The following is a 72,089-nucleotide window of genomic DNA, read 5'->3' on the forward strand; positions in this document are numbered from 1 at the left end:
CTCACTCTTAATCAGAGGTTTCGGGTTTGAGCCTTGAGTATGGAGAAAATCCTGTTGGAAGCATCACCCCCAGAATGCACTCTACAGTGCGTGATCTGAATTAGTCCAAACTTTAATGCGAATATCGGACACCGCGTAAATAAAAAAAAATGTATCCCATGAATGAAGAGTGAAGACATCACAAACTTTGCCAGTGCTTGGTTGTTGCGTTTCATAATGCACATAAAAAGTTTGTTTTTTTTTGGTTGATTTTTTTGAATTCCAACGTATGACTTAAACTTTCGTACTATAGTGTATAACCTTTTCTTTTTTTGTCTATACTATAGTTTTCTTGCTAACTTGAGGAAAACAACCTTGTTTGAGAAGTTATCACAACAACGTAATTTTATAAGTGGGGTCTCAAAAAAATAAGACGTAAGCAAATCTTATGTGACCTTTGTGGGGTCGGAAGATTGTTTTCGACAGACCCTTAACTCAGAAGAAAAGCTAATCAGAGAAGGCCGGATCAAATTCAATCCGAGCGTCATAATTAAATTTATGAGTGTTTTGGTTTCTAGAAAAGATAGCTTGAGAAAAATGATTATAGAAAAGACACCTTATTGGTTGTAAATAAATTCTTTATACATTAATTAAGTACTGAATTTATTGATACAAATATAAATACTTTTCAAAAAAATGTTTTTGAAAGTGCAGAACTTATTTTAAAAATAAGCAGTTCAATGTTTGGATAAAAGTGCTGAAACTAAAAAAAAGTTATTGATGTATTTGGTAAATAATGTTTTTAAGCACTTTTTTTTGTTAAAATGACTGAAATACCCTTATAGTTGTTAATAATATATAGAGTTGATTATTATTAATTTTTATTGCTATAGAATTAAAATTATTTAAGGAGGCTATTAATATTTGTCATGTTGAATTTTACGTATTTAACAAAAATTCATAAGAATATTTTTCTATTTAAAAATACTTTAAAACATTGCAAATTTTTTATATTTTTTAATTTCCATATCCGATCCACCTACATTATATAAGTTGAAGTGGAAGAAATATAGTACTATTTACTATTAAGAAAATATCTTTAGACAAATTCATTTCTTCGTAAATTGAAGGTTTTATTATTCTTAATTTTGTCTTCAATTAATAATTAATAATTAAATTATTAATTAGCGATTCACTGAATTTGGTTTCTTCGTAAATTGATGATTTTATCATTCTTAAATTCACTGAATCGTTAGTTGATGGTTTAATAATAGATTTTATTATTCTTAAATTAACCATTCTTAAATTATTAGTTTGATGGTTTAGTAAAATGATGGCTTTCCAAAATTAGATTAGCCGGGTTGGCTAAATATTTTCACTGAATCATGAAAAAAAAATTATTAATTAGTTAAAATCCATTAAATCGTTAATTCACGAAGAAAGCATTAATTAGCACTTAATTAGTGTGTCCTCTAATTAATATTATTAATTTTTATTGCTAAAATGATTTAAATTAAAATTAAAAATTAAAATTAATATATATATATATGTGTGTATATATATATATATATATATATATATATATATATTAACTTATGCATTAACCAACTTTGTGGCCAACTTTGTGGAAAATTTTAGAATAAGGAAAAATTATAAGGGCAAAAAAGTTATTTACTTGATCAATGGGGAATAGATTATAATTTGAAAAAAATAAGCTCCCATTTGGAGCTTATTTTTTTTAGCTTAAAAAAAGCCAAAACCAACTTTTTTAAAGCCGTTTTGAAATTTACCAAACACCCTTTTTAAGCTAAAAAGAAATTATAATCTATTTTGACCAGATTATAATCTCTTCCAAACGGGCAATTAAAGAATTTTTTTTCAAACGCTTTTTTTCAACCTATTCAAACGGGCTCTATGTGAACTTTTAACCGATCGTTGAGCCAGAATTTCCAGAAAGGAATTCAAAATAAGAAATTAATGAAACACATCGAGAATCTAAGGGAAGGGGTTCAAACGAACTCGACTTTTACCTTATTCGTAACTAGAACTCTAGCTCTGGTTTGAAAAAAAATAAATTAAAGAGAAAAGGAAAGATGAATAAAAGTCTTTGGATATGGCAAAAAAGTAAAGAAAAAGAGTTTGATCAATTTTAGATTATTAATTAGATATACGTGTAAAAAGTCACCCATGTGAGCTTTTAGTTAAGACAAGACAATTCATGAAATGCAATTGACTATTCACCATGAAATTCTACGAGAAAAATGAGCTTAATTTACTGAAAAAATAACATAAATATATTCTTAACTTATCATATTTACACAAATTCTCATTTTTTTAAAATAATTACAAAATCTTAACTAATTATCTCGACAGATCCAAAATCGAAAAAAATATATCGGGTGCTAATTATGTATCTTTATAAGGAAAAAAAAATTATCTTCGTTAGATGTATTATGTATCTCGACAGAACCAAAATTGGAAAAAATGTATCAGGAGCTAATTATGTATCGTTTCAAAGAAAAAATGTATCTTCCTTGGATGTATCAAGAGCTAATTACATATCTCGATAAACTCAAAATTAAAATTTTCAACAATTATGCAAAATATCAAGATTTTTATAATTAAATTATAAGTTGTCAGGATTTATGTTGTTTTTACTAATTTATTTATGTATATATATTCATGACCTAAAAGAGCTTTTGGGAATTTTCAAAAAAATATAATCCAGTAACTTTGTCCAAAGTCCAAACATATATATATTAAGAAATTCACTAAATATATAAATATTTTACTACGAAGCCAGTTATTAATAATATATTATTAACTTTGGGAGATGGATATAGAAATCATAAATTTCAAATTTTAGATATGTAATAAAAGATTATAAAATTGTATACCGAAAAAAAGAGGATTATAATGGATGGATTGAAGAATTATAATTTAATTTCATAAACTACCTACAATATTATTAAAAAAAAAGATCTCAATATCAAATTACTTTTATAAAAAGGAAAAAAATTACACGTCGATACAAACGTGGATTGATAATTATTATTATAAAAAGATATGTGAGTAGTTCTATTTATTTATTTATTTTGCATGTTGAATTTTTATGGAATATACTTCTGTAATAAAGTTGAAATCAAACTAGAAAAGCAACTTGTAAACTTTTTTATAATTATTTATTATAATATCTTCTTTATTGCTATACTAAATATTACTACAGAAAATATATATTACAACATATATGAAAAATAGTTTGAAAAAAGAAATTGATCAGTATAATAAAATATTGTTATAGAGAGATTTGGTTGTGTCGTCGTGTTTCATACATATGTGTATGACAACCTATCTTTGTCTAAATATTCTTAAAATAAAAATGTCTTAAGAATATACTATGAAAATTTAGAGGAAAAAAAATTGGACAAACAACATAAATTCCGGTAGCTTGAAGTTTAATTACAGAAAATTTCAATAGTTTGCATTACTATTGAAAATTCCAGTTTTGAATCTGTCGAGATGCATAATTAGCTCCCGATACATCCAACGAAATTACATTTTTTCCTTTGTAGAGATTCATAATTAGCGTTCGATATATTTTTTCGATTTTGAGTCTGTCGAGATACATAATACATCCATTGAAGATACATTTTTTTCTTTGTAGAGATACATAATTAGCATTTGATACATTTTTTCCGACTTTAATTCTGTCGGGATACATAATTAATTAGCTCCTAATACATTGAACGAAGATACATAGTTAGTTAGAATTTTTGTAATTACTTTATAAGGATGAAAATTTGTGTAAATATAAGACATGTTTATGTTATTTTGATTAAAAAAAAAAAAAAGATTTGGTCAATTTTAGTTTATATAGTAAAAAGTCACCATATACATGTGGCATTATTTTCTTCAACTTGAAAACAATATAAATGCAACAAATTACTTTTCAATATGAAATTATAATGTGATATACAAAGTATAATTCAATAAGAATTTATCATGTGTAACTAACAAAAGCCGACTTAATTATTGGTCAAAATTAAAGGATGGAAACTTAATTAGACTAAAAAAAAACTATTCAATAATTCAATATTTAAAATTTACTGATCCAATTATATTGGATTTGCATCCAATTATATTGGATTCGCGATGAGCAGACTTTCAAAATTTAAACTCAATGTGTTCAACTATAGTCTTTTGAAAATTTTTACTGTATCAAAGAGATTTTAAAATCTTACTACAATATATATATATATATATATATATGGAAAACGTCGATTTATAATTTGGAAGGGAATTAAAAAGAGTACCATGCATGTTATAATTATTATATTTTTGTTCAAACAATTAGATATTTAAAATTCATTGTCAGCGTTTAAAAGTCGATATTGTATTTGATTTAAGACTGAAAGAATCCGAAACCAATATCCCACCACATACTCATCGCCCTCCACGGTAGAGCCAAGAAAAATGATATTGAATTTTCTCGACTTTTACAGTCATTTACCTCTTTATATATTTGAATTTCTTAAATGAAAATTCAATTTTCTTTACCATTCGGTGAAGTATTTTAACGAGTTAAATTACACTAATAATAAAAACTTGCATTTAATTTACAACTATATTACTATAACTCGTTAAATTCATTTGTCCAAAGTAGCCACTCCATGCATGTGTTGGAGTTGAATTTTGAATATGGAAGACTTTTTATTATATAGTTGAAGTGTGAATATATACATATCAAATAAATATGATCTAACTGCATTTTTTGACTTTTTTTTTCCTATAGGCCATGACGGTGGTAAAAGTGGGGGTGGCGTGGTGGGGTGGGGCGGTGGGGTAATTATCAACAAAGGTTCGTAATAGGATGAATACGATCTCTTCATCTTTAATTAAACAGTTTTCTGGTTCAGAATTTTGAGTATTAAAATTGCAGTATTACTCTTCAAACGGGTTGATTTGTAATTTTTTTCCTTAGCAATCGAACTTGTATGTAACGAGACATGTGTCCATTTAAATAGGTCTTATGCAACCTGAATCTGAATTAATCTGACTCCAATACGAATATCGAACACAAAATCAATAAAAAAAATGGGGCGGCTTCATTTATTATACATTGTACTATGTACATTAGTATTATTTATTAAGTTCAAAACTTAATAAATAAACAAGTCTCGAGTTTAAGTTTTGAATATTAAAATTGCACTATTACCCTTGAGACGAGTTGATTTTTAAATGTTTTCCTTAATTAGCAAATGAACTTATGCCTAGCGAGACATGCATAATTTGAGTTAAATAAGTCTTATTATACAGTGTGAATCTGAATTAATTCAACTTCAATATTAATATCGAGGGTGGGTGGGTGGGGTGGGGTGGGGTGGGGGGTGAGCGTGTGTAGAATTATATCAACAAAGGTTCGTAATAGGATGAATATGATCTCTTCTTTTTTAATTAAACGATTTTCAGGTTCAGAATTTTAAATATTAAAATTGCATTATTACTCTTTAGACGGATTGATTTGTATTTCTTTTCTTAGCAATCAAACTTATATATAGCGAAACATGTGTCCACTTAAATAGGTCTTATGCAACGTGAAACACGAAAACCAATAAAAGAAATAGGGTGGCTTCATTTATTATACAGTGTACTATGTACATTAGTATAGTATTTATTATATGCCTAGCGAAACATGCAAAATTCAACTTAAATAAGTCTTATACAGTGTGAATCTGAATTAATCCGATTTCAATATTGATATCGAACACGAAAATCAAAAAAGTTAGCTAGGGTGGGTTCATTTATTATATATTGTACTATTCACATTATTAAGTTTGAAACTTTTAGAAAAATTGGCAGAATAAAGCATGGTAGTTAGCTAGTAGTTTGGTTTTATCTGTAATATACCTAACACTTTTGCATGACTTCAACAATATATTTCTATATATAGTAACAAAAAACAAAAAGATATCCAATCTTTTTACTACTTGTTATAACATATTCTATATATGTAAAGTGGCCAAATTATAACTTAAACACACATTTATTTTCAAAAAGTTGATTTATAAAAGTGTATTACAGAAATAATTAATTATTTTGATCTAATATACGTGTATAGGAATTTTATCTGAAAAAAGACGTCTTGCAAGTTAGAGAAAGAGAGGGAGAGTAGGGTGTGCAAAAACTGAACCGATCGATAAATTGAACCGATAAAATATTATTGGGTTGATGGGTTTTTATTGGTTTTATAAGAAAAATTTTTGGGTAAATAATTCGGTTTCGGTTTGAGCTTATTGAGATATCGGTTTATAAGGATATACTAAATTATTGTTTACCCTAATTTATGTTATATATATGAATAAATATATTACTTATTTATAATATGTTTCAGGTATTACTATGACTTTGTTAACCATTCATTATCTTGAGGTCGGGGTCTATCGGAAACAGCCTCTCTACTTCTTCGGAAGTTGCGGTATGGACTGCGTACATTTTACCCTCCCCAGACCCCACTTGGTGGGATTACACTGGGTTTGTTGTTGTTGTATATATATATAAATATATATATATATATATATTATACACTATTTATTCACAATTCAGTGATTCACAAAGTATCAGGGAAACAAAGGCACAATACAAAGCACACGTATTGTCGTATTGAAAAGCTTGAGGCATTCAGTAGCTGACAACAACTAGGATTTAGTTTTTTTCTTAACTAACATTCAGTTCAAGTTTGAAGATTCTTGTTAACGAAAATGCATTGCGTAGGAGTTTGGCGGCAACTAAGATTCTATATTTGTATATTAGTTGTTACTATTTCTATTTTATGAGTATTTTATTATTTGTTAAACCGAAAACCGAAACGCTTAGGACCAAAAATTGATAAATCGAAAACAGATAAAAAAATATATCTTATTAGTTGGTTATTGGTTTTGCATATTCAAAAACTGAAAGTCAATAAACCGAACCAATAACACATGATGCACACCCCTAACGGTGAGATTATAAGTAGTCAGTATAATATACATCAAAATATATGGTCGTAATCAATCAAATAACGATATATATACCTCAAAGTAATATTAATTTTCTGTATATTTCAATTATTATTATTTTTTGAACTAGTTTCATTTTCTCACAAATTAAGCTCCTCTAAAACTATATATGTATATATATACAAAAATTAAATATATTTTAAAGAAGAAGTATTTGTGATTGAAACATGGGGTTCACATATTTCTTTGTAGAATTTCTAACCATGATGAATATATTGGTCCCATTAATAAACATGTATGGATGAAAATTTTCATATTCAAAAATTTTCATTTAAATCGCAATAGAAATATATATATAAATTTTCATATTCAAAAATTTTCATTTAAATCGCAATATCACGACGACAATAATAATATATTTATTGTAATTTTACAAATAGGTCTGAGAATTTGATAGAGTTTGTTTTCAACAAACCAACTCAAAATGAATATTTAGAATTTAAAATTTATGAATTTTTATATTATCAAATTCAAATTGATATTATAATAACCAATGTCATAATTTAACATTTGTGATAGAAATGCAAAACTTCAAATTCATTTAAATAGCATGATAAAACTTTCTTTGGGGGGCCCTACATAATTAGTAATTTTTGTATAAATAATAAGCTTGTGCTATTAACCACAGAATTAACCCACTTCTAATCTATATTTACATAGTAATATGATATATTAAAATATACAATAAAGAGCTATTACATATACTATTAACAAATTGGAAAAACTTTCTAAACTCTTATTTGTTAACTAAGAATTAACAAATTGAATTACACATTTTTCAAGAGCACTTATTTTGGATAATGTTATCCAAAAAGTGAAAAAAAAAAAAAAAAAAAAATTTTTTTTGTAAGAAGCTATTTTTTTGTTCAACTTTTGTTTAAAAGCTCAAAAATAGTATCATCTAGTATTCAAAATAATTTATTCCTTGATCACAAGTTGACTAGAATATCACCATCATAAATAAATGTATAAATAAAAAACGAGATAAGTATCCAGTACCCTCTTGAACTATGATCAAAGTTGCTACGACATCCTCCAACTTTACAGGGGTCCTATTATCCCCTGAGCTCAATTTTAACATATTTTTATCACCCTTTTATGCTGTGTGGTACCTTTATTACATAAAATGGAGCCTACGTCAAAGGTGTCACGTCAGCACAAAAGGGTGACAAAAATAAGCTAAAATTGAATTTAAGAGGTTAATAGGACCCTCGTAAAGTTTCAGTGTATCGTAGCACGTCAACACAAAAGGGTGAAAAAAATGCTAAAATTGAGTTCAAAGGTAATAGCACTCCTGTAAAGTTGGAATATATCGTAACAAATTTGTTCATAATTATTCGAAGTCAGTAGATGCTCTACTCATAAAAAAATCTAACTTCATGCATCAATTGTGGGCTTATATATCTAGTAAACTAAAGCAAAGACTTCATATATGAGAAATTGAATATTCAAATATTATTTAGATAACCCATATGATTGTATCATCTTTAATTTATTATTCATGCCCTCATTTCTCCACCACAATATAACTATTTTTTTGGCAAAACAGTAGATAACCATCCATACCTACTACCATATTATGACACAAGAAAAATAGAACACCCTTTGTATTCTTTGTGTCCAAACTTCCACCAATCACATTCTGACACGTGTGTACCCCACCCCCAACCCACCACCTAGGAGAAAAAAAAAAACTTGTATAGATGAAAGAATTAGGAGATTTAGGTCACCTTACTACTTGTCTCAACTCCATTGCCCTTACCACAATTCAACTATAAACAAATTTTAGGACACCCCCCACCCAACCCCCCAAAACAAAAAAAAATGATATGAATTAACTATATACCATGTATAATCATTTATTAGTAATATTTACATATAGTCATATTTAACAAACATAGGATATACTATTCACATTACTAATTTTTTAAAAAAAATATATTTTATATTTTAGAAGAGAAAAAAAGTTATTTAATATATAATTTTTTACACATCTACCATGTTCAAATAGTGGAATAGCAATCAAATGAGATGTTTATATACTTTAATGATTAAGATTACTAAATATTTTTCTTAAAGAACACAAAAAACATAAAAAGAAAAAAAAAAAAAGATAATTGGACCAAAATATAGTCCTTCTATTAAAAGCTAACACTCCTACCCCACCATGACACATATAGTAAATGTGTAGCATGAAACATTAATTAAATATAATATAAAAATTATAAATCTTAGTCTCTATATATATAGCTATACATTAAGATAACAATCAATATTCCAACTCTTTTGCTTTTCTTGTAGAGAATTACAAAGAGTTTTTAATATTTGTGGGGACTTTGAATATTGTTTTGGACAATCTATTGAGTCTTTTTTTCACACACTATTTGCTTACCTACTTTCAATCTACTACAAAGTTTCAAAAAAGAAAAAAAAATACATTATATATCAATCACATTACCATAAATTCACTCAAAATTCATCTCATTTTTTGCCAATTGTTCTAATGTTCTCTCCATAAACATACACCAAAATCTCGAATTTTCGATTGAATAATTCGTCGTTCAAAAATTCTTTATACTGTCAGTGTGGTGACGAGTAATGTCGAAAATAGTAGCGGAGAATATGTTGCAAGGTGGAGAAAGTGGACAATTTTATGATCATCAAAGAGTACAACAACAATCCATGCAAATGTCGCAAGCTAGCGCGTACTCTTCACCCACCTTAGGTCAAATGCTAAAGCGCGTGGGCGACGTAAGAAAAGAAGTCACCGGCGATGAAACTCCGGTGCATCGGATTCTCGATATGAGTGAAACTTCAAGCATGTCCCAACATTCTCTCCCTTTTATACTCTCATTCAACAACCTCACCTATAGAGTAAAAACTCGCCGGAAAATGACTTTTCCGGCTATTCTCCGGCGACCACCTGTCACCGAGGATGATCCCATCCCCGGAGAAAATCTTTTCACGAGGACTAAAGTCCTCCTGAATGATATCTCTGGGGAGGCTAGGGACGGCGAGATAGTCGCCGTCCTAGGAGCATCAGGATCAGGAAAATCGACCCTGATAGATGGACTCGCTAATAGGATAGCGAAGGAGAGCCTTGGAGGAACGATAACATTAAATGGCGAACCGCTCGATTCGAGATTATTAAAAGTAATATCAGCATACGTCATGCAAGATGATCTTTTATATCCTATGTTAACAGTTGAAGAGACATTAATGTTTGCAGCTGAATTTAGATTGCCTCGTACTTTGTCAAAATCAAAGAAGAAATTGAGAGTACAAGCTTTGATTGATCAATTGGGACTACGTAATGCTGCAAAAACTATCATTGGTGATGAGGTACGTACTACGACTCTGTTTACTATTCTTTGTCTTGAGCCGAGGGTATATCGGAAACAACCTCTCTACTTCTCCGGAGGTAGTGGTATGGACTGCGTACATTTTATGCTCTCCAAACCCCCACTATGTGGGAATACACTAGGTTTATTGTTGTTGTATTCTTCGTCCTTTGTCAGCATTAATACATTAATACATACATATATATATATATATATATATATATACCCCTTCGGCGAAAAACTATACTATTTATACATGATTTAATTTTTTTTTATGTGTATACAATTTGTTCCTATGTTTATTTCTGAACCCCCTTAGTGAAAATCCTGGCTCCGCTATTGTGTGTGTGTTCACCTGAAGCATACATTAATGTTTTTTACTTCTTTAGCTTAAGGTTTATATATAAAGTCGTATGTGATATACATTATATATACAGTATAATTTATATGTGTGTGTGTGTGTTCACCTGAGGCATATACTAATGTTTTTTACTTCTTTAGCTTAAGGTTTATGTATAAAGTAGTACGTGATATATGTTATATATACAGTATAATTTTTTATCGATGAACTTTTTGCTAAGGATAGCTTCGCCCCGGAAGACAATATCTGTAACACACTTTTACTGTTTATTATATTTTTCTTGATCCTACGTAAACATGAAATGCTTCGTTGATCATATTTTTGAACATTTAAATTTACTATTTTCAACAGGGTCATCGTGGAGTCTCCGGTGGTGAACGAAGGCGAGTGTCGATAGGAATTGATATTATTCATGACCCCATCATATTGTTTCTTGACGAACCAACTTCAGGTCTTGATTCGACTAGTGCATACATGGTGGTGAAAGTTCTTCAAAGAATTGCTCAGAGTGGAAGTATTGTGATCATGTCAATTCACCAACCAAGTTATCGAATCCTCGGGTTATTGGATCGGATGCTCTTCTTGTCTCGTGGTCAAACGGTCTATAGCGGGTCACCTATGAACCTCCCACATTTCTTTGCTGATTTCGGTCACCCTATACCTGATAGTGAAAATCGAACAGAGTTTGCCCTGGACTTAATTCGCGAGTTAGAAGGATCCCCAGGAGGGACAAAAAGTCTGGTTGAGTTCAACAAAACATGGCAAAATACTAAAAGGAGTAATCAAAATCTCGAAACAGTAACACCTACACATGGTTTGTCATTGAAAGAAGCGATTAGCGCAAGCATTTCTAGAGGTAAATTGGTTTCAGGTACAACAAGTGATATTCATACTAGTCCGGCTTCAATGGTTCCTACTTACGCGAATCCCTTTTGGAAAGAAATGATTGTGTTGTCTCAGAGATCTTTCACGAATTCTTGGAGGGTGCCCGAGCTATTTGGCATCCGGCTAGGGGCTATCGTGGTCACCGGGTTCATCCTAGCTACCATGTTTTGGCAACTTGATGATTCCCCTAAAGGGGTTCAAGAAAGACTCGGTTTCTTTGCATTCGCGATGTCAACAACTTTCTACACTTGCGCGGACGCCTTGCCTGTTTTCCTACAAGAAAGGTACATTTTCATGAGGGAAACCGCTTACAATGCTTATCGAAGATCTTCATATTGTCTCTCTCATGCTATAGTTTCTCTACCAGCATTGATCTTTCTTTCATTTGCATTCGCCGCGATAACATTCTGGGCTGTAGGTCTGGATGGTGGATTCTCCGGGTTCTTGTTCTATTTCGCGATAATCCTAGCCTCATTCTGGGCCGGGAACTCATTCGTGACATTCCTATCCGGTGTAGTCCCTAGTGTCATGTTGGGTTACACGATTGTTGTCGCGATCCTAGCCTACTTCCTCCTATTCTCTGGGTTCTTCATGAACCGCGACCGGATCCCACCTTATTGGATTTGGTTTCACTACCTATCTCTGGTGAAATATCCTTACGAAGCCGTTTTACAAAATGAATTTGATGATCCAACTAAGTGTTTTGTCAAAGGGATTCAAATGTTTGATAATTCACCACTTGGAAATGTACCAAATGCATTGAAAGAAAAATTGTTGAACACAATGAGTAACACATTGAATGTTAAAATTAGTAGTTCAACATGTGTTACTACTGGGGCTGACATTTTGGTTCAACAAGGGATAACTGATTTAAGTAAAATGAGTTGTTTGTGGATTACTATTGCATGGGGATTTTTCTTTAGGGTTTTGTTTTACTTTAGTTTGTTACTTGGAAGTAAAAACAAGAGAAGGTGATGTAACACAACTCAATCGATCGGCCGACAGTCTGTCACAAAGGTGAATTCAGAAATTCAAATACAGATCGAGTTTGAGTTCAAGACAAGATCCGCCCGGCCGACAGTCTGTCAGACAGGTGAATTCAGAATTTGAATACAGATCGAGTCTGAGCTCAAGACAAGATCCATTTTCACGCTATGGAATGTTCGTCTTTTTTTCTTTCTTTTCTTTTCTTTTTTTTTTTTTGGAAGAAAAAATGTATTTTTTTAGATTTTTTTTTTCACTTGAAATGTGTACTCTTTTATTGTAATAGAATAAATGTAATATTTTTTTGACATTCTAATTGATTGATTATTGTCTCAAAGTTGAGTCTAGAACTTCAAGGTACTTTTTGATTGTATTTGAACAAAATTAATTTTTGAGATAAGCATTCAGTAAATCTAAACTATGGTCAAAGTTGTTACGACACACTCCAACTTAACAGGGGTTCTATTACCTCCCTGAACTCAATTTTAATAATTTTTTGTCAGTCTTTTGTGCTGACATGGCACCTTTATTACATAAAATGGGGCCCACATCAAAGGTATCACGTCAGCCAAAAAGGGTGACAAAAATACGCTAAAATTGAGGTCAGAAGGTAATTGGACCCCTGTGTAGTTGGAGTGTGTCGTAGTAAATTTGATCATAGTTCAGGGTACTTGATGCTTTACTCTGATTTTTTTTTTTTTTGACAACATGACTAAATTATTGTTATTATTATGTCAAGAGTTTGTTTGGTGCAAAGTAGGTGAAATTGAAATAAGACAAGAAACAGAAAGTTGCTTGAAGCAAATGAATAGTACCCATGCCCATGTAGGTCACCAAACTGCTAATGGACTTAAATCTTTTTATTGCTCTTAGCTAAAAATAAATAAAAAAAATAAATAAAAAATAATAATAATAATAATGAAAACTTATTGTTAATCTGCCATTAAATAGGATTAATGATGAAATTTCTTATCTAGCTATAGAATTTGTCCGTCGATAATTTCTATTTTTAGTAGTGCATAGAGAAGGTCTATGTATATATATATGATTAACTTCAGATATTATTTGAACTTGTGTTGAAAGAATTGAGTTTATAAAGTAATTAATCAAATTCAATTGTATTTTCATGTTAATGTTTTAATCTAGTTTTTCTTTCAAAGTGATTTTCTTGAGTCGAGAGCATCAGAAATATATAGTTTTTGTACGTTGTAAAGGTAAAAGTAAGGTCTGCATATATTCCGACCTCTCATAATCTCATTTATGAAAATATATTGAGTATGTCGTTGTAGTATAAAGTGTGACTTGACGTGACATTTTAGCACTCTTGTTTTCTATGCTTTTGTAGGACAACCATATAATTTATACTACATATCAGATTGAGTCGATCGAGTTTAAATGAAGCAACATGAACAGTGAAGACTCAGCTAAGCATAACAAACATACTTATTATAGAACTGAATGAAGTAATTAAAAATACGTGAATTAATCCACTGTTTGGTTGATAGATACCTTACTAGGTGAAACTATCATCACATTTTCAAGACAAAAATAAAGAAGAGATAAGCATTCAGTACCCCTCGAACTATAGCCAAAATTGCTACGACATACTTCAACTTCACAGGGGTCCTATTACCTCTCTGAATTCAATTTTAGCGTATTTTTGTCACTCTTTTGTGCTGATATGATACCTTTACTTTATTACATAAAAATAGGGTCCACGTCAAAGATATCACATCAGCTAAAAAGGTGTCACGTCAGCTAAAAAGGGTGACAAAAATACGTTAAAATTGAGTTCGAGGGTAATAGGACCATTGTAATGTTGAAGCGTGTCGTAACAAATTTGGTCATAGTTCGGGAAGGTAATAGATGTTTTACTCAATAAAGAATTTAGATCTACTTAGGTGTTAAACTACCTTTCCAACAAGTTCATCTATTGATCAACCACTCAAACCTAAATAATTACTTAGAATAATCTACATTAATCTATAACGTATAACTCATTCTTAATCAGAAGTCTTGAGTTCGAACTCTGACGTGGAGTCGACTTTGTTAGGGAGAAGTTTACACCCCAATGTAGGACTTTTCTACAAATTTGAACTTAGAATAATCTACATTATTAGTCCATAACATATAACTCATCCCTAATCAGAAGTCTTGGATTCGAACCCTGGCATGGAGTCGAATTTGTTAGGGAGCAGTTTACACCCCAATGTAGGACTTTCCGACAAATTTGAACTTAGAATAATCTACATTAATCTATAACGTATAACTCATACTTAATCAGAATTCTTGGGTTCGAACTCTGGCATGAAGACGGCTCCCACTTTCTAACAAATTTAAATTTAATCGGGCCCCAATACAGATATCGAACACTGAGTGAAAACCCAAAAATAAAAAGCATAACTCAATGATCATAACCAATTTCAACTAATTAAGCTTTTTTATCTTTATGTAGTTACTAGTTGGTGATCTAATTAATCATAAGTTCACCTATAATATACAGTGTATATATATTTCTGTGTGAATATGTATACATGTCCCATTTATCATCTTTCTTGTCATAATAAAATTACAATTATGGAAAAACCTCTTCTAATTTTTGTAGTTTTAATTCTAAGTTTAATTATAATTTCAAGTTCAGCTACTAATTACATTGTGGGTGATAGTTCTGGCTGGGATATTAGTACTGATCTTGATACATGGTTAGTAGGAAAGAGATTCAAGATTGGAGATGTACTCGGTAAGTATCATCGATCGTATTATTTTAACTCGATAAGTATCATCGATCGTATTATTTTAACTCGGTAAATATCATCGATCCTATTATTTTAATATCAGTTTGAGTTATATACACTGACAATTTCAAAAATGTCTATACTATCAACGTAATTTAACCGGTTTTTTAGGGTATCTTACAATAAGCTAGATACAGATATACTTGTCGCTGTTGGTCAACTTAACCTAATAGCGTAAAATTTCTTGGAGAAAGGGTTTAATTTTGAAAAATGCCCTTCCACTCTACGGAGTATCTTAATTTTAGTACTTCCTTCGTCCCAAATTATGTGTCATCATTTTCTTTTTAATCCATCCCAAAATAAGTGTCGTCTTTCTTTATTTGTCAACTTTTTAAAGGTACAATTAGTCTTTTACCCTTATTGGTCCCACTTAATTAAAAAAAAAATATATTGGCACATTTTTTGATAAAGGATAATTTGGTAAACTTTACCAAGTCTTCCCGTATTTCTTAAACTCTGTGCCCGGTCAAATGGCCACACATAAAATGGGACGGAGGGAATGAAGCTCCAACATGAAGTATAACGAAGATAATTTTAGACCATAATCAAAAGAAGAGGGCAAATTTAGACCTTCTCTTTCATAATATTTGCTAAAGTCAAGAGCAAATACGAGCCGATTTTCTAATGACAAGGGTATGAATTATCGTAAAACTAATATATTTCATATAATAAAGCGTAAATTTGAACCTTTTTTTTTCAAATGTAAAACATCTAGTATCTCCCATAACTATGACCAAATTTGCTACGATACACTCCAACTACACGGGGTTTCTATTACCCTAACTAAATTTTAGAGTATTTTTGTCAACCTTTTTAGCTGATGTGGCATTTTTGTCAACATTTTAGCTGACGTGGCACCTTTAATTACATGGGTCCCATTTTATGTAATAAAGGTGTCACGTCGGGGATGAACCAAAAGGCCGCCCTCGTGTCCCTCGCTTCGTCGTGCGAAGTCGTGTTCCATGCGTCGCTTCTAGCCCAGATTCTAACTTAGAGGCGTTCAGTCATGATCCAGCACACGGTAGCTTCGCCGCCCCATACTCCCCCGAAATTCAAAAACTTTGATTTCTCATAAGGTGCCGGCAGAGTCCTAAAAGCAACATCCCTGATAAACACAAAATGGTGACAAAAATATGCTATAATTGAGTTAGGAGGTAATACGACCCTGTGAAGTTAGAGTGAGTCGCTTAGAGTGAGTCGCAGCAACTTTGATCGTCGATCCCTGATAAACACTAAATGGTGACAAAAATATGCTATAATTGAGTTAGGGGCTATAGGGACCCTGTAAAGTTGGAGTGTGTCATAGCAGCTTTTATCATAGTTCGAGGGTACTGGATGCGTATCTCTTCTACATCATAACATAAACTCTATCAGCATCTAACAATCAATAACTGCTTATATTTTTTTGCAGTGTTTCAATATTCATCATCCCATAGTGTATCTGAGGTAACAAAGGCGAATTTCGAGGGGTGCAACACGAACAGCGTGTTAGATTCGAGCAAAACTGGCAACACGTCTTTCCCCTTGACAACGCGAGGGGACAGATACTATGTTTGTGGCAATAGATTGCATTGCCTTGGAGGAATGAAACTTCATGTAAATGTAGACGATGAAAATAATGCTGCAGCAGAATCTCCTGCCGCCGCTGCACCAGACGGAGGAGGGGGCTCGTTTTCGCCTTCTTCAAAGAGCAAAAATCCATCATATGTTCCTAGTTTTGCTTTGTGTAATGTTCATGTTGGATTGGATTCTATAGTACTTGTACTTCTTGGTTACTTGTGTTTAGCATTTTCACTGCTGTAAATTTGAAAGTTGATAGTAAAAAGTGCACCTATATTATCCAGAATGTTTTCGAGTTTCGTACCTGAACTATCAATATGCGAGTTTCCTACCTGAACTATCGCGAACTGCTTGTCTAATATTCATGTTGGATTGGATTCTATGGTACTTGTACTTCTTGGTTACTTGTTCTTAGCATTTTCACTAGTGTAAATTTGAAAGTTCATAGTAAAAAGTGCACCTATATTAACTCAAAACTTTTTCGAGTTTCATACTTAAACTATCAGTATGCAACAGCGGCGAACCCAAGATTTAGGGGTCGTGGGTGCACGGAAGGTTTGAACACACATATTGACGTCCAAAGTTTTACGATTTCACATGGAAACTAACGCACCCAGCTATCTTCTTGGCTTACTGGGTGCTTTTCTAAATCTTATACCAAATTTTATACATTTTTATATAATTATATACCTAACCTGCGTCAAATCTAATGGGTGCTAGAGCACCAAAAGTTTGGCTATAGGTCCGCCCCTGGTATACAAGTTCCTACGTAAACTATCACCAGCTGCTTGTCAAGACACACCTCATCTACCAATCGTTTGCTTTTTCTACCTGAACAACAGTGATATTTCTGGTAGGAAAAGTGAATAAGTGATAGCTGAGCTATGCTTTGATAAACAGATCATGGTAGTTCAAGTACGAAACTCACACACCTAATAGTCCATGTATGAAACTTGAAAAAAAAGGAATATTTTACGTGTGTTTCTGACCCTTCACTCCAAATTTGAAGATTTCCAAGTCAAAACATTTGATTGTACATCGGCTCTTCTGGCAAGTCTGATTATCCTTATCGTTGTTTATGTCTCGAGTTGGAACAAATTACTATAATTCGTCCCTTGCCCCTATATATTAGTCGACATTTTTCACAAATTTTATGCATTTTCCAATTATGATATCATTAGAACTTAAAACTTACATCTAGAATTAGAAACAGTTTCCGGTAGAAATGCAAGGTAACGTTACGTACAATAGACCCTTGTGATCCGGCCCTTCCCCTGACCCCACACATAGTAGTAGCTTTAATGAGTGATATAATAAGCAGAAAACCATTGTATGAAGAAGTTGAGAATAAAAGGCTTTGCCAACATGACTATATTGTTCCTCAAGATGCATGTACGCATGCATGCTGAACTCATAAAACTTAAATTCTGAATCGAGGGCATCTGTTCACGAGAGCATAACTTCTAGAGCTCAGACAGACGCCCTTGTTAACGTCCAGTTCCTCGAAATCGCAAGGCTTGTTTTCATCAATTCTACCTAATATTCCTACCCTAGTGCTATAACATCTCAAAGTATATTCTTTTGTGTATAATCCTGCATAATCTCGAATGTTATCAGTTCTGGTACGTAGACCTAACTCTCGTCTCGTATTCATATTGCTGAAGCTCTTGGGGAGTTGTTGAGGTATTCGATGAGCCGGAACTGTACAAGTCATGATAACACCACCACCTTGACCAACTTGTTGAGCACAATCAAACATTGTTTTCATGTATAATTTTCTGGCTTTGCCTAAGACCTTAAAGGGTGCTAGGATATAATTGATCAACTTGTTCTTGGTTTTAGTTCCCATTATAGACTCACAAATGTACCATACGCGGTGGCTTTCAGTAGAGCCAGGGGCGTAGCTACATTGACCCAAGGATGGTCACTCGGACACCCTCTACCGAAAAATTATACTAAAGTTTTGAACACCATTAGCAGAATTCCTAGCCACGTAGAGCCTTTGGAATTCTAAGGTCTCTAAAAGAAAGTGATAGAAAATGGATTATGGACTCACAAATGTACCATACGCGGCGGCTTTCAGTAGAGCCAGGGGCATAGCTACATTGACCCAAGGATGGTCACTCGGACACCCTCTATTGAAATTATACTAAAGTTTTGAACACCCTTAGCAGAATTCCTAGCTGCGTAGAGCCTTTGGAATTCTAAGATCTCTTTAAGAAAGTGATAAAAAATGGATTATGGACTCACAAATGTACCAAACACGGCTTTCAGTAGAGCCAGGGGCGTAGCTACATTGATCCAAGGATGGTCACTCAGACACCCTCTATCGAAAAATTATACTAAAGTTTTGAACACCCTTAGCAGAATTCCTAGCTACGTGGAGACTTTGAAATTCTAAGAGCTCTTTAAGAAAGTGGTAGAAAATGGATTATGGACTCACAAATGTGCCAAACGTGGCTTTCAGTAGAGCCAGGGGCGTAGCTACATTGATCCAAGGGTGGTCACTCGAACACCCTTTGGTAAACTCACAAATGTACCAAAGGCTGCTTTCAGTAGAGCCACGGGCGTAGCTACATGGACACAAAGATGGTCAGTCGAACACCCTTCATCGAAAAACTATACTATATATATAGGTCAAAATGACCTTTAGAGATATATACTAAAGTTTTCAATGCCCTTATTAGCAGAATTCCTAGCTTCGCCACTGAGTCTTTGGAATTCTAAGATCTCTTTAAGAAAGTGATAGAAAATGGATTGTGGAGAATTTGTTATATATATGTTGAATTAGACGGCAAAGTGTATGAGTAGTTATTTACAAGCATTGTTTTAACCGCTAGACGAGAATAATGACACCCATATTATGCCAAAGAGTAGGAGACAAATAGTCACACCAAACAAACAAGCAAATAGAGCTGAGAGTTTATCCTTTCTTTCTATTAGAGTCGCGAGCTTGTTCTAGTCGCTACTAAGTTCTACTACCTTCTCTTCAATTGTTCCATCAACGTTTTTGAGACCCAGTATAGTCCCACAAAGTGGAGTCTGAGTAGGGTAAGTGTATGCAATCCGTACCACTACCTCGGAGGTGAGGTAGAGAGATTGTTTCCAGTAGACCCCCGGCTCGACTAGTTTTTGAGATGTGACGTAAATGAAAACTTTATGAATATCTATCGTTAAAGAAAATAAGATTTCGCACCTTCAAGTTTTTGTATCTATCAATTCGATCAAATAGACTCCAACAAGAAAGCGTAAACTACATGAGGTAAGACTAAGGGCCTTGAGCGCCTCGCAAGAGATTGGGGATCGCGAGTAACGCGATATAGTTAGAAAACTTTTTATAAATAATATATAATTATCTAAAGCACGCACCCATTATTACAGAAGAGCACGGCGTCCAATGTGACTCTTAAGGCTTAAAATCATGAATCCACCTCTATTTTTCCTGTAATAAATTGAAGATGATTTCATTACATAGTTGGTGTGTCTTTTTTTACCTTGTTTCCCTTCTACTAATGTGAGAAAGTGAACTAACCTTAAACATTTCACAAGCAAGTAGCATACATTAGTCAAAAATGTTGTGCCATGTTTCCACCCCATGTGCGCTGCCCATAATGCAAAAAATGTTGTTTGACTAGTTCTATCGTGAATTCTAAAGAGGGCGGAGAGGTAGTAGGTAGGATTACGTTCGTAATAATAAGGAAGAATGCGTTGTTTTTATCTGTGCCTATAGTGTCTTGTAGCCTCTTGTTCGTGGTGTTTTGTAGATATCTATGATTTTGTATAGTTAATTTATAATATTGCTTTGTGGGTATTTTGTTTACTATCTAGCAGTGTGATATCCCTTCTTGTTGGTTGCTTTTATGATTTTTGTTTGACTATATTTGTTATCTGTCCTGAGCCCGGGGGTCTATCGAGAACAACCTCTCTACTTCAATTGAGGTAATGGTATGGACTCGGGAACAGCGTCTCTACTTCAGCTGATATAATGGTATGGACTGCGTACACTTTATCCTCCCCAGACCCCTCTTTGTGGAAATACACTAGATATATTGTTGCTGAGTTCTAAAGAGGGTAGAACTTGTGCAGCCCGTACCACTACCTCAGCGGTGAGATAGAGAGGAAACATGTGTAGGGAGAGTAGAGTGTACGCAATCCGTACCGCTACCTCAAGAGGTTATTTCCGATAGATCCTCAACAGACTAGTTTTGTATAAAGAAACAATTGGTACCAAAAGAACCTAGAGAAGTAGAGAAACAGAAAAAGGTAGAAGTTTAGACCCTACATTCATACACATCTTAAAACCATTTTCAGGTAAAGCAAGTGACTTGGTGACCAAATCTAACTAATGCATCAAAGGGTGCAACTATGTTTGACACACCTAAATACATATCCACTAAACCTACCAATTAAGAATCTAGATTAATCGGGCCGGATATGGATTCGCACCAGATAGGGCCCATTAAAGGAGTAAAGTGCACCCTAACAAGAATATATCAATTCCCATGGCTCGAACCTGAGACCCCTAGTTAAAGGGAGGAGAAATCTAGTCATCCCACCGCACCTCTTGATGGTTGGTTCCTACATATCACTCCGATCACATTGTTTACTTCGCCTTCTCTAGTAAAGCAAATACGAAAATAACACAAACGCAAGAATGGGTCTAACAGAATTCAACTTGTCGAATCCTAACATGTCGGATCAACAAAATCGGTGAATTTTGAATCACCTATCTTACAACTGCAGGCTAAGGAAGCAAATATACATCCACGGACCACTTTGGATCCAAACTACAGTACAGGTAGCTGTTGCTTTTGACTATGGTCCCTCTATCTCTATGTATATTGCTGTCACTTGAAAGAATCATGAATTTCCCAGTCAGATTCAACCACCGGATTGAGCCATTACACATACACCCTCCTCACACCAGTAGAAACAGCTTCTTGCGGTACATGTTTTACAATTTATCCGACTCTTGTATTGTTTGTTATAAGCAAACGAACCTTGTCGAGTTGCAGTATGAATACCCAGAACTGGATTTACTTTCCCCTTGTATCTGGAGCAGACGCATTGCCCTAGTTTGGCATCCCCCACCATTATGAGGTTCCTATACCAGATTTCGGGTCAAAAAATCATTAACAGCGAGACTGGCATCTCCATGTGACACCGCGTCTTCAGGTTCCGGCATGAAGAGAGTTGAGACAGATGCCTGCGCATTTAGGAACACATGAACTTGTCAGCGTATAGCATTTCATGGAAGGAGGAAAAAAAAAAAGAGAGAAAAAACAAAAGGGATTGCACAAAGTTTGGACCAAGTTAAGATGCTGCTAATATAACACATCCTGATCATAACAGATCTACATAAACAGTTGCTAAAAGCATCCCGCCCATAAAGAAACAAATGTAATTCTAAATAATCATTGAGAAACGAATGGTTCTGGAATAGCAGATTAAGAGCAGAAGAATGAGAAGATTAAAACCATTTATACCTGATTGAGAATAACACAAGAAAAATTGAGCTCATAAAGTAAAAACAATCAAGAGAATATCCTCCGAAGATTGAACTACAACCCCTAGGGGTAAATACTGCAGAAGTCGAAGTTCAAGAATTCTAATTCATATTGCAAGTCTCCAACAGATCCAACTTGTGGATCCAACTTGGTATGTGTTGTTTATTGCAAGTCTCCAACACAGAGGAGAAAGGAACCAGAACTTCATGAACCAGTTACGACTTATAAGTGAGGATACGGGTGAACCTCAGGTGTTTCAGATTATTTTTAATTTCGACAACAACATCCCCAGTATATTCCCACATAGTGGGTGGGTGGGGAGGGTAGAATGTACGCAGTCCATACTACTACCTCAGAAGTGAGGTAGAGAGGCTGTTTCTAATAGACCCCTACCAGGCAGTATAGGGGTGTTCACGGAAAATCGAAAAAAACAAAGAAGAAAATCGACACTTTGGGGGGTTTGGTTTTGCCTTTTAATTTTAAATAGATAATATTTGATTTTAACGAATAAATTACTGGAGAAAAAAAAAACAAATCAGGGCTCAAGATGACTATAAAAATACCTAGTTAAAATTTAGAATTACAGAGACAAAATTTATGGTACATATTTATCTTTTGCACTCTTGGTTCCTCTCAAGGTATTTGCCTTTACAGTAATCCAATTTTTTACCTTAACTTTCTACTTAGATCTGTAGTCCTTATTTTGATAATTTCAGAATCTATTTCATATTCAGAATTAATTTTCTTTGAGCCCTATAGTTTAATTGAATTATCATCAAGATATCTTGGTAAATCACAACGTAAGAAATTTAATTAAGTTCCTTGGAAATGGTTAAATTCTTCTACAATGCATATGATTTTCTCGAAGAAGCTACATATTTAACTTGACTACATATACAGTTCCATCTTTTCTCAAAGAGTAGTTATTTGGTAGTGAAATGCTGGAATACAACCAATCTAGTATGTGCTTGACGTATATTGTCATGTATGAAAATAATCGAAAAAACGACAAAAAGTGAAGCGATGAAAACCCGACTTAATTGGTTTGATTTGATTCCAACATTTGAAAAACCAACTTAATTGGCTATGTAAATTGGTTTGGTTCCCTTTTAGAGGAAAACTTGCTCAAACCAAACCATGAATCCCTACTAGGCACTAACATGGTCCAAGCTCGTGATATGTGCTAGATTGACTGCCTGACCATGAGCTTACATCATTGAGAAGACCGGAAGATTTTACAAAGGTTTGATCGAGAGTTGACCAAGTTCAACCAGTATTACCATGGATAGACTGGCGTTAACTACGAGTTGAACAAGACTTGACGACTATTACAATCTTCAGAATGAATCGAGCATGGTTACACACGACCCAACGGCCCACCAGCCCACGACTCATTTTATTATGTTAGGACTTCTATTATATAAAGCACTCGGAGTTGGGCCCAAGCCCATTGTTTAGCTAGTAGTATAAGTTTGGCGTAGTTTTGGATGATATGATTGTGAGGATCTATAGAAACCTTTTGGGTTCTTGAAGAACTCCTTGGATTGCCAGTAAAGGTGTATCTTCCTCCTGTAAATTTGATAATATTGGATCAAATGTTACGTGATTTGAATGTAATTAGTGTTTTATACTAATTGTGGCCGCATTTTATCGATTTGGTTCATAGATCCTATCTTTCTATCTCTTCGTCTTAGTATATACTTATTTTCTTTGTTTGCTATTCTTTCCGTTGTCACCTATCCACACATGACACATCCATATCATGCTACTTGTAGAGCAGTTTGTGTTAAATACTTTTTCTTGAAACTGCTAACTGTATAAGTCAGGAGACAACGCACCTTTGCATCAAACTGCATCTCTCCAGAACTATCGGAAGTGAGGCATGCACCATGGGCCTTTAACCATTCCACACAATCCTCTACCCCATCTGTGTCCTCACTTTCTTCAGTTGTCGATAAGACACTTGTGAAGCCTAAGACCTGGGCAATGTAGGTGACTGGAACAGTAGGCCGATTTGAACGAGACATGCATCTAACAGCCGCATATCGCATTTTATCAGCATATAGATCTGCAAAGATCAAGTATACATCATCAAATTTACCATGATAAATGCAATAGCTAAATATGAACCATTCAGAACAAAACACACCCATAAGACACATGTTAAGATTAGGAGCTGTCTTGTATAATCTGAAATAGGCAACATAGTTTCCAGAGGACACAGCTGCTCGAACTGATAGAGCATGTTTAACAGCGTCATTCTGTCTGGCCTCTGCTGGTATTCTGGAAAAGGAAAATGCACAACAAAATAGTTTAACATTCCACATTTGATAAGAGGGGGTTTTCAGTATGTTTTAACCATGTTTTGAGCAGATTTTCTCAAGCTAGCAGCACTCAGCGATATGGAAATTCGAAGCCAGATATACCATTGAGGTTGACAAAAACATTCATACAGAGAGTTAATCTCACTTTCCTTTTGTGGCGCTTATGTTACCTTTTGCAATATAAAGTAAAGGCATAATATGTAGACACACACCTTAATCTGGCCTCAACTTAAACAAAGTTGAAGTGTCTAGATGTGCATTCTGAAAGCTGGGGTGTTTGCTTGCCAGTTGAGGCCAAGTTAAGGTGTCCACCTATGTGTCACACAAAAAAATGAACTCCTTTTGAACTATGGACTACACTGTGACATTTGAGATTTCTATCCAACTTAAACATAATTTAATGCCCTTTTTTTCTTTTTTCTAGGACATTTGAAAGACCTTTACATCTTCTCCTCACACTCGTCTTCTGCTTTCTCCCCCCTCACCCCCTTCCTCACTACCACCACCACCAAAACAGGCGTGAGGCATGACTTAACTGTTCTGATTTAGTCTAAACTTTGATGAGTTTGTGTATATAAAGGCCAAAAATGAAGAGGTAATAAAGTTTTGCATAGAGGTCAGAAATTAAAATGGAGGATTCTATTTGGCCAGTGAATAATGTTCATGTGGACTCATACATAGCTAAAGATGTGCGTTGGTGATCACACTGGCAGAACCAGTTGCAAAGCTAAGCCATAACTAGAAGGAAAAAACCATAGAGGATTTGTTAACTACATCTGTCTGCTGCAATTTAACCTCACAATCCATCCTTAAAAGTTGCAGAAAGCAAGGATGTCATAAATGAGATTATGTTAGATGTAAATCTTACCAGATTTCTTCTCTTTTTTTTCTATAGCAATTGCAGATGCCTATAAAAGGACTAACCAGAGGAAGAGCGAAAATACTCTGGGTGCTCGTGAACCAAATGACAGAATAGAATGGAAGCAGAGAATAAGCAACAGAACAGAACTTGCAAAAGTTCCAAAAATAAAAAACTAAAAACCAGTAAAGTAAGTAGTTGACTGACCTAGACAAGGCTAATAGCAGATCTCGGTTGTTATTAGAGTGCAAAAGCACACAGAGCAGATTATATGCAGCAAATTCCATATCGCATCCCTTGATTCCTTCTGCATAAAGCGTTTTTAGCTGTGACTGACACTGCATATACCAGAACAAAGAGAGTAAGTCTTAAGAAACACTGAAGTAGATAAACCAATGATATTTTCGCAGCAAATTTGCACGTTCAGTTACCAAATGTCCAAAAAACTTTGATTACATTATAAATTGCAATTGCGCCAGCATGCATACTCATTTAAAACAAGAAAAATATTGAAAAGTTTTAAAAACAATTCAACAAGACCAAACAATTATAGCGGGGAGGTGGGGAACATCCACATTTCTTTAATCAAAATACATAAGCAGTTAATAATATAAATTCACTGCCCACGCCAACTGCTTCTTTGTGTGTCGACAAAGACCAAACAAAGGAGGAGCAAGCAGAAAAAATCTGCAGCTAGAAAAGAAATAGGATATAGGTGAAGCCGGAAAATGTTGGCAGTCATCCAATCCTGTAATGCCAAGGTACCAATAAAGCATCAGGAAGGAGTGACCCAACATTAGTAGAAAACACCAACCGAGACAAAATGTCAATTATGTGTCCAGATAAATAATTCAACACAAGGACTTATTTGTGGCATAAAGTGGATTATTCTTATACCAAAATCGAACCCGGAAAGGGCTGTAAGAACTATAAGAGCAATACCACCAAATAATGATATTGCATTTTATCAGCATTTTATCAGCTAAACTTTACTAGCAAATAATGCAGCTGCACAAAAGGATTTGAACCATAAGAAAAGGCAGCACAATTTTGTCCACAGAGCCAAAAACATTTCACCTTGGTTTACTTTAACTTCTGGATTGGAATCTCCAACAAGGGATTTCACTCATAATAAATTCTATAGCTTCGTACAAAAACTTGAGTGCAAAGGGAATCCAGCATTCAAAAACATTCAAACAGTTCAACTGATATATAAACTGCATGAAAGTACTTCCAAACACATTAGCATACAAGAAACTTCACAGAGGGATTAAGGTTCTTAGATGTTATGACAGATTCTGAGAGCTCCCACCATGGGAAGGAGATACCTGATTAAATTCCGGCAAGTCCCCAACTTCTATTGCCAACCGACCATGTGTTTCATACACCTGAAACATAAAACGGGTGTAGAAGATACTGAAAGAAAAAGCAATACAACATTTATTATAAGAAAAATTCACGTCACTATTTTCAGAAAATACCTTCAGAACCAAGAATTGCCAGTGTATATGATGATGAAAATTTTGTGTCTTGCTCTATTTGAATAGTGATTTAGCAAAAAGAAAAATTACCTTGACTGTTAACTCATTGCGTATGCGTTGGACCGTAAGATCTTGCCGTATCGATTTTAACTGATCACATTTGTAAAGGTAGTTTTTTGGAGAAGTTTGAACCATGCTTAACGCTTTTTCCAATACTTCTTCTGGTCTCACCTGCAAAAGCAGAACTAGTTTTGAGAAATCATCAAAACATGCCAAGGGAAAATTGCCATTAGATATAATGCATTCCCCTTCAATCTCAAGTAACAGCAGAAAGAATCAACAAGATTACCGTTGCAGGGTCAGGTGCAGAAGTAAGACGTAAGTAGCGTTTCTCAATTTCCTGGCAGGTTCCTTTGACAGTAAGAGCATCCCAATCAATATCTTCAACAGCATAGTTACCATTTTCCTCAATGTTTCTGCTAAGCACCAAGGCAGTGGCTCTCCTTGCATACACATTTCCAGCACCACCATTTCTGGATCGATTATCAGTACTTGTTGTGCGACTTCCATGCCCTCTTTCAAAACGCTTTGATCGATTTTCACGTCTCTTTTTTTCCTCTGGTGTATCTGCTGATGCTGATGAAGCAGATTTATAGGCTGCTTGACGTTGTTCCTTTTCACTATCACTGGATGCTACACCATTATCTGCTGCATCCGTTCCATCACCAACACAATGCCTCTTAGCTGGCCTAAAGACATCAATTTTCGGGGTTTTCCGCTGTGGTAAAGAGAATTTCACAGAACTTGAATTATTCACCTTGTTATCTGACTTTCCACCTGAAAACTGTACGAAATCTCATATAAGAGATATTTAATTGGTCATATGGATCTAGAGTCAAACTGACAGAAGCCAAAGAGAATAACACCCCAGGCTTTAAGATTTGTATATTTAAGCAGCCAGTACCAGTACGTGCCAATCTCATGAAAGAAACATCTTAGCTGGGTCAGGACAGAGTTCACTTAAGTACCTATAGCAACAATTTAGCATCCCTTAACACAGTAATAGGTCCAAAATGATCTTTCCTAATAATGAAGCCCATTTGGTTCATACGATGCGAAGAAAAACATTGTATGCTACCTAACCCAAACAGTAATCATTGGTTGATTTCACTTGTATCACACCATTATTCTTTAAGAAATCTGAACTAAAAGAAAAGTTTTCTCATGAATTATGGAGTATTCTATGAAAATATATTTTGGATGATATACCAATCTCCGAGACAATTAAGAGTATGATAAAGAATTAATAGAATTGAATATCTTTCTTTTGGTTGATACTATGCACATTTAGATTTATCGATCACCAGAAAATAAAGGGACAAAATAATCCGGATAAGTAAACCATGGAAGGATCCAGAACAGAAAGTAGTCATGAAGCTGGAGAATCCTGGTGCAGATAAATAAGCCCCTCCGCAGCCTAGCTAGACCACCTCTTAGCTTCTTCTTTTCAAGCAAGAGGCAGAAGTTGGTGACAAATAGAAAGAGAGCCGGAAGCACCGAAAAGTTTTATCTTCAAAGGCAGAAAACTATTACCTGTCTGTTCCAACTCCCATACTTAGAAGCATCAGGAGTGACTGGTGCAGGTTGTACAGCTGGTTTCTCCTCTACTAAAGGCTCCCACCTACTTTTGTATCGCCTACTTGGACTTCTTTTACTTTTTTGAGGCGAAGAAACTGGAGCTGAGAATATTACTCTTCTGCAGAGAAAAAGAAGTCAAAATAATCCTTGAATTTGGTCAAAGATATCCAAGTATGAGAGCAAATCCATAAGCATAAAGGGCAAAAGGCTCATGACCGTGATTGTGTTCCCTAATCAGGGAAACAGGAAACTACAGTATTTATGCAGAAACGTTTTACTTCAACTGTTGAACAAATACTTCAGCCAAAAAAATTTGAATGGGGAAAAGGAGGAACATGCTGTTTGTTTCTAGCTACTGAAGCAAACATCATTACGTTTGCACCAGCTGTAATAAAACAACCATATACTAGGTGAAGCTCAATTGTTAAAATGCAGAGATGAGGTACAGCAATTGACATTCATGCCCTATGACCGCTACTTTGGCAAGTCACACGTTTACATTGTATAGATTTAGATGTTTGTATAAGCACACAGCACGTGCATGCACAAGGTTTGCATATCAATTTTTGTGAAGAGTGAGATAGCTTACTCCTTATCTGCATCCGCACTGGGCATGGGGAAAAGAGGCTCGGTGTCCCAGTCTCTCGTATGAAGTGTACCATCAGCAGTTGCCTTTGTGATAATCTGCAGATTATGGTATATTGAAGTAACATAGGGGCAGGGCAAAGAACCATGCATCAATAGAACAACATATCATTATAGTGCAAGAAGATCAAATGTTAATCAACTATAACTCAATATGTTGCAAACAGCTCAAATGTTACTCAATAATATCAGCACTAACACTTCTGCAGATGGGACGTAAAATAATAGTTAAGGCAAAAAGATCATTGTAGGTCACAAACTTCATAGACAAACCCAATCCCAACACTCAAAATAGCAGTTTGCTTCGTTACTACAATTTGTCCAATCCAATAGGCAGCTGCATGAGTAGCTAATATGAATCGTAGTTAAAGGGAGAGGGTTCCGACAGAAGAGACATCCTGACAAGTGCAAAAAGAATTTCAAATCTTAAAGCACTTGCACATTGATTACTACAATTGAGAAAACAATCTTGCAACCAAGTTACTTATCAGGTATACTCAGGGTTATACATATATGATGTCAACTCTTTACTTGAATTCAACCTCCCTAGATGTGTGAAAAAAGGGAAGTCTGAGTTTTTGCTTTGTATGTAGCTATACCTACTTGGTGATGTATTGATAAAATAGAAGTACTTGCGCAAAAGAATCGGTAGAGAAAAGAAGGAAGTCTTTTCGTAAATCAGGTTAGAGAAACAAAAACAAACCCAGTGCAATCCCGCAAGTGGGGTCTAGAGAGAATTAAGGATTTTATTGGGTAGCATTATGCATTTCAATTCTAGGTGTTCATAGAAGAATTCCTCCTGTGCTTTCTATAGCTCAATAGGGGTAAAAAGAGGAGCCGTGTGTCCTATTCTACCCTTCAAACTTGCCATCGCGGTTTCTAATGCCACAGAGATACAAAACCAAATATGCTGGAATAATCTGATTGACGAGTTTGAACACTGGAAGAACTGAAGAGGCCATTTAAGTAATGAATGTCAACTGGAAACAAATGAACAGAATGTGGATGGTGAAAGAAAGCAGATTGCAATCAGACAGAAAACTATAATGTTCTATCAGAAGCACCTTCTCAAAGTTCACCACTGAGAAAATGCATTACAGACGAGAACAATCAGCATAGCTAGGCTCTCGGTACCCATTAAAGGAAAAAAAGGGAAAGCTCTAAGAGGTGGGACATGTAACAAAGGGTGAAATGATCATAGAGGATGCCGCTGAAATCATACAAAGGGCCTCGGATAACTTCTAAGAAATCTACTATAGCTCCCTCAAACGCTCAGAATAAGGAAATCACCGGGAGGACTTCAATCTAACAGGGTCGTATTCCAGTATATAAAGCATAAGGAACCTAAGTCTTCATTCAAATCCCAAACTTATATTTGTTAGCTGAAATAGTCAGCCTCTCGAACCTTTAATATGTCATGTTTTATCCATCTTCAAAATCCTTCTTTTGGGAAACGTATGTCTATGTAAAAATAAACCCATACATTATGTACTATAGAAATGTGTATTCTAATCTTTTTAATTTTCTGGAAACACCACCATCGACGCCACTTCTCTTTTTGAGCCAAATGAGTGCTCCTCATTCTATGCTCTAGCAATTCATAACTTGGAAGTTACTCAATTGCTGCTTGCTAAACAGGCTATGAAACATTATTCTCGGGACAATCTGAATAATCTTCATCAAGTCACGAATAATATCTATGCAGCATGCAATACATGGCAAGAACTGGAAAAAAACCAAGAGAGAAAATCCCAAATTACGATAAGATACCTCCTTCATGACAGCTTGGGATGCCATCATTTGAGTATCATCCTTGCAACGAGCCAAAGCCCTTTCAACGTACCCACAAAGTGATTTTGGAAAAGTATCAGGCTGCAGACAGTAGAATTCACTTTGGTTACACAAGACAACAACAACAACAACAAACCCAGTGTATTCCCACTTAGTGGGGTCTGGGGGGTAAGATGTACGCAGTCCATACCTCTACCTCTGATGAAGTAGAAAGGCTGTTTCCGAAAGACCCCCGGCTCAAGGCACAAGATATCACACAAACACATAGTAAAGCACAGAAGCAGATGACATAACATAAATACGGCACCCATAAGGAATATAAAACAGAGGAAAGCAGAGGAAAGCACTGGTTATCAAAATATCCTCTGCATACCTATTCCACCAATATTACCCATAATATAAGTGCACCTTACTAAAGCGCACAAATCAGAATATATGGAACTCAAGAGCATTAAATCTGTATTATACTAACAGAGTGAAGCTCCTTAGAGGGTGCTGAATTGGTTTATTTTTAGGTGTTTTTGGTTTTTAAGCACTTTTTAATTTTTGGAGGTGTTTGGCAAAGACAAAAGTACTTTTAAGCACTTTACTTTAGGCTTAAAAAGTAAAAAAAAAATAGTTTTTAGCTTAAAAATAAGTCATTTAGATAAAAACTAATTCAAACGCTCTCTTAAAAATGTTGATTGAACTTTTTTTTGCTACACAAAAGACACTATAATAGACAGAATTGTCATTTACAATATAATTATAATTACTAATAATTATTTTTGGTTGAGAAAACCAAAACTACCGTGTATATATAATTGTCTTTTCTTAATTAGGCTTAGGATCCTTTTAGTTTTTTCTTTGTTTAGGAGTTATATTTCCTTTCTTTTTAACAACCGTAGTGTCCAGGTCAGCTTGCGCGCACCTCGACTAAATCCACAGGATACCTGCCACCTCCCACCAGCAATAGCTAGCAAGTAACTATGCCCACCAAAGATAGAACAGACGAAAAGAAATCACCTAGTGTTTGTCTCTATGGGAGTTGTACCTGAGACCTCATGGTGCTCATCACACTTCATTGAACCACTAGGTCATACCCTTGGGTGCGGAGTTATACTTCCTTATGCTTAGAAAGTAACTCCTAAAACCACGCTTTAACCAAAACTAAGCCTCAATATTCTCTATCTGAATTTATGCCTTTTTTCATCGATGCTGCTAATATTCATGGTCTCCAAAGACCATCAAACTTCAGCTATTGGGTTCTTAATGGCCTTTGATTAAATCGTTGGATTAAAAAATGGTTTATTTTAAAATTCATCACTTGTTGGATGTGTTGGCTTTTTGTTTACTTTGCTGATCGAAGGTGGTGTTGGATATAAACATCTTGCCGTTATTTTCATGGTAAGTGATGCGGCATTAGTTACGTGTGGTAATTTATCATTAAACAATTGCTTATTTGAGTTGATGATTCACAATAAACTGATTAGTATTATGCAACGCCAATTGCACCATGTACCAACATTCATTATTGCTTTTGATTTTAAGAGCTCAAGTACATCAGATTTTGAAGAACCACGATGTTACCTAGCCATATGCTACAAAGGGAGTTGCCTCAGAGATTTATGATTAACAAGCTTTTGTATTTAATTTGAACAAGAATAAAAAGGTGAGTTGTTCCTTTCTCATATCAAAGAATTATTAATAATATGTGGATTTCCATTCTTATGCACATGAGTTATTGCTTTTTCTAATATTTTATATTTGTTTTACATAGAAATTTTTTCATGATTTCCTTTGCTTTTCCGCACTGTTTCTCGAAGTTAAGATGAAGATGCACAGATGCCGAGGCATCACGGAGGTGTGAAAGGTTGACCATGGATGATATTAGGAGAGGTAAAGGTAGACCGAAAAATTACTAAAGAGAGGTGATTGGACAGGACATAATTACAGTTTACAGATGACATGAACTTAGATAAGAGGGTGTGGAGGACACGAAATACGGTAGAAGGTTAGTAACTAGTTGTGCATTGTCTTGTTGACTTCATATTAATAGTCGTAGTATTGCTGCTATAGTATCTATTATACTTTGTTTTTTGTTACTATACAATCTTGTTTCTTGTATCATGATTATTGTATTATTTTGTTCGAGTTTTTAGTTGGTGATTCTTCCCATCTGTCCCAACCTTGGTGGATAAAGTTACCTGGTATTTGTTGCTGGTGGGAGGTGGTATCTGTTGCTTGTGGGAGGTGGCATGTAGCTCGTGGATTTAGTCAAGGTGCACGAAAGTTAGCCCGAACACCACAGTTATCCAAAAAAAAAAAAAAAATGTCATCCTACATTAGCATAACAAAATCATAAAAGGGTAATTCTATTAGCAACTCACTTAGAAGCTTAGTTTATTTGTATTAATTTTAAATGATATCTTAAACAAATGATACTCCAAAGATATGGAGTTCATACATTAACGTAAAAGATACCATCTGAAATTATGCATCAAACTAAGAGGAGGACTACATAATTATATAGCATCATAATACACGACATTAAGAACTTGAACATGTAAATCTTGTCCAATAAGATTAAATAATTAAAAATAATATTTTATATATAAATTTGAAAATAAATGCCAAGCTACACGTGCAAAGCACGTATATGAAGGCCCTTTAAAATGTTGTTTGTCGTTCATAAAAAAACTTTGTAATAGACAAAATTGTCAATAGTTATTATCCAGAAATAACTATCATTTAATTACTATCCTGATATTTAGTTCTTCATCGGAAACAGCCTCTCTACTTCTTCGGAGGTAGTGGTATGGACTGCGTACATTTTACCCTCCCCAGACCCCACAATGCGGGAATATACAGGGTTTGTTATTGTTGCTGATATTTAGTTCTTCGAAATTAATTAAAGTCATATCTACTAATTCTTTACTTATTTATAAGATGTAAGAACTAGTACATTTAGTTCTTTAAAATCAACTAGAATTTTGAATTGAATCTTAAATCTTTTCCTTCTTTTTTTGGTTTCTCATCCGATGTCTGATACCCACATTGGAGCCCGACTAATCAGGATGTGCGCCGGGTAGGGCTCATACGGGGGTAGCGCTCCCTAGCAAGGATTGAAATCTTTTCTTATTTGATACTCATCAACTAATTTCCTAATATTTAGTTAGAGTCATTTAATAAATTTCCTACTATTTAGGAATAATAATCATTTAATATATTTGTTTTAGCATGATGTTTGTTCGTCATTTGCCTTTTTTACACATGTAAGTGCATTATATGTTGAATATAATTGTTACTATAATCATTTCTTTTGCTGAAAAAAGAATATCTTTGTATCTCATAAAATCTAAGTTGCATAGACTCTTCCTATGCCACACCCAATGTCAGATTCTCCCAAAATACACTGCTTTCGGAGAATCCGACACTCACCTACCGACTTTTTTAAGAGTCCAAGCAACATAGCATAAAATTTCTATAGCAATCATTATACAAATTTCCTTTAGGTATAATACATATTTAGTTTATCCATAGTATCAATTTTTGTAACTCTTGTTTTCATCATTTAAGTAAATATTGCATTTATTTTTAGCATTAGTTGCTATTTTTAAATAATTTATTTTTTTTTTGAGACTGAATTTTTCAATAATATATTCTCTCGTCTTTAATGTATTTTGTGCTAATGAATTGACACAACATATACATGTAACAGACCTATACTAAAATTACAAGTACACAAATTTTTGCTATTTGAATGATGATAATGTTACATGTGTTGCAACTTCAATTGCAATATTCTATACTTCATTCTTTTTGTACGAAATCTTTTATATTGATGCGGCACACACATGCAATGCACGTATGCTAAACTAGTTAAGTTAATCTTGCTACTATTGATAAAATGACATCACTCACCAAATATACCCTCACAAGTCACTTACCAAATGCACTTATACATATTAGATTGTTGAAGGTTCATTGGCTATTTAGACGGTTATATTACATTATTAGTAATATATCATTCTTGTCAAACATAGGATCATTTGAAGAGGTCTAATTTGTTAATTGTCCCACATCGGAGAAGGATAGGTATTTGGTCTCCTTATGTGAACTTGGGCAATCCTCTCCTCATAAGCTAGCTTCTGAGGTTGAGTTAGGCCCAAACTATTTAACGATAATGAAGATTTTGGTTTGAAAAATTTCATTAGAGTGACAATGATTTAATAGAGGAAATTTTGAAGATGGAAATTGAACTTGTTGAAGACTACCTGAAAAAGGTGGAGCAAATTTGTTTTGTCAGAAATTCAGGCCAAAGAGGAGAAGTGTTGGTATTTGCTTACCATAATTGAGTTTTCCTTTTAGGAAAAGAAAAATATGAATTCTCCATATTTGACTAATCTTTGTTCATGTAGGAAAAGATTATAGACTATATAAACAAAGGCACCTTTCTTCTAGCTTGGTAGCATCCACAATGTAGTCAAAAGAGCTTTGAGAGTATTGTTTAGCGGAAGAATTTGTGGGACACAAGTATTGCGGTGTCACTTGTGTAGACCTCTTTTTATTCTAAGTGAATTGTGTGTGAGGTCGTCTCTCTCAATATTTTGTACTCTTTTATATCGTGGATTGCTCATCTCCTCTTTTTTTTTTTTGACTTGCACCGGACTAATCCCGGGGGTGCACAGGCCCTCGGCAAAGAGTTTCCCGCAAGTGCACCGCGGTTAATTCAGGGTTTCACCCAATCCGATGGCCCTCAGAAATTGTTTGCACCCAGTGGGAATCGAACTTGAGACCTTGACCTCAAGGCTCAAGCCAATTACCACCAAGCCAACCCCTGAGGGGTGATTGCTCATCTCCTCTTATAGATGTAGGTCGATTAACAGAACCACATTAAATAATTGTGTATCTTTTGCTGTATTTCTCGTTTGTCTTCTTATTCATGGTATTTTGAGGTTTGTTTTGCTAGCTTCTGCAAGACACCTGATTATTTCGGTCCTAACAGGTGGTATCTTACCATGTAAAGAATGGATCTTGGGCCTAACTCAACCTCAAAAACTAGCTTATGAGGGAAGGATTGTCCAAGTCCATATAAGGAGACCAAACCCACCCTTTTTCCGATGTGGACTCTTAACACTCCCCCGCACGCCCAAACCTGATCAACTGGAGCGTGGATAATATAATATGGGGGCCTAACATCAGTGAACAAAGAATTTGGATGAACCTCGCACTGTTAGCATGAGAAAAATAGGAGAAGATTACTATTGAATTGTTGTATTTACATGATTATACTGAGACCCTATTTATAAACACTATATTCCAATTCTTTTCCAAATAGGACACTACATTGTAATTCTTTTTCAAGTAAAATTTTGTATGCTATTCTTATGTGCTCATATTCTAACATAATTAATGCGTACATGAAAGTTGGAGAATAATTGGCCCCTCCTATTGGTAATTTGGTTTCAGATGAAGTACGTTGTTTCATTAATGGCATCAAATAGATGCAAATATAGTGCAAAAGATAGAAAGAACAGAAAAGACTTTGTTAGCTTCATCATAATATGTCCTCCCCTTGAATTGGTTTGTGTTTTCAAATTTTTCAACTAAAAACCAGTATCCATAATAGCACTTAACCAATTCTAAGAGAAGCCTACTACAACAGCATCATATGCTGGCCCGGACACCACGGTTATCAAAGAAAAAAAAACATCATACCAAGTGTAATCGCACATGTGGGGTCTGGTCTAAGAGAAGTTTACAACGAACATAAAGGGACACTAGCTCAGATAACCTATGACTTAATTTAAATTCTCCAACCAGCACGTGATGAAAGACTATCAAGAAGCAAGTAAAAACTTTATCACCTTAGTCAAGCATTTAAACTTTCTACTGGAATATGCAAACTAATGTTACAAAGCTCAATTAGCGACAGCATGTCTTACTGACATGATCAAAGTAAAAGGCGTCTGACCTTGAGAACATTATCCGCACCATGAGAAGATACTTTTTCAATAGTTTTTGGTAAGGAAACACTGACATATGCAGGTTTTGCGGCTGCATTACTTGTAGAGCTTTGTACATCCAGCTTTGGTAATCCCATGGGCAAGGTTGAAATTATTCTAGGATTTGTGGGAATCTGAGGTTTGCTAGCACTGCCCGTGTCTGCTGATGCAACAGTTTGCTGTACGGTGGGCAACGATGACTGATAACTATAGGGCATCTGATAAGAGGCTTGATATTGTGTGCTTGGTCCTTGGGGCAATGACGAACTTTGTTGTGTAGCAAGGTTTTCATGAGGAGTTATGTCTAAAGGCTTTTGACCATAAGACTGGACTGGATCAGGCTGCTGATTTTGGAAAGAGGGAGCCCAATGATTCCAGTAACTGTCATGAACATTTCCACCTACAGAAGGAGACTGATCCAAAAAAAAAAAAAATTGAAAGTTAAGTTCATCCAGGTAAAAAGGAGGTACTGACTGCAATGACAGTAGATAACACATCTTCTGGTGAATAGCTGGCACTCAACAAACCGTTCAAGGTAGAAGTTGAATATCCAGATTATTAAATTTACAGTAAACACAAAGTGATATTTAGACAACAAAATTAAAAGATCATACAAGGCATTGCTTACCAGGTGTTTAGCAGCTTCTTGAACAAAAAAACAAGTAAATAGCAAGTTAACCTAAAATATGACCCACTTACCGAAGTAGTCTGTAATATTGTATCACTAATTAATAATAAAGCAGCCTTCTGTAATTATACTAGAGATCTTCCATATTTGATTATTGCAAAACATAATATGTCAACATGGAAATATATTAAGAAAAAATACAACAAGTTGTGCATTGCCAACATGAGAATGTATAGGCAAGATAGATTAAGAAGTGGAAAAAAAAATGTCTACGTTTGACATTGAAAAGTGCTAGCGTGTAATCTTGTTTAATGCCGGGTTTCATAATTTACAACAGCACCAGTTTCATACAGGCACTTATAAAGTACTCCATCAACTAGAGACACTCAGTAGACTCAAATTTTTTCGCATTGGTGTACATGGGCGTCACATGGTGCCTTCAATGACCCAGGAAATCCTACCGGCATTTCTAAAATTATTTATGGACCACAAGAATCCTAAAAAAGTTTATATGTGATACATGATCTATCACCGTCTTTTCCATCTCTTAGCATGCTTAACAAGGGTTTGAATTTTAAGTGAATTTCATGAAAATTGATATTCAAATAGGAGTCTATGAATGCATAAAAGTTATCTAATATAAGTATAGCTCCAATAGAGCAACTTATTTGTGAATTGCATGTAAAGGAAAAACCTGCACTGCAGACAATGCAGGCAAACCAGATGCTGGCTTGCCAGATGGAACATGAGATACCGGAGCTTGGACACCTGAAGCTGAGTATCCTGCAGGAACAGGGCAACTCAGACTGGATACATTAGAAACGGAAATATTTTCTGTTCCAGGAGCACAGGGGACATCATTTTGTGTCTGGTTGTAATAGTCGGCCCATTGCTTGTACTGTTGCTGGTATTGTGAAGCTGCAGGAGCGGTGGTAGAACCATATGCGGCATTCGAATCAGAACTGTAGCTTGGATACTGATGGGAAGTGTATGTTGCATATTGTCCTTCCCACGTGTTCGTCTGGTTATTGTAAGCACCACTTGTGTAACCTCCAGATGTCTGGTAATCACCAGGATTGTAGTAAGTGCTTGAATAACTTGCAGGCCCAGCATAAGACCCTGTATTCTGAAATGAGGAAAGGGGCTGATAGGGAGCACCTGTATTTTGATATGCTCCCGATGGCTGAGGATACGATTGATTAGATTGTTGTTGATAGCCATTATAGTAAGCAGCATATCCTGTATTGTTGTATCCATAAGGATCAGTACTTTGATAGGTGCCATAGCTACTGTAATCCTGCTGTACATTTGTGGCACCGGAACTTGGTGTTGAAGCACAAGTTGCAACATTCAGTCCATCTTGAACATTCCTTGAAGGCGGCGCAGCTTGTTGGTCATGATCATAACCAGAATGTGAGACAACTCCATTTTCTCTGGCATAGCTATCTGCACCAGGAGCACTCCATGGGGCGACAGTAGAATTTGGAGGGGCGTAATATGAAGACATGTGATGTTGGTTTGGATCGACAGCCTGATGATTCTATAAAGCCAAACAAAAAAGAATTTCAAGCCATATAATGAGAAATCAATTCACCTATCTGGAACAAAGTATAGCAAAAGCAGTACATAACACAGTTGCAGAAGAATGGTAAATATAAGCAAGTTGAGAGAGTTTGCTGGCTGGGAGAGGAGAAAAGCTTTTGATGCATTCACCATTCAAGTAGAGAAAATGTTTAATCAATCAAGTTGCACAATGACCAAAACTTAGAAATGTAGTGAATGTCCATCCGTAAAGACGAGCAAACTAGCTTACAGTTTAACAAACTTTTATGCATGCAGTTTCGGCTAATGAGAAGCAGTTTCTCAACATAAGGATAGTCAGTAGTCATTGCATCAAACATGACTTTCACAAAATCTATCTTCATTGTTACCCAAGAATGTCCACAACCAGCTACTTAAACAGTTAAACATAAACGTGCTAGACCAATTTACCAAATATTAGTACAGCCTTTCAAAGTTAAATTGATGGTTAAAACAGACAAGGCGTCTTGATTTACCACTTACAAACACCACCAGCACAAGAGTCAACTGTGTTACTCCAGTATCAGAAGTATCAGAGATATCAGAGTGACTTGCCATAGCCACTCCATCAAGAACTCTTATCATTCTACGAATCTCGTTACTAACCATTAAAAAGTTGTACATACATTTCAAAGAGGCGGTGTTACTATGTGAGAAGTCAAACAAATTTTTCGTTAAAAACGATTTTTTCGAACAATTTTAAATTCTTCTAACTACAAAATATTGTGATTCCTAGTACTTCTTATAGTTTCAGAATATACAAATTTTATTTAAAATATTCTGAATCGATGTCCAAATTCATATGGACCATTAGATGACCAGTGGCAGATTCAAAGTATAGGTTCAGTAGAACCCATAGTTTCGAGGCCAAACGCTGCAATGTGTGAAAAGAATTATAAATAGATTTAGATATACATTTCAGAACTCACTCTTCAACTCAAAACCAACGAAGCCCAAGTTCAGAATCTCCCACTATGTTTACCCTCATAATCCTAACAAGACAACCCTTTTTGGTGTTGACGGAGTAAATATATAAATAATAAATAATATAAGAAAGAATAGAACAACAGCAGCACAACTAAAAAAATCACTTCTCTAACAGAAGGGGAAAAAAACTAAAACTTTCAGTTCCATCCGCAACATCCAGCCATCATCTTAGTGTCCATTTTGACATCATCATCATAATTCACATAGCACGTAAAAAATTGCAATAAGCAGAAATCTATATGGACCATAATGACATACATTTGTTTCATAAACAAGCTTGGATAAGAGGAGAGAAAGTACAACTCCGGAGGTTACCTCCTGTGAACTGGGATCCAAAGTGGTCATAGTAGCACTTCCTTGATTCATCATCCTCTCATTAAGATCCTGCTGAACCCAAAAATCAGTATTCAGATATCTATATCAAAAAAATGTCCCACCACCCAAAAGAAAAAGAAAAAAGGAAAAAACAACTAACCATAGGTTGAATTGAAACCTAGGTTACAACTCTACCTCTGCTTACAATTATTGGTGGTTCAAATCCCACAAAAGTATCCTTTTCTACACTTCCATCCCGACCTATTTATGCGCCCACCCCTCACTCCAGCAAATTTTATGCAAAAAAGAACCTAGCCAGTGCTAAAACTGCAGCCTAATCATCACATCTCCACCTACCTTTGTCACAGGTGCAGGATTCAAATCCTACAAAAGTGGTTTCTACATTTCTTCCCCAACTATTTAAGGGCTCACCCTCAAAAAATACTAAGAAAAACAAGAGAATTAGAATTGCAGCCTAATCATTACATCTCCACCTACCTATGTCACAGATGCAGGATGCCAATCCTACACAAGTGGTTTCTACATTTCTACCCCAACTATTTAAGGGCTCACCCCTCACTCAAAAAAACTTTGAAAAAGCAAATGAGAACTAGATTGCAGCCTAATGTTGAAAATCCACCTACAACTCCACCTACCCGCTATTACATGTGCAGTTTCCAATCCCACAAAAGGTGTCCTTCCTAAATTTCTTCCCGACAATTTGCAAGTCCACATTCAACAACTAGTCAACTACTATGCCCCAGTACCAAATAAGTTGAGTTCCAACTCTTTTTTCTTTTTTGAAAAGGCAACATTTGTGTATTTTGACAAGGACAGTACATAGCTGTACTGAAAACCATCTTTAAAACATATCAAAATAAAGAACTGAATCAAAATCCTAACAAGAACCTAGGATGTCAATGATTGACTCAAGTTGAGTTCAACTATATGAATATCAATTGGTTATTTAACAGCTAAAGAGCTCATATACCATGCTTCCAACATATACTGATAGTCTGATATCATAAACCAGTCAAACAGTCAAAATCCGACTTCTAACCTTATCATGACACCACTACTAAGTGCTCGTCATCTCACTTATATAGGAACCCCAACACCCTTTACCCATCACATAAACATTTAGCTAACACAAACACTTCTTAAGAATCTAGAAAGTATCAACTTGCTTTAAGCCCAACGCACAAAATGCCCGTCTTCTCACTTACACTTATACAGGCCCCCGAACACCCTTAACACAAACACTTCATAATCACGGGATTTGCCAACCCATCACATAAGCATTTACCTAACACAAACACTTCATAAGAGTCTACAAAGTCTCAACTTGCCTTAACCCCAAACCTCAAACACAAAATGTCGAATTACGGACTTGCCCATTAACCATGTTTATGGATACACATTCACTCCAAAAAAAAAATGGTTAAAAACAAAACTAGCTGGAATTGGAACTACAGCCTAATAGTTGCAACTTTGCCTACATAGTTCTTATCTCACAAAAGGGGCTTTTTCTAATTAATTAAATAAATATAAATTGGGAAACCATACCAGGGCACCGATAACTACATAGGTTCCAATCCCACAAAATGTGTACTTCGTAATTTTCATCTAGACTATTTGCAAGTCCACATTCAACAACAACAAAGCCTCAGTACTAAGCAAGTTAAGTTCTGCTATACAAATATCAATGAGCTCATATATCATGCTTCCAACTGACATCATAAATCAGTCAATATCCCATTTCTAGTTTTCTACCTTTATCAGGATACCCATACCCACATATAAATGTTCGTCATCTCACTTATACAGGAACGGGGAACCAACACAAAAACTTCCTAACATCTAGAAAGTCTCAACTTGCCTTAAAGCCCGAAGCAAAAAATGTCAAATTAAGGATTAGCCCATCACTCCAAAAAAACAATGGAGAAAAAAAACTAGCTGGAATTGGAACTGCAGCCTAACAATTAAAACTTTACCTTCATCAATCACAGGTTCTAATCTCACAAAAAGGGACTTTCTTTCTAATTAACAACAACAACAAGATACCCAGTGTAATCCCACAAGTGCGTTCTGCGGAGTATAGACTATACGCAGACCTTACCCCTACCACGTGGAACTAGGGAGACTGTTCCCAAAATACCCTCAGCTCGACTTCGACAAATCAAAGTACATCAATTCTAATTAATATAACTAAAACAAATTAGGACAAAAAAACTAACCCAAATCTGCACAAATGGGAAAAAAATAACTGAACTTTGAACTACAGCCTAAAAGTTTACAACTTTACCTACAGCAATCGCAAGTTCTAATCTCAGAAAAAGGGATTGTTTTTCTAATTAACAACAACAACAACATACCCAGTCTCAGTGAAATCCCGATTACAATCAGGGTCTGGTAAAGTATACACAAACCTTATCTCTACCACGCGAAGCTAAAAAGCCTGTTTCTAATAAACCCTCAGCTAAAATACAACAAATCAAAGTACATCACTTCTAATTAATCTAATCAAAGTAATCTGAACAAATGGGGAAAATAGCTTAAATTTGAACTACAGCCTAAAAGTTTACAACTTTACCTACGTCAATCACAAGTTCTAATCTCACAAAAAGGGATTTTTTTTCAGGGTCTAAGAAGAGTACAGTATACGCATACCTTAGCCCTACCTCGTGAAGCTAAAAAGATTCTTTCTGATAAACCCTTAACTCGAATACAACAAAACAAAGTACATAAATTCCAATTAATTAAATAAAAAGGCGCAAAAAGAGACGGAGGAAGGTACAGTCTGCGCAAACCTTACCCCTACCTCGTGAAGCTAACAAGCCTTTTTCCAATAAACCCTCAACTCAAATGCAACAAATCAAAGTACATAAATTCTAATTAATAAAATTAAATAAAAAAGGCGCAAAAAAGTACTCAACTCCGATAAACCCTCAGCTCGAATAGACAACAAATCAAAGTACATAAATTCCAACTAATTAAATTAAATTAAATTCAAATCGGCAAAAAAATTACTAACCGGAATCTGAAAAAATTCAGCAGCTTGAACCTTCAACGAACAAAGCAAAAATTACCCTTATATGAATTACCAAAGCAAATTGAGACGGGAAAAAAAAAATATGGAAAAAATCGGAAAAAAACAGAGAAAATATATATAAGAATAGGTGAACAGAAGACAGTATAATTCAGGTTGAATAAAACAGAATTATTCAATGAACAGAAGAGATTTTTGATGTATATTGGATTGAACATCGGTAAGAGAAAAAAAAAATAGAGAGATTTGAAATATATATATTGGGAATTTTTCGACCCGATTGACTTATTCGGGTCGTATGTGGTTCTTTTGGAAATTTGCATTTTTAGTCCTTCTAATATTAACAAATTTAATTTTAGTTGTTATAATATATTATTGAGCTAAGTTTATCGCAAACAGTTACTCTACTTATTAGAGAAGGTAATGTATGCGTGGTTGACGTGAATTTTAGTCGGAAAATTTGTTCGACTCGATTATCTTATTCGGATCATAGTTGGATATTTTGGAAATTTGCATCTTTTAATCCTTCTAGTATTAACAAATTTAATATTAGTTGTTGTAATATATGATTGAGACGAGGTTTATCGCAAACAATTTGTTTACTTACTGGAGAAGGTGTAACACCTGAGTATGCTTTAATTTCTTCAGATGTATACATGCGTGACTTGAATTTTAATCAAAAAAAATTGACCCGATTGACTTATTCAGGATGTATTGGGGTCCTTTTAAAAATTTGTATCTTTTAATCCTTCTAATATTAACAAAATATAATATATCTTTTTTTGATTAATAGTTGTTATAATATATGATTGAGTCGAGGTTTATCGCAAATAGTTTTTCTACTTACTGGAGAAGGTGTAACACCTGAATACTCATTAACTTCTTCAGATATATATATATATATACGTGACTTGAATTTTAGTTGGAAAATTTTTCGATCCGATTGACTTATTCGGGTCGTATTAGGGTCGTTTTGAAAATTTGCATCTTTTAATCCTTCTAATATTAACAAAAAAAAATAATTTTAGTTGTTATAATATATCTTTTTTGATTAATAGTTGTTATAATATATGATTGAGTCGAGGTTTATCGCGAATAATTTTTTTACTTACTGAAGAAGGTGTGATACTTGAGTACGCATTAACTTCTTCAGATATATATATGTGTGACTTGAATTTTAATCGGATATTTTTTTACCTGACTTATTCGGGTCGTATTTTGGGTCCTTTTGAAAATTTACATCTTTTAGTCTTTCTAGTATAACAAATTTAATATTAGCTGTTCTAATATATGCTTGAGTCAGGATTTATCACAAACAATTTCTATATTTTCTAGATAAGGTGTAACACCTGAGCACGCTCTACCTTCTTCAGATGTTTGTATACATGACTTGAATTTTAGTCGGAAAATTTTTCGACCCGATTGACTAATTCGGGATGTATTTAAGTCCTTTTGAAAATTTGCATCTTTTAATCCTTATAATATTAACAAAATTAGTTTTAGTTGTTATAATATATGATATAATATTCACCGAAGGATTATGGCAAACAGTTTATCTACATACTAAAGATGGTGTAGGACTTGAAGTGTGCTCTACCTTCTTTGGATGAATATATACGTTACTTGAATTTTAGTTAAAAAAAAAAATTCGACCTGATTGCCTTATTTGGATCGTATTGGGGGCCCTTTTAGAAATTTGCATCTTTTAGTCCTTCTAATATTAAAATTTTCATTTTAATTGATATAATATATGATTTAGCCAAGTTTATCACAGACAGATTCTCTATTTACTAGAGAAGGCATGACTTGAATTTTAGTCGAAGAATTTGTTCGACTCGATTGACATATAATCAATTGTGACGTGATTAACTTGTTGGTAAATGAAGTAGCCATGAGGTCTCAGATTTAAATTTTACCAAAGATAAAAATGAAAATGATGTGAGCGGCAATGATAATTGGAGGAAAAAATATTTTATTTTGCTTAATTTTTTACGTGTCACATATCGATTTGTTCTCTTTGATATGTAAAATATAGAAAAAGTACACACTATTATTATAGAGATTGCTAGTTATACATTTGGTATACATAGTAATTCTTAATAAATGCTAATTGATCAATTTATTAAATTACTAGTTTGGATAACAAAATGAAAATATATATGAAAATTATAGGATTCATTATATATCCAACAATAATAGAAATATAATAAACCCATAATATTTAAATTATGGATATAAATTAAATGGTTGCTTTATCACAAATATTCATGTACTTCCACTCTGACAAATTTAGAAATCTCATAACAATCGTATCTCTGCACATAAACACTTTTCACTTAACAACATAGTGCACGTGAAATACTATCATATATGGGTTAACAATTTGCATAATTTAGCCCTTCTAGTATTAACAAATTTAATATTGTTGTTATAATATATGATTGTAACGAGGTTTATCGCAAATAGTTCCTTTGCATACTAGGAAAGGTGTAAGACCTGAGTACGCTCTTTCTCCTTCGAATGTTTATATGCGTGACTTGAATTTTAGTGAAATTTTTTTCGACTTGATTGGCTTATTCGGGTCGTATTGGGGTTCTTTTGAAAATTTGCTTCTTTTAGTCCTTCTAATATTAACAAATTTAATTTTAGTTGTTTATAGTATATGTTTGAGTCGAAATTTACCGTAAACGGTTTCTTTACTTACTGGAGAAGGTGTAAGACCTGAGTACGCTTTACCTTCTTTAGATGTATATATACGCGACTTGAATTTTAGTTGGAGAATTTGTTCAACCCGATTGACTTATTCGGGTCATATTTGGGTCCTTTTGAAAATTTGCATCTTTTGGTTCATCTAATATTAACAAATTTAATTTTAGTTGTTACCGAGCCAAGGTTGCATGCTAGAGAAGGTGCAAAACTTGAGTACGTTCTACCTTCTTCAGATGTATATATGTGTGACTTGAATTTTAATCGAAAAATTGTTCGATTCCGTTGACTTATTCGGGTCATAATTTGGGGATAATTTGTGTTTTTTTTTTTTCTTAAGAAAAATTTGAATATTTAGATACTTGAAGATTAAAGGCACTTGTTCAAATACATTGACTAGAAACTTTTCTTCGATATAGAATTTTTGCTTTAGGCAACAATTAAAAAGGACAGTCTGGTGCACTAAAGCTATCGCTATGCGTGCGCGATGTCCGGGAAAGGGCCCTATCATAAGGGTGTATCGTACGCAGCCTACCTTGCATTTCTGCCTCCAGTTTAGATGATTGCACTTAATAGTATAACTTAATGGTCGATGAAGTAGTTGAGAGGCATGAGGTCTTGGATTTAAATTCTACCACAGATAAAAGCATTAATAATTTCGTCTTGTTTGTCTTAATCTTGGAAGATGGAGCTATTTAATACATGTTGCTGGTAAAAGGTGAGGCATATCTCTTTAAGAAAAAGATTGTCAATTAAAGTTTTTAAATAATTAGACTACTATCAAGGACGATGGGTAGAAAGTGACAGTGAAAATGAAGCAAGCGACATCGGTAATTTGAGGAAAAAAAGAATTTATTTTGTTTAATTTTTTAGGTGTTAGATATCGACTCGTTCTTTTTTATATGTGAAATATATAAAAAGCACACTATTATTATAGAGATAGTTATGCATTTAGTATTTATAGTAACTAGATTAGTGTACGTATTTTGCACGTGTATCTCGTGTTAACTAATAAAATTGTGTATAAATAAATATGAATAAATATTAAAAAGCAACAATTGACATTACATGTTAAATTATAAAGCAATGTTTCCTAACATGACTTTGGGGATTTCTTTTTACAAATTTTGTATATTACATAGTCTTAATTATTTGTCCATGAATTCTAGTCTTAAAAGAATTCTTAATTTTCTCCTACCATAAAAGTTAGAAATGTGAATATCTTCCTATAATTTAGACTTCTTCCTATATATTTAGATGTTAAATTATTTATTTATTTGTTAAGAAAAAAATTAAAAAAATAATCTTATATATTGCAAAGTTTACCTAATAAGCATACATAACAAAATAGCTTTAAGAACTGGTGTAACATCACCATATTCTAATTAAATCTTGTGTTCAGATTTAAGATTAATGATTTGAAATTGATTTATGTGACCTATGTCTTACTAATCCCACAACGTTTTCTAATACTTAAGTTGCAGCCATCAAATTTTTCTTAATGAAAGTATAAATTAGTTGTAGCCAACAAATTTCTCGATCGATTTATCTCTAGTGTTAACAAAACGGAAAAGAAGCTCAATACTCCAGTAAAAAAAAGTGAGACCGTTGTATCAAATATACTGCAAAAAACAAAGTTAAACAAGATGGATAAGTAACAACCATCCTGCAAGCTTTCATTTACTTATATTTGACATATCTTTTTTTTTTTTTATAACGTGTATGACATAGTTGATACATCAAAAGAAGCACAATCATGCACAAGTTTTTTTTAACCATATTGCTACAAAGAATTAAAGAAAGCAACATTACAACTGCAAACCTGTAAAATACAAGTGAACCAATAGCTTTCTATCGAGCAGATGTTATTAGTTTCAAAAAAAATGTATCTTCTATCGGGCAGCTAATATTGTGATGGGGTCTCACTCCCTCTCAGCGGCAACACGCCTTCTGTTTAACATCATAAATGCGGCAAACATACTTAGATGACCTTTAGGACATTACTGAAACATAATAGACAAACACTAATAGATCGTATCACTTCACATGATGAACTCGAATCATCTAGGCATTTATCAAGTAGTTCTATTAAGCTACCTTATTTATGGAGTTTTCATGCCTGCAGATTCTCAATTCAAAACTTGAAATACTATACACTATACAAAAACTCTAACATCACAGAGATGAATAAATAGAACAATGGTACAAAATGGACAAAGTAATCTGCCAAGAAACTTCATCATTTTCTAAATGAAATAGCTAAATTAAAATAGTTCAAAAAAAGAACGATAATAAAATACATGCGACAGTGGCGGAGCCAAATTTGGGTTAAGGGTGGTCAAAAAAATTAAAAATACACTATTTCAGCCACCAGGATTCAAACCCAACTAGTTGAGGTGAATTTGCACACTCTTGACTAATAGGTTGTGCTTCTTTAGCTTGTTAAGAGTGTTCAACAATATGTATATAACCATAAATATTACTCAAAAAAAAATTCCAACAAAGGGTGTTCATCTGACCACCCTTTGGTGGTTGTAGCTTCGCCCGTGCATCGGGACGAGATCAACTTATATAATAAAAATAAATAAATAAATAAATAAATATGCAAAGACTCTCGAAGATCTCCAAACTTCTCTTGCAAATAAAAACTTACGTTCATACTTTATCTCGAATTCCACAGTGAGATGCCTTTTGGACTGTAATTGTATTTCCTGAAAATTCAATTACAACACGAACCATAAACCATAGGATACACTAACAAAAAGAAGCAAATTAGTAATCTCAACGAAACATTCACTTCAATTTACAAATATCAGATTGGCTACAATAGTAGCAGCTATCCCATAATTTTTCAGTGTCAACTGTATCATTAATACTTAACTCTTTAAAATAATTTACATATTGAAAAATCATTACGAATCAAAGCTATAATCCAACTCTAATCTCGCATCACCAAATAAAACTCATTTACATCTTTAAAAACTCATCTGAATCAAAGTTAAAAATTAATTTCTAACAAAGCTTTCAAACTATGGACAAATTAATGAATTAGTAGAGATAAAATCGAGACCAAAAAACTTTCAAACTAAGAAATTACCATAAATAGAGGATCTTCTCCGTTTATTTTTTTTTCAAGGAGGGAAGAGTGTATGTAGAACTTATCCGTAACTAATAGGTAGAGAGGTTATTTCCGATAGACCCTTGACTCAAGAAAAAAAAAGTTCAAAGCAGTCTAGAAAAAATGTAACAGGAGGATAAGAAACAATAGATAACAACAAAAAGCTATAATGGAATTTCTTTATCATTGCATAGTGAGTTAAAGGTAAAAACAAATGTTTTCTTCCGGTAAAGTATTAGAACAACTTTTTTCATATTACAACATGATTTGGAATGTGATAATAAGGATGAAATATAAGTCTAACTAACATAATCTTCATAAGGAAAAGTAACTATACCTCTCAATATGCCATATCATGAATTTGAAAGACACAATAGACGATAATAGCTGACACTAAGGGCCAATTCTTAAGAAGCGTTTAAGGCAATTCGGTATGGTGCATTCAGAATGTGTCATGCTCTCGGACAACTGTAAACCTAAGTTGCTTGGACTCTAAACAAATGTTGTTGCATCCGTGTCTGATCCTTCAAAAATGCACTACTTTTGAAAGATCTGACATGCATCAAATCATATTTTTAAAAAGTATGAGTAACATAACTATAAACCATTCATAGTTCCTGTTGCAACATCATGGAGATCACTTTGATCTTTGTTCCTTTTTTTTTAATGCTTGTGGAGAGTCTCTTGCAACGTGTTTCAAGTTGTCAATTGCATATAGTAGTCCAGTTATATTATTTTCCTCCAATGTTTTAGGAATGACTGATGTCGCCCCTCATATTTTAATTCATTGGGCACCAGACACTAAGATCTCTGTGCGAGCTTAAAGCCTAACGAAACTACAAGAAATAACGAATAATAACAAAAACAACACATAACAATAGAACTGAAATTATAACAAAATAATAAGATAATTGAGATATTAGAACAATACGATTACACCTAACTTTTACACAAAAATTCCTTAAAGCCCAACTGAGCATTCATCTACCACCTGCAAACTACAACAATACCAAAGAGTAACTTCCTACCGAAATCAAAGAAATGGAAAGACTATAATAGTCAATACCATATAAATTCTAAAGATAAAGTGATGCCAAATAGACTTCCAGTAGGAGATGCTGGATCTACCCAGTTTCTTGATTTGAACTGTAAAAGAGAACCTGGAGAATTCCTAGATTTATGGGCTAAAAACTTAGAACTATTTTTTATCCTAGGTGAAGGAAGCAATTATATCAATGAAGAAAAATAATTGATAGCCACAAATACCTTCACGGGAAAGGTAGACAATCGGTTTAGAAAAGTATCAGAAGAATATGAAAAAGTATTCAAAATAGAAGTCATAGACAAATTTAACGAATCAACCCGAGCAGGAATAGATCACATAGTAAGATATATAGGATTTGAATTCCTAGAAAGCCAAGGAGATATTTCTAAAGGAAAAGAAAAGCAAAGACTGCTAGCTGCAGAATAGCTAGAAAAACTTCAAATTTGTAAAATGAAGTATATTCAGGAATATACTTGATAGTTTGAAACATATACTACTAGTTATTTGATAGTAGTAAGAACATACCACCATATGTGGAAAAATATTATCAGAAGCTACCAAGATATCGGGTTAACTATTTCAGAGAAAAATGCTAAAGAAGATCAAACATATGACTCCTTAGGAAGAAGAATTTCCTTCATTAACCAAAGACTTAGCCAACTTTGTATGTTACATAATATGCAAAGAAAAGCTAAAAGAACTGAAACTCAAATCTACTATGAAGACACAGAAGCAACTTCTCAATGGGGATGTCATGAAAGAAATTCTCTAAAAAGAAAATAAAAAACCAAAGGATTAATTAAAAAGAAAAAACATTACTAAGAAAAATTATGTACTAAGAAAAATATACTTTGAGAAACGAAGAAATTTCAAAAAAAATAAAAATCTACGAATAGATGTAAGTGCTATAATTATGGAGAAGAAGGCCACAAAAGTTATGAATGTAACAAGAAAAGAGTAAAAATATCAAAAATAGATAGAGAAGAAATGAGTCAGATCTAGAACCAGTTTCATCTATTAAAAGTGAAGACTTTTATATAGAACTCTTTGAAGAATTTTCAGAGTCAAGTACTGATTCGGAAGAATGAATTAAGAAATTGAAAATGTAGAAGAAACCACTCAGGTTATAGAAGCTGAAGAAGATCAGTGAGGATATGCATTAAAAGAAACATTCGATGGAGAATTATTAAGAAAAATACAAGGATTAAAATTCAATCTTCGAGCAGAAGATAGTATATTTTAATAGATTACAAAGAACTTTTTCAAGAAATAAAATTTCCTTTCATGGATACCAGGAAATCGAAAAGGTGATTGAAGTCACTCAAACTACTGACAGATATAAGCCTAACCTATTAACAAAGCCTATGAATGACCAAATCTTAAGAAAAATTCCAAAATGGAATAGGAAAAAGATGAGTTATGATCATCTTGGAGGAATCCAAATAATGGTTAAATCGACCTTTAAAGAAGGAATAGATTGTCCCATAGTAATTAATCTTTCAGATGAAAGATTTATTAATACCAGAGAAGGAAACCTAGGTATTGTTGAAGGAAATTTAGCTTACACCAAATTACTATTCATCTATTATACTAAATATTATATTTCACTAAAAGATGCAAATTTTAACGAAGCTTTAAGTTTGCACTTTTAGGTAAAAAAAAAAAAGATCTATTCAAACCAGGTAATCATATTATGAGCATATATTATCAAGCTCTATATACGGTTATCAATTCAAATTATGAAAATATCTATAAAAATAAAAATCTAGTAGAAATTGACCAAGAATGCGCAAGAATAGCCAGTATAGTTGAAACAGAAATTCAATAACCAAATATTCCTACTGAATATGAAATTCATGTGGGAAAAGCTATAGAAATTCAATAGAATATGGGAGAAACTCCATACGTGATACAAAATCGACAAAGAAGACAAAAAACAAACACCAAAACAGTCCACAAGTTGGAAGAACCAAGGAACCCTTTGGTGACCACTCTCGGATTCATTATAACAACAACGAAAACACAATAACAAGAAGATATTAAGGTGTTCAACACCTATAAAATCAGCGAGCCAACAAACTAGATTAACAACACAAGCACAAGAACAAGAAGAACACAAAGTCTCGATTTTGGGACACCAAACCCGAGAATGAACAACAACAACAATGAAATAGATAGATAGATAGGTAACTTGACATACAAATGTTCAAACACTATGAACCTAAGTGTATATTAAACACAAAGACCCAAGAATTCATACAAGTAACACCAAGCTCTACGCTGACCTCAAGGGAACAGGATTCTCAAGAAACCAACATTTCAAAACTAGCATCAACATAAGTGATATCCACACTTGTTTACAAGGAATCCACCTTGCAAGACTCTCTCTCTAGAGCTCTCAAAATATATCATCAAAATTATGAGAAAATGACCTACCATATTCTATTTATAAGCAAGGTTACAACTTATTACAAAATAACTAAAATGCCCTTAATGAGCCATTACAAATGGGTATCTTTGGCATGTAGGACTGGGCATCCCCCAAGCTTGGGTCTCAACATACTGGTCTCCAGAGGCCTCTTTGTCCCGTATCATCCTTCCCTTCTAGACAAGGATTCGACCTCGAATCCGAACCTTGCAAAATAATAGGAAGGACAAGCAAACACAAGTTACTCAAGGTAGTAGGGTTAGGGTTAGTGTAATCAATCATAACATCTTGCAAAGTTTGGTCAAACTTCACATATAACCAAATATCCTTCACGACATTGAGAGAAAAGTTAACATTTAAAGGACAAAGGAATTGGCTAAGACTAACATCAAGAATTTCCCTCAAGAGAGTTCCATTAACGACATAACCAAGCAAACCATCATATGTTGGAACAACTAAGGGTGGAAGCAAGGAGTCTTTAGGAAGTAGACTACCCTTTCCAATCACAAGAATCCATGTTGAAATACCACATCTCCCTCTTACCCGAACATCCCTCCAAGAAAAAATCAACTAGTCTATCTACATAAGTGTGACAGGAAACAAGGAAGAAGAGTTGCTTATCAAGTGGAAAACATAGACTCTTCTTGGAATAACAAATTAACTTAAAAACCGAGATAGGAAGGCCATAAATGCCATGCACATTCAAGTCATTCCAAAAGACATCATCACCATATTTCAAATAATCACCGGGATCAAATGGATGGAGTGTCCATGGACACGGGTTTAGGACACACTTTCTTTCCCTAATACTACCACTAATACTATCATATGTCCCCTCTATACTAGCATGGTCAACAACAAAAACAATTAGGGGGTTATACTTAGTCATTCGGCCAACATTTTCAGCATCACCATTTTCACACACAAGTTGGTCTTCATGACTTCCACAAGACAATGTACTATCACTTGTCACAATAGCTTCAACACTAGGTGGACACAAATCGATCTTTCTAAAAGAATCAATTTTGTCATCAGTAGGATCAACTAGTGTATCCACAATCTCAAGTTGTACATTATCATCATAACATGAAGGAACATTCGACTCACCTAAAGACAAACTATCATTCACACTTAGTTGACTACTAGCCTCATTCACTAGAGTGCAAGAGTTAATTTGATTACCTTGTAGCTCATGTGGAGCATGTCCACTTTAGGGAACTTGATTAGGAAGGCTTGGATTCTCTATCAAGTTATCTAATTCCTTGCAAAGAGAGCTTTCCATCCCTTCCATTATTCCTTCCATTCGGCTCATTAGTCTTTCCATTCTCTCCATTCGACTACTAAGGTCATGTTTCATACCCATTATGGCATCCATCAAATCGTTCATGGTCACCTTTTCCAATGACATAGTACCTAACAAGAGAGATTCTAAAACAAAAACACAAAAATAGCAAGCTAGTTAATATTAGAAAAGAAAAAATCCTCATAAGCTCTCAAGCTCTCACACTTTGAAATGTCTCTCAATTGGCCTCACAAGTGTTGGTAACTCGTTTATACTCCAAGGAGATTATTGGTACCAATTGGGGCTTGAGGTTAGAATAGATTCTCTTTTGAAACAACTCAAAGAAAATACATATGGACTTGAATCAAGAAACTACAACGAATTTCAAAAAGATAAAATCACACAAAGAAACATAGACACAAATAAACGGACCCAGAAACTAATTTACAACCTAGTAGACAATTTACTAGATTGTTAATTAGCAATAGAATCAACAAAATGCAACTAAGAAACAAAGATTAAAAATTAAGAAATAAAAAATTTGAGCCTAAATTTGTCTTGTGAATAGTAAAACATGACGTGACAGCCACGTATTAGTTGCGGTCTTAACAAATTTTATCTTCCAAAATTTGAAGTCTTGAACAATTTGTGATTTGGAATTGGTGGGAATTGATTAAGGAGGGAAACAAGTCTTGAAATCCTATTGTCAAATTCAAAAGTAGAAGACTTGACTTTCTTGCATCATCCCCCTTAAAACAAGGAAAGTTATTGGGAAGTGATTGACTAGTTGATGGATGATGGTAAGTCTTTCAAGACTAACAAGCTTTCTCCTTTTTCTCTTCAACTTTATAGATCTAGTATTCACTTTATTTTAATAAGTCTTGAAAGGGATGAAGAACGTCAAGACAACTTCAACAATCAACAAGAACACAACAATCCCAACAACCAATTCCAACAACAACAAGGCCAACAAATCACGGTCAAGTCCACCAAGATGACAACACAATCTGCTAAGGCTTTAAGTTCACAACAACACTTCAACAAATGCAAGCTCAAATTTAGATATTGACTCAAAAGTGTTAGTGATGAATAAAACTAACACTTGAAACACCAAGACAAAAAAAATCACTCATAGATCTAATGTTCAAGTCTTGGCCAAACACAACAAGAACACAGCAAACTTTCGTCCAAGATCCAAACTCAAGAATACTATTTTTTTTTTTGTATTTTCAAGCAAGCTAGCCCAAGATTGATTTTGTGGGAACAAAATCAAGCCATGACCTGATACCAAATGATACAAGATCGATAAAGGAGACACAAAATAAACACCAAAACAATCCACAAGTTGGAAGAACCCAGGACCCCTTTGGTGACCACTCTCGGATTCATTACAACAACGACGAAAACATAATAACAAGAAGATATCAAGGTGTTCAACACCCCTAAAATCAGCGATCCAACAAACTATATTAACGACACAAGCACAAGAACAAGAAGAACACAAAGTCTCGGTTTTAGGACACCAAACCCGAGATTGAACAACAACAACAATGAAATAGATAGATGGATAGATAACTTGACATACAAATGTACAAACACTATGAACCTATGTGTATATTAAAAACAAAGACCCAAGAATTCATACACGTAACACCAAGCTCTATGGTGACCTCAAGGGAATGGGATTCTCAAGAACCAACATTTCAAAACTAGCACCAACACAAGTGATATCCATACTTGTTTACAAGGAATTCACCTTGCAAGACTCTCTCTCTAGAGCTCTCAAAATATATCATCAAAGTTATAAGAAAATGACCTAACATATTATTTTTATAAGCTAGGTTACAACTTATTACAAAACGACTAAAATGCCCTTAATGAGCCATTACAAAAGGGTGGCTTTGGCATGTAGGATTGGGAAGCCCCTAAGCTCGGGTCTCAATGTATTGGTCTCCAATTATGTCCTCAAAAGTTAAGAGGCCTCTTTGTCCCATATCAATACGGAAAGGTAATTCCATGAGATTTAATACTGAAAGCTCTAACAATGTTACAGAAGTTTTAGGAAGATTCTTTAATGGAAGTGACTGGAATAAACAGACAATCCTAATATAGTCAGGATCATCAGCAAATCACGTCAAGGAAAGTATCTTAGACGGATTAATTAGCTTTGAAGGTAAGCCTTACATTTACAAAACATTTGAAGGAAATAGTTTCGAATGTTCAAAAATGATAGAATTATCAATACAGCTTGGAACAATCAGAACGAGAGTTTCTTGTTACATTAGAAATTATGAAAATGATTATAATATAATCTTAGGAGGAACGTTCCAAAATAGTCTAGATCAATATAATATCCAAAAAGAAGGAATCCAAATAACCTTAGGGGCTAAAACTTATTTTATTCCAAAGATTTAATGCCTAAAAAAACCTCCTTTAGAGTATCAGTATTCGTAGAATTTCCATCTACGAAACAAGACTGACTTTCTGTTGTCAAATAGATAATGACTCTGAAGCCAGTTTAGCAAAATCTTTTTTAATTAAAAAAGGGATATTAGTAATACTAATTCTTCTATTATTGGTACTACAGGTAACAAAGAAAAATTAACGTATGAAAAAGAAAATGTAGAAATAATTTTAGGATCTAAAATTGTTTCTATAAAGCATGTTTTTGTGTATGATAAACTTGAAACTGATTTGTTACTAGGAAATGATTTTATACAACAGTTTCAAAAATATCATCAAATAATATATATGGTTAGTTTTAAAACCCCATGTAATCGATTCATAAAAATTCCAAGAAAACATGATCCTTATATTTTGATAAAAGAAAAAAGAATCTTTAAAAAGAAATTTTTAGATACCCCTAAAAACTACTCATGTAAATGTCTTAATTTAGAGAAAATAAATCAAGATTTACAAGTTTCTTATGGAGAAAATCCATTAGAGAAATGGAATAACAACCATGAAAAAACAACTTAAAATTCAGATAAGAGTAAAACCAATGCTTTATAACGAGGAAGATAAAACTGAATTTAAAATTTAGATACAAGAACTCCTTAATCTAAAATTAATAAGAGCAAGCAGGAGTCCACACAATAGTCCTGTATTTACGGTAAGGAACCATGCAGAACAAAAAAGAGGAAAAGCTCGAATGGTGATAAACTATAAAGAGCTAAACAAAAATTGTGTTTTTAATGGATATTTTATTTTAAATAAAAATAATTTAATTAACCTTGCTAAGGAAAAAACCTACTTTTCAAAATTCGACTGTAAAAGTGGTTTTTGGCAAATTAAACTTTCAGAGGAATCAGTTTCTCTAATAACATTTAACACTCCTCATGAACATTATGAATGGTTAGTAATGTCATTTGGACTGAAGAATGCACCGCAGATTTTTCAAAGAAAAATGGATAAAATACTTTCTGAGAATTTTTTTTTAATCATCTATATAGATGATATTCTAATATGTTCAGAAACATATCAGGAACATTTAACACAGTTAAAAAAATTTTCAAATATGTGTTAAAAATGGAATCATTTTAAGCCAAAAGAAGGCTGAAATAAGTAAAAATGAAATAGAATTCTTAGGAATGATAATTTCAAAAAATGAAATAGAATTACAAGGTCATATTTCAAATAAAATAACCGAATTTCCGGACAAACTAGCAACGAAACAAGAAATACAAAGGTTTCTTATTTGTTTAACTTATGTAGATGAATTTATCCTAGATCTTGCAAAAAAGAGAAATCCTTTGCAAAAACTAATTCGAAAGTCAAATCGACTTGGGTGGACAAATGAACATATTGTTTGTGTTCAAAAATTAAAAGAAGAATGTGTCAAGCTACCAAAGGTTAGATTACCAGAACCAGAAGATAATTTGGTTTTACAAACTGATGCCTCCGACTATCATTGGGGAGCTTTATTACAAACAGATTTAAATGAAATCTGTAGATATACCAGTGGAACATTTAACAAAGCTGAAGTTAACTATTCCACAAATGAAAAGGAATTATTAGCAATAATAAAATGAATACGAAATTTTTTACATTTTTATTACCAAAATCATTTGTTGTTAAAACGGACGATACACAAATATCAGGATTGATATTCAATAAACTACCTTCGGAACCACAATACAGAAGGTTACACAGGTGGCAGGTATTGTTATCATTCTATACTTTCAAGATTGAAAATATTAAAGGATCTGACAATATTTTTGCAGACTCTCTTGCAAGAAGCGTCCAATATGGACGATAGAACATAGGTATTGGTCAACAGAATATGAAAAAAAATGAATGACATTGATATTGTCATAAATGAAAAGAGCAACATGCTATTTGGCATTCGAGACGAACTTGTATTCTTGATTGAAAAAACAAAGAAATTACAATTTGAATTGAGTCGGCTCAACGCTGATCAAGCTGATAATATGACAGAGTTTCAACTTCTCTGTGAACATCTGGATACCAGGCCCAAGGGACGTATATATAAGGAGCGAATGATGTGGGATATCTTTTGACTAAGAAATACAATTTTTAAAATAATTATTTTTTATCTTTTCTCCTTACTTTCTTCTTTGTCTGCTATGTGAAAAAGATAAAAGATAACTAATTTATAGTACCTCTTTTAGTCATGTCAATTATGTTAGGGTTAGAAATGTACAAATCACTCAATTAAATGAAGGAAGACATTTAAGAAAATAAGTTACCAAGACCATTCATTTTCCAAAAAACAGTTCTTTTTCTAAAATTTCTTACTTTTCATTTTTCCTACTAATAAATGAAGAAAATATGTGGTATTTCCTCTAAGATAATTGATTAATTCCTCTCTTTGATACGTGAGGAGCAGCTAACAGTCTATTCAAGAATATAATCGATGTTCCTTTTTGATGATGGACTGTATTTTTAGATGTAATGAGCAAGATTCGGTGGTCACCCGGGAGATAAAGTTAGCAGTGAATTTTTAACGGTGTTTATCAATTTTTTGCTTTGTTTTGTCTTCAAAATTCTTTTTGATGTAGATTTGTTGTAGAAGATATAAGTTACGATTTGTAATTGGTTTCTTCTTAACTTTTTCCAATAAATTCATGTATTTTAAAGTAAAATTTCTATATTTAAAAATAATATAAAAAAGTATTATGCATAACTAAAAATCAAAGCAAGAGTTTAAAAACAATTCAAAAGATTGAACTCAAATAAAATAATCTTTCGTAATATTTTTCAAAAATAAAAGAAAAGTTGACAGTATACATACGACTAAATATCTAAAAAAAAATTTGTTTAAAATATTTGATTATTTTTGGAACTAATTAATTGTAAATAGACGCAATTGTCAGAGTTTAATTAGGTTTGTTTATTTATTGAATTTCTCTTTGTATATATGAATATTTAAGAAAAAAATCATCATTTATGTTATAAACTAATAAAGAAGAAGAGTAGAGAGAGAATCGAGAGTAATTCTTATTTCTCTTGGGGGATGAATTACAATGAGGGAAAACCTTTATAGGGGAAAACTAACCTTGAGATTTGGATTTGTAACTTTACCAAAAGTAGGCATACAATATATGGTAAAGTAGGTATTCACTATTATGGTAAAGTAGATATTCACTATATATGACAATACATTTATAATACTCCCCCTTAAATGTCTAATTGATAGATAATGTGCCTCGTTAAAACCTTACTAGAAAAAATCCAGTAGAAAAAAAATCTAGTGAAAGAAAAAGAGTACATATCTCTAACAATACGCATATAGGCTGCCTTATTAAAAACCTTACAAGGAAAATCAGTGGGACAAAACCTCATCAGGGAAAAAGAGTACAACACGTATTAACTCTCCCTAATGAGAACATCCTTGAGCTTTTGCATCTCGATCTTGTGTACCATCTTCTTGAAAGTTGCAATTGGAGGAGACTTGGGGAATAAATCAACCACATTATCACTCGAACGAATTTGTTTCACGTTAATATCACCATCTTTTGTAGCTCATGTATGTAGAAAAGTTTTGATGAAGTGTGCTTTGTTCTATCGCCTTTTATGAATCCTCCATTAAGATGTGTTATGTATGTTGCATTATTTTTTTTATAAAATTGTGGTTACATTGACACATTTCATGCCACATTTTTCTCGAATGAGATGTATCATGGATCTCAATCATACTCATTAATTCTCGGCTTGCTTCATGAATAGTTATTATCTCATCATAGTTGGATAAAGTGGCTAGATAGATTGCTTTGTATATCTCCAAGATATGATAATATCCCCACATGTGAACATATAGCTTATTTGAGATCGAGCTTTATACGGGTCAGATAAGTACCCAATATCAGCATAACCAACAAGATCGGGACTACAATTTTTAAAATAAATAAGCGCATATGTTTGATCTTATTTCGATGTTTCCTCGTAGGAGTAGAACTATACCTTGGTAACAAATTGAGCGGAAGACTATATTCGTTCTTGCAGTATTTTACAAGATACATTAGTACACCAATTGCACTAAGATATATAACCAATCCAATTTGGTATATTTCTCATTTTATCAAATAATCTATTGATTTTGAAAACTCTCCAAGAGTTTCAATGATACTCAGATCATCAAATTATCTTTTATGAGGATAATAAAAAGTTTCCCAGAAATTTTATATGCTTCAGGCATTGTGAATCCTTTAGGGATTTTCATATGGATTTTTGTCAATTGACAATAGCCAACATGTCAAGTGTGACATCTTCAAGTGTTTGGACTGTAAATCAAATAAGTTTTATACTTACCAAAATGCATTCTTTCATATTACTTGATAAATATTTCTACGTCAGCATGCTTAAATAAACGTAGAATTCGGATCCTCATATATTTTAAAATAATGCATCAATACTGTATCAAATCGATGTGATATCATTTTGTATCGGTTCATAATGTGACATAACATTTTTCAGATCTTATCACTTCATTATTTTCAGGTACCTAAACGTTTTAGAAGGTTTCATGAAGTGTTATGTCGTAGGATCTTCAAGAGCATATTGCCTTCTTATTATGATTATTTGCTCCTTATTTTTCAAGGATTATTTTATTTAGAATCGATTGGTCTACCACATTTTACGTATGTGTAGATTTTGTCCTTTGAGGACACAAAAAAGAAGCACTTGCAGCTTAATATAAGATGCTTTTGGCATTTGACTTGAATTATCTTTGGAATGAGGATCTGATGATAATTCCTAACATATTTCACAACTACTTATAATCTCCCTCTTATGTTAGGAAAAGTAGCATATATCATTTATCTTCTTTGAGGATTCCATCTTTCTACATCATGATGGATTCATCAATCGTATACCATCAAAACTATTAGATGGACAATGTGTGGTTCCTAACTTAGAACCAATTGAGAGGGAAGAAATAATCATAATTTATTGGTCTAATGCATACATACAAGTGTTGTATGCAGTATATCATATTTTAGACCAACACATGAAGTTTTGTTCTCATTAGCAATGGTTTAACTATTTATTGAAGGCATTTAATGTCAAACCATCATCATCAAGATGAATTATCTTTATTGCACAATCTGAAAGTTATGCTCTTAACTCAATTTAGATTGAGCAAGCAACTTTATGAATGTCAAACTGCAGGTTGGAAATAAATATACAAGTGATCATCTTATTGATGCATCTTTTCAAGATATCACATGATAGGTGAACAAGCCTGTAATACCCCGTAAGTTTTTCGAGTCATTAAATGCCTTTTTAATCTTGCCAAGAGAAGCTTAGCACTCAAAAATTTGGTTAATTGTTGAAACTTTCTCATTTAGACCTCCGATCTTCGGGTATTTATTTGACGACCTTTCCGACATCCATTTTTTGATTTTCAAGTTGTGTTGCGATGGGGAAAGGTCGTAGTACAACCCGGATGAGTTTCAAAATTTTTGGAGTAGCGTAAGGGCACGCTTGGTGTGCCAAACCAGTAGCAAAAGGTGCTGGTGAGGCGCAACCTTGCCTATAGTTAGTGATTATGACATGGGAATTGGTCCGGCTACTTTTTTCCTATTGAAATTAATTTTATCGATGCTCCCTATTATTCTAAAATTAGTTTAACGTAGACAAACTACAGACATAATTCGTATAAAAACGTCAAATTTGATATCTTTTGCGATTTAATATCAACGATATCTACATATATGTGTGTAAAAATAAGAATATAACAAAATATATATAAAAATTCAGAATATAATAAAATATATGTACATCTTAAAAATATATATTTTATTTTTATGTAATAAAATGTACATACATGGTCACAATATTGCTCAAAATAAAGTTAGAAAGAATGCGAATGCGATTATCAAAGATTCTTTTATTTTATTTTATTTGTTAAAATATTTAATTATATTTAAAATACTTTAATTATGATAAAATAAAAATAATAAGTAAATAAATAATTTTTTTTTATTTAAAAATTTTTAGAAATAGAGAGCAAAAATAAGAATCTTTATTATATTTAATCTTTTAAAAAAAATAAAAAAAAATTATTCAGGATCAAGAACATGATAAAATTAATTAGAGGCAAAGAGCGAGCCAAAATTAGGTGTCAACATGGTACGTAGCTTCCCTACTATGGGTCTTTGTATACCTCTTACTTAAGGAAAAGTTTGTCTTTTGTATATTTATTGAAGCCCAGAGGTTCTGTTGATTAGAATAACATCTCCAGGCTAGTTTAGCTATTAAAGCTTTGTTTTTAATCTTTGCATCTTGAAGACTCAATCCACCCAATATCTTTGTTAGAGGGTAGGTGCATTTTTTTTTGTTAGTGGAGGAGCCCCATATAAACTGTCTTTGTATTTTGTTAATTTCCTGAGTAATAGTTTTTGGGAGAATGATAGTTTGCATAACATGAGTTGGGAACCCCTAAGTATTTTCCAAAAGATTTCCCTTTATTTGTTTTTAGAGTATTTGTGGCCATGGAAATAAGATCCTCATGACAATTTTTAGAGAAGAAAATCCTAGATTTACTCATGTTGAGGGTTTGGCCTGATTCAATGCAAAATTGGGTCAGAACTCTATAGATAGTATTACAATTTTCCTGTGTGACCTTAGCCATTAGGATTAAATCATCGGCGAAGAATAGGTGAGATATTGGTGGTCCTTTGGAAGACGTTTTGATGTGGGTCCAGTTGCCACATTATACTTCTTTTCTATGTTCCTCGATAATGTTTTTATGCAAAGAATGAAAATATAAGGGGATAGTGGGTCCCCCTGTCGAATTCTCCTCTACTGGGGTAGAAGAAATCGCCCGTTTGAGCACCCAAATCGCCCATCCTAGGCAGCTCCTCAGCCTTTCTAGGCTAACTCGGTCAATTTTCGGCCAAAAAAATGCTTGGCCTCGGGCCTACCCCGGAAATCGGCCAAATACGCACCTTGCTTCTCTTGACGAGAATTCCAGCCTCGGTGATGAAGTTAGCTAGGAACGCAAATTCGTTGAATGTAAAAATCAGATAGCTCCAATAAGAGTCAGAAGGTTCACAACGAGCTACAGTTACAAGGCAATGCCTTGGAGAAAAACAAGAAACATCTCAGTATTTGGAACATGATATTCAGCAACAATAAAATAACCAGTGGAGAGACTTGAGGCTAAAAATATCAAATAAGCAAAATACATGCTTGAGGGTGGCTCCACATGTAGACATGAAATAGTGAAATGAAGGATGATAAATAAGTGTAATACGCAAGCAACGAACCCAACCAAGCAAATCGAATCTCCTGGGGTGCACATACAGAAACATTTTAAAGCCATGTATGGTCAAAGTGATGCAGAACCAAGAATACAAACCCTCAAATCAGCTTTGATCAAAACTTCCTCTGTTGTACTTTCGAATTCAACCCTTCTTTTGGGCTTGCGAACTCCTGGTTTTTTAAGATCAATAGCCTGCATGATAATAATGAAAAGCGCAGAGATGGACATGGCAGCACCATAGAGAATACAGAGCAAGAGAACACGTTGAGATATGAAAATAAATTAATGCCATCCATAATTTTTCTCTTCCCACAGAAGGAAGCATGAAAAAGAGGTGTACTAGGAAATAAGCAATTATAAGACTAGTTGTAACACCCCGATTCTGGTAACCGAAACGCTACAAAAGCTAACAATCTCGAAGGACCACTAGCTAACCCATGACTGATATCTGTATCAGTACACTGCATAATATGTCATATAAATGCGGAATGCGTAAAAGTTGTAAGGCCATAGGGGGTTCACATCTGATAAACATAACATCTGGTGGGGTATGAAATACCCAAAACAACTGAATAAACTATCTAAACATGATAATATGAAAAGCCTTTAACTGTCTGACTAAGGAGTTGAATGGGACATGTCCCCAACTAACTCCAACTACTGAAAGCTAAACTGAAATGATGAATAAATCAAATAATATCGTCCTCGAATGATGAGGACTCACTGCTACTCTGACTGCTGGATACTGAAATGCTAATGGTTCATAGAGCTCATGCTTCTGAACCTATGGTATAGAATAAAACACCATAACGCGAAGGCGTAAGTACGATTGAATGTACTGGTATGCATGTGAGGTAGGTTGAATGCATGGGATTCAAATGCATGAACAATGCTAACTGACTGACTAACATGAACGTGAGAATACATGCATGAATACATAATAATTGAGATCGTGATAACATAATAACTGAATCTGAATACTGGTATAACTGATAACATGAGTTTACTGATAACTTGAGTGACTGCATCTGACAGTCCTGAATTTAATGGAACTAGTTGAGTTCCGTACTGTATTTGAGTTGACTGTATTTGACATTCCTGAAAATTGAAGAACTATCTGAGTTCTTTTACTGAGACTGATACTGAAACTGTGGGAAGTAGTTATCTAACTGACATGCCCCAAATGCGCTATAATAGCTGAGCTAGGGTCCAATCTGTGCCCTGATTGGAAGGTTGTCAATACTGCGCCACTGGTAAGGACAACTGTGTGTGACCCTCGCCTGACAGGTACTCGAATGAGAATGGTGGGAACCCTCAACTGGCAGGTTAAGCCACCTCAACTACCCTCAACTAGCAGGTTATGATGTCTCAACCTACGCTGGCTACGTAGTTCTGGAACACAGGGACTGCTTCTAAGAATCACACCCTTTACTGGTAGGTGGGTTCCCATCCTTGGGTTCACTCGGTACTAATTTCTACTCCCATCTGAATGGACACTGAACGTGAGTAACTGAACTGTGCATGGACTGAGTTTACTGAATTTCATTGACTGACGAAATGTTACTAATATCTGATAACTGAGTGAGTTCATGAGATTACTGAGATTTTCCTGAGTCACATGACTGACTGAGTTCTATGGATCATGGCTTGACAGAAGATATCGTGAAAACATGACTCGGCTCTAGGCTTGGGTACAAGTACCCCCAGGACTCGATGGAAGGAAACTGACACAACATGACACTTCTTGATCATAGGACTACAGTCCACAATTCATAATACCATAAATAGGGGATTTCATACTACACATGGTTCTCATAGTCTTGTACATGAATTGGAATGCATATATCAACATATCATGAGTTCATCAATCTAGTTCATAAGCATCCATCAACAATCATAACACACAACAATATCATAAAAGTCATTATGTTCACCAGGTTAAAGCATGCATTTGTCAATTAGGTCATAATTTAGCTATAACGTATGATTTTTAGTCTCTTAGAAATTTTATTAAAAACCTTACATGCACCACTTAGACATAGGTGAAATCATCAAATTATACATCATTAACAACCGAGTTTACATGCTTTCAACTTATATGATGCCATAGATTCATAATAACACATAAAGATTCCAACTTAGGAATCATTCAACATCAACAACATGATCATCAACACCCAACAATATAGACATCATACTTTATAATTTAAAAGAGGGTTATTGAGCTTTATGGATGAAAGAAATCCATAAATCAACATAATTCATACCTTAGTTCGTGATTCTTGGAAGATTAACGGTGGAATTCTTGAACTTGGATCCCCAATTGAAAACCCTAGGTGTGTTCTTGAGAGAATTGGAGAGAAACAACAATAGTTAGGCTTCAAAAGGGATGTATCCCATGTTTAAGAGTATATAAATGGTGACAAAATGACCAAAATGCCCTTCAAAACACGGAGGTGGAATGCAGATTTTTGTCCTAGGGCGATCCATAGGGGCGGTGCCTTGCCTAGCCCAGCGACTACCCAAGGCGACGCCTTGCAATAACGGTGGAGTAGCCAGGGCGACGCCCCGCCTAGAGCGGTGCTCTACCCTAGGCGATGTGGGCAGATCGCCTCGAGCTACTGGTTTAAAAATCCAAACATGCCCTTACGCTTTTCAAAAAATTCTGAAACTCACCCAGAATGTACTATGATCTTGCCCCATTGCAACGCAACTTGAAAATTGGAAAATGAATGTCGGGAAGGTCATCAATAAATCCCCGAAGTTCGGAGGCTTGAAATGAGACTAAGTGTTGAACACTTATCAAAATTTTCTAAGTGTTGGAGCTTTAAAAGAGCTTTAAGAAGCTCATGAGCTAAATGTAAACGCAAGATTTTTTACGGGATCTTACAATATCTCCCCCTTGGGAACATTTGTCCTCGAATGAGACTTGACTGAGAGGGAAGAAAAGATAAGAAACATGAACTGGACGACTAAAACATGACTTAGAAGCTGAATTTATGCATATCTGATGCATGGATAACTAATTCATGAATGTATGATTGAGTCTTCTGATAAACTGAGTTCTCAAAATGAGAATGCATATATGATGCATTATTATGTGACTAAACTGATACATGAATGCATGACTGAATATGCAATGTTACTTGATACCAAGTTTATAATGGGAACATAAGCATTTGGATATTAAGTTTGTAACTGAAATTTGAACATGAAACTGAATGAGCTTAAGAAAGACTGTTACCTTAAGCTAGATCTGAGCTTGCGGAGAAGAGGTAAGGATGCTTGGTTCACATGTCTGTTTCTACTTCCCAAGTAGCTCCCTTAACGGACTGATTTTGCCAAAGAACTTTGACTAGAGAGACTTCTTTGTTCCTCAGTCTACGAGTTTAATAGTCTAGAATTTCAACTCGAATTTCTTCATAAGAGAGGCTATTCTGAACATCTATGCTCTGAATAAGGACTACAACTGTTGGGTCACCTATGCACTTATTGAGCAAAGAGACATGGAAGACTGGATGAACTGAAGCTAGATCTGAAGGCAAGTCGAGCTCATAAGCTACTTTGCCAAAGCGATTGAGAATCTTGAAGGGACAAACATATCGGGGACTGAGCTTTACCTTATTGCTGAATATCTTCACTCCCTTCATGGGAGAGATCTTTAGATAGACATAATCATCGACCTCGAACTCGATATCCTTTTCGCAAACATCTGCATAAGACTTCTGTCGGCTCTAAGTAGCCCAAAGCCTCACTCTGATCAACTGAATCTTCTCTAAGGCATCGAATACTAAGTAAGGCCCTATGAATGCGGCCTTACTAACTTTGAACCAATCAACTGGAGAACTGCATCTCCTACCATAGAGTGCTTCTAATGGAGCCATCTGAATACTGGAATGATAGCTGTTGTTGTATGCAAACTCAATCAAAGGCAAATGGTCATCCCAATTACCCTTGAAATCAATTGTACACGCCCTTAGCATATCTTCTAAAGTATAAATAGTCCTTTTTGCTTGACCATCTGTCTGAGGATGAAAGGATGTACTGAGATGGATTTGGGTACCAAGACTATTTTGGAATGCTTTCCAAAAGTGAGAGGTGAACTGGGTATCTCTGTCTGAGATAATAGATGATGGAACACCGTGCAATCTGACCAACTCCCTAATATAGAGTTTGGCGTAATCCTCGGCTGAGTAAGAGGTATGAACTGGAAGAAAGTGAGTTGATTTGGTCATTCTGTCTACAATGACCCAAACTAAATCATGTTGATGACGAGTTTAAGGCAAACCCGTCACACAATCCATGTTCACTTCTTCCCACTTCCAAATAGAAATGGTGAACTTCTGCATGGGATCACTAGGCTTTTGATGCTCTATCTTAACCTTTTGACATTTAGAGCACTTAGCCACAAACTCTGCAATATCTCTCTTTATCTCACTCCACCAATAGATCTCCCGTAAGTCGCGGTATATCTTAGTGGCCCCTGGATGAATAGAGTAATGAGCACCATGCATTTCTGCAAGAATTCACCGCCTCAAGTCATCTACACCTGAAGCACAGAGACGACCCTGACAACGAAGAACACCATCTCCCCCTTGGTATAAAACCTTTACTTTCTGATCCTTGACTGACTCTTTCAACTTGAAAAAACTGGGATCTCTATCTTGCTTTTCTTTCACCTCGAAAACTAAAGATGATTCTGAACTACTCTGAACACATACCCCACCTTCTGAAGAATAGACTAGGTGGACACCTAGTCTGGAAAGCTTATGAAATTCCTGAGTTAACTTCTTCTTACTGTCCTCAACATGAGCAACACTACCCATAGATAGTCTACTGAGAGCATCGGTCACTACATTGGCCTTGCCCGGATTATAAAGGGCACTCATGTCATAATCTTTCAAGAGCTCTAACCACCTTCTCTGACGAAGATTGAGATCTTTCTGAGAAAAGACATATTGAAGGCTCTTGTGATCTGTGAATACATCTATATGAACTCCGTATAGATAATGCCTCTAGATCTTTAAGTCAAAAACTACGGTTGCTAACTCAAGATCATGAGTAGGATAATTCTTCTCATGGGGTTTAAGCTGTCTGGAGGCGTAGGCTATGCCCTTACAATGCTGCATGAGGACACAACCTAAACACACTCTAGATGCATAACAATGTACTACAAACCCATCTGGACCATCTGGAAGAGTCAAAATAGGAGCTGAGGTGAGTCGAGTCTTTAAATCCTAAAAACTCTTCTCGTAAGGATCTGACCACTGAAACTTGACTTTCTTCTGAGTCAATTTGGACATAGGAGATGCAATAGATGAAAATCCCTCAACGAACGGTCTGTAATAGCCAGCCAAACCCAAGAAACTCCTGATATTTTATGGAGAAACAGGTCTGGGCCAATTTCTTACTACTTCGGTCTTTTGAAGATCTACTCTGATGACATCACCGGAAATGATATGACCAAGGAATGCTACTGACCTTAGCCAAAATTCGCACTTACTAAATTTGGCGAATAACTAATGATATTTGAGAGTTTAAAGTACTATTCAGAGATATTTTTCATGATCACACTCACTGCGGGAATAAACCAGAATATTATCTATGAAGACTATGACGAACATGTCCAAGTACTGCTTGAACACACAGTTCATCAAGTCCATGAAAGCTGCTGGAGCATTGGTAAGACCAAAGGACATGACTAGGAATTCGAAGTGACCATATCGAGTTTGGAAAGCTGTCTTCGAAATGTCACATTCTCTGACTCGGAGCTGATTATAGCTAGATCTGAGGTCTATCTTAGAGAAATAACTGGCACCCAGAATTTGGTCGAACAAGCCATCGATTATGGAAAGAGGATACTTGTTCTTAACCGTTACTTTATTTAGTTGATGGTAATCTATGTACATTCTGAGAGAACCATCTTTTTTGCGCATGAATAAAACCGGTGCAGCCCATGGGGAAATGTTGGGTCTAATGAATCCCTTATCTAGGAGATATTTCAACTGTTCTTTTAGTTCCTTGAGTTCTGCTGGTGCCATTCTGTATGGCGAAATAGAGATAGGCTGAGTATCTGAAAGAAAATCAATGTCGAAGTCTATTTCCCTTTTGGGAGGAATTCCTGGAAGATCTTCGGGAAATACATCCGAATATTCATTCACAACTAGAATTGATTCAAAACTGGGAGTTTTGTAACTAGAGTCCTTATCATGAACGAGATGATAGACATATCCTTTAGATGTCATTTTCCTTGCCCGAAGGTAGGAAATAAGCTGACCCTTGAAAGCGGACACACTACCTTCCACTCAAAGATAGGTTTATTCGAAAACTAAAACTGAACTATTTTGTTTCTGCAGTCGACTGTGGCATAGCAATAATGAAATCAATCCATGCTGATAGTGACATCAAAATCAGTCATCTCTAGTTAGACTAAGTCTGCTGAAGTGACTTTCTAAAATATTATAACCGGGCAGTTCTTGTATTCCCACCGGGCTATGATGGTTTTACCCACAGGAGTAGAGACTGAAAAGGGCTCTGCTAGAATTTCGAGACTGACTTCAAAATCGCCTGCTATAAAGAGAGTAACAAAAGACAAGGAAGTACCTGGATCTAGCAAAGAGTAAACATGCACATGAAAGATCTGTAGCGTACCAGTAACTACATCAGGATAATTCTCCTGATCTTTTGCGAGACTGGAGAGCATAGAGTCGGTTTGGGCGTTGCCCACTAGTAGTACTGAAGGTGGAACTCTGCTGATTTGGGGGACTTGACTGAGCTGATGAATGATTCTGCTGATGTTGGGAACTGGTCTAAGGACAATCTCGAACTCTGTGGACAGTCTTTCCACAACTAAAACATACATCACTACCCGATCTGCAAACACCCTTGTGGTTTTTACCACAAGTCTGACAAAGGGGATTAGTGCGGGCACCTCTAACACTGTCCTGAGATTGAGAGCTTGGTGCCTTATCTCTAAACTTAGGAGATGGAGCACTAGCTGAAGAAGGAGCTGGGCTGATGACTTAGGATGAAACTAAGAACGATTTTCTCCTTCTGATTTGGGCTGAGCAAAGTTGAAACTACTTGCCCTTGCTCGTTTATTTTACTCTTCCCTCATCTTAATCTTCTGCTCCTCTATCTGCTGAGCATGAGTCATGAGCCTGGATTAAGTCATATCGTCATTCAGCATGGCGGTTCTGCACTCATTCACCACAGTATCGTTCACCCCTGAAATAAACTTACTCATCTTGGCCCTGTTGTCTGCAACCACATGAGGGACATATCTGGCTAGTTGAGTAAACTTAAGAGAATACTCTTTCACCATCATGTTACCCTGCCTGAGGTTGACGAATTCTAGCACCTTAGCTTCTCTAAGATCTTGGGGAAAGAATCTCTATAAGAAAGAAGTGACAAACTCCTCCCACTCTACTGGCCCTGCATCAATTGACCTCTCTGCTAACCACTACTTATACCAAGTATGAGCAACATTCTGCAACTGATATGCATCTAGCTCAGCACTCTAAACAACTGACATCCCATGACATCTGTAACCTTCTTAACCTGATCAATTTATTACTGAGGGTCTTCATCTGACTTAAACCCAAAAAAGAAAGGAGAATTCATCCGGGTGAAGTCCCGAATCCTAGCTGCAGCTGAATTCACCACTGGGTTGGTCGGAATAACTACTGTCCATTTATTCTATGCAACAACTGACTGAGCAAGTGCGGTAAATGCTGCTCTGAACTCCGCATCAGAAACATGATCGCCCAAAGGATCTTTGGTCTGAGGGATTGACAGAGTTCCGGTTTTCTTCTTTGGAGGCATGTTCTGTAAACGAAAGAGAAAAGGATTAGACTGAGAGATTAACTTGTAATTATGCTCACTGGCATGATATGAATACTGAAAGAAGGGAAACTATTCCCAAAATATCTCATAGCCTTCTGCACATAAATGGGGCATGCAACACACCCATGTACAAAACTCTACTAGATGCGACTTTTAGACTTTCTAGGACACTATTGAACCTTA

At 34.5% G+C, this 72,089-nt stretch overlaps 3 protein-coding genes across 6 annotated transcripts; 2 read left to right on the forward strand and 1 right to left on the reverse strand.

Moving 5' to 3' along the window:
- Positions 1 to 9,328: 9,328 nt before the first annotated feature.
- Positions 9,329 to 12,946, forward strand: LOC107871342 (ABC transporter G family member 6). Its single transcript, XM_016718249.2, has 2 exons — positions 9,329 to 10,379; positions 11,091 to 12,946. Exons 1-2 carry the CDS (start codon positions 9,636 to 9,638, stop codon positions 12,597 to 12,599), a joined length of 2,253 nt encoding a protein of 750 aa, XP_016573735.1. The 5' UTR covers positions 9,329 to 9,635; the 3' UTR covers positions 12,600 to 12,946.
- A 2,204-nt stretch (positions 12,947 to 15,150) lies between these two features.
- On the forward strand, positions 15,151 to 17,257 carry LOC107872699 (stellacyanin). The gene is made up of 2 exons (XM_016719323.2): positions 15,151 to 15,348; positions 16,815 to 17,257. Exons 1-2 carry the CDS (start codon positions 15,186 to 15,188, stop codon positions 17,204 to 17,206), a joined length of 555 nt encoding a protein of 184 aa, XP_016574809.1. The 5' UTR covers positions 15,151 to 15,185; the 3' UTR covers positions 17,207 to 17,257.
- Positions 17,258 to 21,618: 4,361 nt separating this feature from the next.
- Positions 21,619 to 44,008, reverse strand: LOC107871343 (SAC3 family protein A). Of its 4 annotated transcripts, none has more exons than XM_047412819.1 (14): positions 43,741 to 44,008; positions 40,707 to 40,775; positions 38,518 to 39,363; positions 37,165 to 37,608; positions 31,188 to 31,289; positions 29,362 to 29,456; positions 28,728 to 28,890; positions 27,484 to 27,978; positions 27,225 to 27,365; positions 26,982 to 27,041; positions 25,861 to 25,991; positions 24,620 to 24,753; positions 24,309 to 24,538; positions 21,619 to 22,169 (listed from the first exon to the last, which is right to left on the reverse strand). In XM_047412819.1, the coding sequence occupies exons 2-14, from the start codon at positions 40,758 to 40,760 to the stop codon at positions 22,068 to 22,070; spliced, it is 2,997 nt and encodes a 998-aa protein (XP_047268775.1). In that variant the 5' UTR covers positions 40,761 to 40,775; positions 43,741 to 44,008; the 3' UTR covers positions 21,619 to 22,067. The 4 variants fall into 4 exon arrangements, with proteins under 4 accessions (XP_047268775.1, XP_047268774.1, XP_047268776.1 ...); XM_047412818.1 differs by having other exon boundaries at positions 40,707 to 40,778; positions 43,741 to 43,982; XM_047412820.1 differs by having other exon boundaries at positions 27,484 to 27,912; positions 43,741 to 43,976.
- Positions 44,009 to 72,089: the final 28,081 nt, after the last annotated feature.

This window comes from Capsicum annuum, chromosome 5 (genome assembly GCF_002878395.1).
Source record: "Capsicum annuum cultivar UCD-10X-F1 chromosome 5, UCD10Xv1.1, whole genome shotgun sequence".
In the NCBI taxonomy this organism is placed as follows: Eukaryota; Viridiplantae; Streptophyta; class Magnoliopsida; order Solanales; family Solanaceae; genus Capsicum; species Capsicum annuum.

Coding starts and splice junctions, on each gene's coding strand:
- LOC107871343 (XM_047412819.1), bottom strand. CDS start 40,760: ATGATGAATCAAGGAAGTGCTACTATGACCACTTTGGATCCCAGTTCA. Junction 39,364..40,706: donor TGGATCCCAGTTCACAGGAG/GTAACCTCCGGA, acceptor TTGGCTTTATAG/AATCATCAGGCTGTCGATCC. Junction 37,609..38,517: donor CTGCATTGTCTGCAGTGCAG/GTTTTTCCTTTA, acceptor TTTTTGGATCAG/TCTCCTTCTGTAGGTGGAAA.
- LOC107872699 (XM_016719323.2), top strand. CDS start 15,186: ATGGAAAAACCTCTTCTAATTTTTGTAGTTTTAATTCTAAGTTTAATT. Junction 15,349..16,814: donor CAAGATTGGAGATGTACTCG/GTAAGTATCATC, acceptor ATTTTTTTGCAG/TGTTTCAATATTCATCATCC.
- LOC107871342 (XM_016718249.2), top strand. CDS start 9,636: ATGTCGAAAATAGTAGCGGAGAATATGTTGCAAGGTGGAGAAAGTGGA. Junction 10,380..11,090: donor AAACTATCATTGGTGATGAG/GTACGTACTACG, acceptor TATTTTCAACAG/GGTCATCGTGGAGTCTCCGG.